General features: G+C 44.5%; 4 protein-coding genes across 10 annotated transcripts in view; 2 read left to right on the top strand and 2 right to left on the bottom strand.

Annotated features, from left to right (window-relative positions):
* LOC110503399 (glutamate ionotropic receptor AMPA type subunit 4a) overlaps positions 1 to 9,846 on the top strand; it is a 67,841-nt gene extending 57,995 nt beyond the window's left edge. The window contains exons 10-12 of one of the 4 annotated variants that reach the window (XM_090218886.1): positions 1,426 to 1,540; positions 3,154 to 3,291; positions 7,496 to 7,914. In XM_090218886.1, the coding sequence (XP_090075012.1) occupies positions 1,426 to 1,540; positions 3,154 to 3,291; positions 7,496 to 7,654 (412 nt within the window). In that variant the 3' untranslated portion in view covers positions 7,655 to 7,914. Of the gene's footprint in view, positions 1 to 1,425; positions 1,541 to 3,153; positions 3,402 to 7,495 lie in introns of all 4 variants that reach the window. The other 3 variants (XM_090218889.1, XM_090218888.1, XM_090218887.1) reach the window with 3 other exon arrangements.
* A 4,618-nt stretch (positions 9,847 to 14,464) lies between these two features.
* On the bottom strand, positions 14,465 to 21,823 carry msantd4 (Myb/SANT-like DNA-binding domain containing 4 with coiled-coils). Of its 2 annotated transcripts, none has more exons than XM_021581532.3 (4): positions 21,452 to 21,823; positions 20,289 to 20,865; positions 19,415 to 19,684; positions 14,465 to 16,388 (listed from the first exon to the last, which is right to left on the bottom strand). In XM_021581532.3, the coding sequence occupies exons 2-4, from the start codon at positions 20,622 to 20,624 to the stop codon at positions 15,657 to 15,659; spliced, it is 1,338 nt and encodes a 445-aa protein (XP_021437207.1). In that variant the 5' UTR covers positions 20,625 to 20,865; positions 21,452 to 21,823; the 3' UTR covers positions 14,465 to 15,656. The 2 variants fall into 2 exon arrangements, with proteins under 2 accessions (XP_021437207.1, XP_036817321.1); XM_036961426.2 differs by having other exon boundaries at positions 20,289 to 20,605; positions 21,452 to 21,532.
* aasdhppt (aminoadipate-semialdehyde dehydrogenase-phosphopantetheinyl transferase) lies at positions 21,561 to 33,915 on the top strand. Of its 3 annotated transcripts, XM_036961427.2 has the most exons (6): positions 21,561 to 22,014; positions 22,599 to 22,830; positions 23,604 to 23,725; positions 26,050 to 26,211; positions 33,080 to 33,148; positions 33,283 to 33,915. In XM_036961427.2, the coding sequence occupies exons 1-6, from the start codon at positions 21,871 to 21,873 to the stop codon at positions 33,445 to 33,447; spliced, it is 894 nt and encodes a 297-aa protein (XP_036817322.1). In that variant the 5' UTR covers positions 21,561 to 21,870; the 3' UTR covers positions 33,448 to 33,915. The 3 variants fall into 3 exon arrangements, with proteins under 3 accessions (XP_036817322.1, XP_090075017.1, XP_090075016.1); XM_090218891.1 differs by lacking the exons at positions 33,080 to 33,148; positions 33,283 to 33,915 and adding an exon at positions 29,187 to 30,330 and having other exon boundaries at positions 21,581 to 22,014; XM_090218890.1 differs by lacking the exons at positions 33,080 to 33,148; positions 33,283 to 33,915 and adding an exon at positions 26,309 to 26,853 and having other exon boundaries at positions 21,581 to 22,014.
* Positions 33,916 to 63,222: 29,307 nt separating this feature from the next.
* The window catches only part of LOC110503398 (guanylate cyclase soluble subunit alpha-2-like), a 56,896-nt gene continuing 48,993 nt past the window's right edge, over positions 63,223 to 71,125 (bottom strand). The window contains exons 8-9 of the mRNA XM_036961757.2: positions 65,657 to 65,811; positions 63,223 to 64,626 (exon numbers count right to left, since the gene is read on the bottom strand). Of these exons, the coding sequence (XP_036817652.1) occupies positions 64,407 to 64,626; positions 65,657 to 65,811 (375 nt within the window). The 3' untranslated portion in view covers positions 63,223 to 64,406. The remainder of the gene's footprint in view (positions 64,627 to 65,656; positions 65,812 to 71,125) is intronic.

The following is a 71,125-nucleotide window of genomic DNA, read 5'->3' as shown; positions in this document are numbered from 1 at the left end:
CCAGAACCCTGTAGTGGATGCTCTGGAGAGAGGAGTGTGGACCAGAACCATGTAGTGGATGTTCTGGAGAGAGGAGTGTGGACCAGAACCCTGTAGTGGATGCTCTGGAGAGAGGAGTGTGGACCAGAACCCTGTAGTGGATGCTCTGGAGAGAGGAGTCTAGACTAGAACCCTGTAGTGGATGCTCTGGAGAGAGGAGTCTAGACTAGAACCCTGTAGTGGATGCTCTGGAGAGAGGAGTGTGGACCAGAAGGCTGTCAGAACATAAAGCAGGGTTCCCCAACTGGCCCGCGTGTGGTTTTATTTGAGAAAAAAAAAATTCAGGAAATCAGATCCAAGTGATTTTAATTTAGTAAATTTGTTCCCAAGTATTCCCACACATACAGTATGTGTTTGTATGCAAATAATAATAATTAATACTACTTGATTGGATTTATATAGCACTTTTCTACCAACTGAAATACTCAAAGCGCTTTACATAGTTGGGGGAAATGTAACTTATTCACCATCAATGTGTAGCACCCACCTCAGTGATGCACAGCGGCCATTTTGTGTGGCAAAACTTTCACCACACATCAGCTATCAGGTGGAGAGGTGAGGAGTGATATATGCCAATTAGGAATGAAGGGGATGATGGAATGTGGCCAGGTTGGGAATTTAGCCATGACACCGGGGCGAACACCCCTTCTCTTACAATAACCACCACGGGATTTTGAACGACCACAGAGACTCAAGACACCCGTTTTAACGTCCCATCCAGAAAACGGCACCCTACGCAGGACAATGTTCCCAAATGTAATCAAGGTTTGAAATGATTATGGTTTAGTGAAATATTATATCTGTTTAGGCTTCTTGTGGTCAATTTGCAGTATAAAAATGTATATTTTTATTATGTTCCGGCCCCCTGACCATCTGCTCAAGAACAAATGAGCCCGTGGCTGAATCTAGTTGATGATCACTGACGTAGAGGGAGAGATAGAGAGGAAGGATGGAGGGATGAACTAGAGCGATGATATACTTAATGTTTTGATTTACTTTATTGTTTGGTGCCTTTTAGATTCATTTTCAGATCTCTTACCCAGGTCTTGTGCAGTAAATTGCCCCATGTAGTTCCCTCTCTCCTAGTGTGAGTAGGCCATGCCAATAGTCCTGTGTTCACAGTAATTGCCTCTGCTTGTGTAGCGCCGGCTGGGGCAGTATGGGCACGTTACCTGAAGTGATGCAGGGGGGTCCCACTCATATGTCTGTAGCTCGCTTAGCCCCCCTCAGCCCCCCAACGAGCATACACACATGTACTCAGTGGGACCCAGACTGGGTCACTTTTACCAAGCAGTACCATTTATGTGACAGTTCTGACTGTATGTGACCTAATAACATAAAATAACATGACCTATGATGTTATTTATGTTATTTTTACACGCCAAGAACCCCGGTAAACCTTGCGGTTTTGAAACTGAGTGAAGCAGGCGTCTTAGACAAACTGAAAAACAAATGGTGGTACGATAAGGGCGAGTGTGGACCCAAGGACTCGGGAAGTAAGGTCAGTCTCACGGGCAGGGTGGGGGACCAAACACCCTCACTGTGTGACAGACAGGCACGACTCTAGATTAGCCTGGAGACTAGGATTAGCATTAGGTTTAGCATCAGTTACATTTTGATATAATCTAATAATAATATTTGATTGATTACTGTTGAATAGATCTTTCTAGTTCTATCACTGTTAGTATTCTGCCTATGCCACATCTGCCTGTATAATGTGATTATGGCCTTCATAATAATGGCCTTACTCTCAGAACTCTTACTCTGGGTAGAAGACAAGTCAAAGAGTGGAGAGGTTCTTTGAAACATCATGAGTCTTATAAAACTACAGATAATCTTAGAACATGTATTTTGTCTTTAGAAGAACACTAGAGAGATTCTTAGAACATGTAAGTTGTCTTTAGAACACTAGAGAGATTCTTAGAACATGTAAGATGTCTTTAGAACACTAGAGAGATTCTTAGAACATGTAAGTTGTCTTTAGAACACTAGAGAGATTCTTAGAACATGTATTTTGTCTTTAGAAGAACACTAGAGAGATTCTTAGAACATGTATGTTTTCTTTAGAAGAACACTAGAGAGATTCTTAGAACATGTATGTTTTCTTTAGAAGAACACTAGAGAGATTCTTAGAACATGTATGTTTTCTTTAGAAGAACACTAGAGAGATTCTTAGAACATGTAAGTTGTCTTTAGAACACTAGAGAGATTCTTAGAACATGTAAGTTGTCTTTAGAACACTAGAGAGATTCTTAGAACATGTAAGTTGTCTTTAGAACACTAGAGAGATTCTTAGAACATGTAAGATGTCTTTAGAAGAACACTAGACAGATTCTTAGAACATTTAAGTTGTCTTTAGAAGAACACTAGAGAGATTCTTAGAACATGTAAGATGTCTTTAGAAGAACACTAGAGAGATTCTTAGAACATTTAAGTTGTCTTTAGAAGAACACTAGAGAGATTCTTAGAACATGTAAGATGTCTTTAGAACACTAGAGAGATTCTTAGAACATTTAAGTGGTCTTTAGAACACTAGAGAGATTCTTAGAACATGTAAGTTGTCTTTAGAACACTAGAGAGATTCTTAGAACATGTAAGTTGTCTTTAGAAGAACACTAGAGAGATTCTTAGAACATCAGAGAACTCCTAAGAATGCCAGTGTTCTTAAAATACCGGGGACCTTCACCAAGACTGTCTGAATAGAATACTTTATCATCACTCATCGAAAAGCCTGACTAATACGATGACTGAATATACTTTAATTGGTATGATGTACTAGTCATCCTCAACTTAATACTTGTAGCAATATTAAAATGTTTATTTACTTAAATTGTAGTCATGCATTAGTAGTAGATATGCAGTTGATGTAGTACTACTGTCATAGAAGTAGTAATAGATGTATTATATGCACTTGTAGATAATAAGCTTCAATGATGGCAGTAGTAGAAGTGCTTCCCGTAGTAGACTAGTCACAGTAGTGGTAGGTGCTGTAGTTGTTTGTAGAAGTAGACGTTATTGTGCTGAAAACTAAATAACTAAGCTGCCTGTTCTGTGTCTCACTAGCTCCACTGTCTCTCTCTCTCTGACCCCTGTGCTCTCCGTCCCCCCTCCCAGGACAAGTCCTCCCAGGCCCTGAGCCTGAGCAACGTGGCTGGGGTCTTCTACATCCTGGTGGGGGGTCTGGGCCTAGCCATGCTGGTGGCCCTGGTCGAGTTCTGCTACAAGTCGCGTGCCGAGGCCAAGCGCATGAAGGTGGACCTTAGCCCCCCTCACTGCCCCAGCCCCTCTCCCAGCACCCAGAATTTAGCCACTTATAGAGAGGGGTACAACGTATACGGCTCCGAGGGGGTCAAGATATAGGGGTAGGACTTAGGGCCTCCTATAGGTGGGCTGGTGTGAAGTTTCTTGTGCGTGTAGCCTCTAGCAACAGCAGACCAGTGTTGTTGTGACTGTGGTGAAGCATTGTGGAACCAATGTGCTTTTGTTTTTTCCTTTATTTTCCTGTTGTGACAGCTTCTTATGTTTCAGTTTTTGTTTGTTTTTCTGATTGATTGATGTGTAGCGCTTCACCCCAGAGCACTCTGGGGGCAGGTGGCAGATTGGTTCCATCGTCTTTGGCTGCAGATGATGATGATGATGATGAGGATGTTCTACACCTGCATTCTGTCCATACTCAGTACACTACACATACAGCACATAAGACATAGAACATTGGTGCACATATCTTGTCCTCAAGCCCCGCACTGTCTGCTGGTTTTAACACTGTTCTAACAAGTGACTGATTTAGACCTTGGTAAAGCAGGTGTATGGACCATCTCTCTATTCAATCAATTGATTGACCAGTTAGGTACTAAGGAGAACAGAAAACCAGCAGGACTGCTTCATTGGAGGACTGGAGTTTTACAGACAAGTTAAGCCCCCTGTCAGAGTTCTAGAACTGTAGATGCCCAAACATCCCCAATGAGGTAGAGTTAGAAAAGAATCCTCTCAAATCAACCAAACACTTTATAGAGGATGTCTGCTTAGTGATGTTAACCCTAAAAGCCACATATTATTGCAGTGACACTGTCTGTCTAGCAGTAAAAAAACACGTTTTATTAACCTTTTGTAACAAAAGTAAATGGTTTAAATTCCCCAAAATAAGCGTATATATTTTTTTTAAAGCACACATTTATACTCAAATTTGATGTTTCAAAATATGTTTTTTGTATGTAAAAAAAAAAATCATATTTACAAAAAAAATACATTTCATCCATAGCCACTTTTTTTTGAAAGAAATGATGTTATTCATTCAAAGTGTTGTGTTTCTGTAATACTCAGTGTCTGAGAAATTGGCGGTTGAGCTAATCTGACATACTGGTGCGACCTAAAATGGCCACCGATATGGGTAATATAGGCGCCAGTGCAATCAGACTTTTAGTTCCAATTGTATCTGAAAGAGGAGACTCTCAACCTGGAATAGAGACATTGACTGCAAGCTAAATTTTGTATTTACATTTGTGAGGGATTTTGTTGTTATAGTAGCTGCCACTCCCACTAGGGGCCAAATCTGGGGTGTCTCCATATCTACTGTATATCTCTTCAGGGTACATACCTATGTGCAGAATGTGGTGCTTTATCACAAAATGTACAATTGAGTTCACATTTTTACCACTAGTATACAAAAGATAGATTATTTTTCATTCTTCCATATTAACACAGAAATGCTAAATTTAACTTTGCTATTGTCTAACCAGTTGCTTGACAAAATCACAACATTTTTAAAGGATCAAAAACGGGATTAGAAAATTTGACATTTTTGACCTCTTTTGGTGCTTTTAGGGTTAACGCAAAATAGATAAACGTAACATTTCCTAAACGAAACATTAGGAACATTGTATATCAATGAGTAGTCTGTTCCTATAAAGTGTTGCCCATGACTAAACAGGAGTCAGTCAGTCTCTCTCTATAATTCAAAATCTGTGAAACACCCCTCACTTCCTCTCTCACCTTACTGTACAAGACCTCACCTTACTGTAAAAAAACTCACTGTACAAAATCTCACCTTACGAAACCTCACTTTACAAAACCTCACCTTACAGTCGTGGCCAAAAGTTTTGAGAATGACACAAATATAAATGTCCACAAAGTTTGCTGCTTCAGTGTCTTCTATGGAATACTGAAGTATAATTACAAGCATTTCATAAGTGTCAAAGGCTTTTATTGACAATTACATGAAGTTGATGCAAAGAGTCAATATTTGCAGTGTTGACCATTCCTTTTTAAGACCTCTGCAATCCGCCCTGGCATGCTGTCAATTAACTTCTGGGCCACATCCTGACTGATGGCAGCCCATTCTTGCGTAATCAATGCTTGGAGTTTGTCAGAATTTGTGGGTTTTTGTTTGTCCACCGCCTCTTGAGGATTGACCACAAGTTCTCAATGGGATTAAGGTCTGGTGAGTTTCCTGGCCATGGACACAACATTTTTTATGTTTTGTTCCCCGAGCCACTTAGTTATCACTTTCGCCTTATGGCAAGGTGCTCCATCATGCTGGAAAAGGCATTGTTCGTCACCAAACTGTTCCTAGATGGTTGGGAGAAGTTGCTCTCTGAGGATGTGTTGGTACCATTCTTTATTCATGGATGTGTTCTTAGGCAAAATTGTGAGTGAGCCCACTCCCTTGGCTGATAAGCAAACCCACACATGAATGGTCTCAGGATGCTTTACTGTTGGCATAACACAGGACTGATGGTAGTGCTCACCTTGTCTTCTCCAGACAAGCTTTTTTCTGGATGCCCCAAACAATCGGAATGGGGGATTCATCAGAGATAATGACTTTACCCCAGTCCTCAGCAGTCCAATCCCAGTACCTTTTGCAGAATATCAGTCTGTCCCTGATGTTTTTCCTGGAGAGAAGTGGCTTCTTTGCTGCCCTTCTTGACACCAGGCCATCCTCCCAAAGTCTTCGCCTCACTGTGCGTGCAGATGCACTCACACCTGCCTGCTGCCATTCCTGAGCAAGCTCTGTACTGGTGGTGCCCCGATCCCGCAGCTGAATCAACTTTAGGAGACGGTCCTGGCACTTGCTGGACTTTCTTGGGCGCCCTGAAGCCTTCTTCACAACAATTGAACCGCTCTCCTTCAAGATCTTGATGATCCGATAAATTGTTATTTTAGGTGCAATCTTACTGGCAGCAATATCCTTGCCTGTGAAGCCCTTTTTGTGCAAAGCAATGATGACGGCATGTGTGTCCTTGCAGGTGACCATGGTTGTCAGAGGAAGAACAATGATTCCAAGCACCACCCTCCTTTTGAAGCTTCCAGTTTGTTATTCGAACTCAATCAGCATGACAGAGTGATCTCCAGCCTTGTCCTCGTCGACACTCACACCTGTGTTAACAAGAGAATCACTGACATGATTTCAGCTGGTCCTTTTGTGGCAGGTCTGAAATGCAGTGGAATAGTTTTTTGGGGGGATTCAGTTCATTTGCATGGCAAAGAGGGACTTTGCAATTAATTGCAATTCATCTGATCACTCTTCATAACATTCTGGAGTACACGCAAATTGCCATCATACAAACTGAGGCAGCAGACTTTGTGAAAATTAATATTTGTGTCATTCTCAAAACTTTTGGCCACAACTTTACTATACAAAACCTCACCTTACTGTACAAATCCTAAATTCACAAAACCTCACCTTCCATGTTTTTCAAACCAAGACCCCAGAAATGCATGGTCACCTTGAAATGCAGATGTCTCAAAAAAACGTATTTGAAACGTATCCTGAGCATCTGTGTGTTTGTTTTTGCCTGCCTTTTTTATACAATGTTATTTTAAGTAGTCATATACAGGTAACAGCCAAAATAAAGGAAACACCAACATAAAGTGTCTTAACAGGGCGTTGGGTCACTACGAGCCACCAGAACAACTTCAGTGCATCTTGGCAAAGATTCTACAAGTGTCTGGAACTCTATTGGAGGGATGCGACACCATTCTTCCACAAGAAATTACATAAGTGTTCAATTGTGTTGAGATCTGGTGACTGAGACACACACACACCTTAATGAGACCTGTCTTTCAATGTCACGGAGATCTCTTCTAGCCATAGTACTGGGCACTTTTATACATGACCATAAGCCTGATGTAATGTTAACTGCTTAATTAACTCAGGAATCACACTTGTGTGGAATCACCTGCTTTCATTATACTTTGTATCCCTCATTTACCCACGTGTTCCCTTTATTTTGGCAGTTACCTGTATGGTCCAATTTGTGTGTGTGTGTGTGTGTGTGAATTCCTGCTTATGAGCATATGAACATGTATTTGTGTGTTCCTATGTTTTGACAAGAATTATGTATATGATTCATTAGGGTCCTATTACAAAAACTCACAACTGTTTCTTTCTATTTCCTCTTTTCCCATTGCCCCTCACCTCTAATCACCCTGTCATCCTCCCCTGGTTCTTCCCCTCCAGCTGCCCTTCACAGAAGCCATGAGGAACAAGGCTCGGCTGTCAATCACGGGCAGTGTGGGTGAGAATGGGCGTGTCTTAACACCGGACTGCCCTAAGGCCGTCCATGCTGGCCACTCCCTCAGACACCCAGGGCTTACCCTACCATCGGGCCTACCCTGAAAACCAAAAACACACACTGTGCCTTAACCACACACACGGCTACGTCATTACCACTCCGACGCCACACACACAGACACACAGACCAGAGACCGCCAGCAAGCTAACAGCAACAACAGGGAGAGAGGAGGGACAAATATGATGATCACCATCACACTAAAATCCTAATTTGAGCTCCATGAAACAAGGACAACAAGGTGACAAACTAACAGTTAGAACACTGACGACGTGGAACCGAAAATAATAACAGAGAAAGATAAAAATATGAAAATGGTGATGACGATGGTGATGATGAAGACTTTGAGCACTGTCATGAGCAGGCAGACATTACTTTATCTGCTCCAATGTGATAGACTGCGTCCTCTAACAAGCCACACCCCCCTGATCCCCTACCAGGAAACAATGCTTTAGGACAAATCTTCATCATCTTCACTTGCCTACGAAGAATAAGCTCCAGGTGAATCACTTATAAGACCAGAAAACTGTAAACCTGAAAACGTTGGACTGTACAAACCTGCTCTTTCTCCATGAACTGTTCAGACGAACATGCTTTTACAGCGCTTTGGTTAGCGTCTCGCAAACACAATGCAGAGATCACTGAAGTTACCGTAATAGACGAAAACTCAACGGATATCTCCAAACTCATATGGCTAACACGACCGTAGGATTCACAGGGGTTTGTAAAAAATGAAGAAAAAAAAAAAAGAGTAATAGTTACTGAAATGATCCATAATAATGACAGTAACGCTAAATAACAACTACATGTATCACTTCTCTGGGCGGGGAACAGAGGTAAACCTGTACATTCTGTGAAAAGTGAAGAAAACGTATCAAAGTTCACCCCCCATATAAGGTATTGTTTTTGACCAGGGCCACATTTAGCCATCTAGAGCGCTGGTCTAAAGTAGTCCACTAAATGGGGGACAGGGTGTCACGTGAGACATGGACATGCTGTTTTCCAGTGGAGAGGGAAGGTACTGACTGTTTCAGAAGCTTGCATTTTAAATCTGTTGTAAATTACTGTGTAGCAAAACTGAACTCACCTCTCTTTTTTAACCATCTTAGGTAATAATTCATTGCAATAATGAATATAAGAAAATGCCACTTGTAATTATGAATACATCTTTTTATAAATACATATTATATATAATACAAATGAATATATATATATATATATATATATATACACACACGTCTATAGAGAGCTATAGAAAATGATATGATCACCATTGAGTGAGGCCATGACATATGTTCTGTTAAAGGGTGTTTTGATAATGATTATGTTCCAGTCTTTGTATGTCCTAATCCACACTGAATGTCAATCTGACACTCACAATCAAATTTACAAACACGAACACACATTGTCACTTACACAGTGTCAACTCTTACAGAACGATCTTTGACACCACATGACATGTCCCTTTTTTTCTAGTTGTTTGTTCCCCGTTTTTATTTTGTTGTTTTTGTCCACCATTTTGAGAACATAGCCTCTGTTCGTGCAAGAGTCCCAGATCTTCATGTTTATTCCTGTGAAAGGGTTATTTTGTCTGGCCGTCTTCTGTTTTAATGTCTACTGCAGCTGTCTGGGTGGGCTAAGAGGAAAGGGAGAAAGAAAAAAGAACTAAAATAACAAAATTCAAGTTATTTTTTCTAAGTACCACACGTTTAAAATGAAAGAGTTCTAACTGAACGGTGGAGTTTGGTGGCATTGACAGCAGTTGCGTGGGTAGTATTGCCTTGGCCCTGGCATTTTGAGCACTGTGTATCTCCTCTCCTCTCCTCCACTCTTCTCCTCTCCTCCCACCGACAGGGTCCTGCCTAAACTGAGTGTCAATGCACACAAAGTCACCTTGACCTAACCCCTTGACATTAAACCTTTGACCTTCTCTAGCTTTGACCTTTCGACTCTTATAGGCACTGACATGACCAGTCAGTCTTTAAACTCTCACTCTGAGCCCTAGTCTTTTTCCCTCTCCCTCTCTTAACCCTCTAGAGCGTACAATATATTTAGATTGTTGTTTTAGTTTTCAATCTCCCACCAAATGAACTAACCCCAAGCAGGCACTCCTATCTGTGTACCGTTGAAGCAGACAGGCTGACTGCTGGCTGACTACTAACCACCTTAGGTTTTTCTGGGTTTTAACACAATCTTTCTTTGTATTAGGTTTCTTTTTCTAGTAAAATATCAACCCCTCTTTTGTCCTGCGTATTTCTTTAACCTCTATGGGATCGGTGTCCCCCCCCCCCCCCCCGTGGGACGGTTGAGCTAACGTAGGCTAATGTGATTAGCATGAAGTTGTAATTAACAAGAACATTTCCCAAGACACAGACATATCTGATATGGGCAGAAAGCATACATTTGTCTTAATCTAACCGCAGCTATTACAGTAGCTATTACAGTGAAAGAATACCATGCTATTGTTTGAGGAGAGTGCACAGTTATGAACTTGAAAATGTATTAATAAACCAATTAGGCACATTTGGGCAGTCGTGATGCAACATTTTGAACATATATGCAATGGTTCATTGGATCAGTCTAAAACTGTGCACATACCCCGCTGCCATCTAGTAGCCAAAATCTAAATTGTGCCTGGGCTGGAATTATACATTATGGCCTTTCTCTTGCATTTCAAAGAAGATGGTACAAAAAAATACAAAGATCTAATGTGTTATATTCTCCAACATTAACTTCACATTTCCACAAACTTCAAAGTGTTCCCTTTCAAATGGTGTCAAGCATATGCACATCCCTGCTTCAGGTCCTGAGCTACAAGCAGTGGGATTTGGGTATGTCATTTTAGGTGAAAATTGAGGGATGGATCCTTAAGAAGTACTAACAACATATTTGGTTGTACTGTGTATGACTTCAATATGATAGTTTCTGAAGAGTTATTGGAGAAGACCCTTCCAGAAATATAGTGTAGTTACTCATTTTCCACATGGAAATGATGACAATGACATTATTGGCAATAACTATAGATATCATTGACATTTACATGACATTTATATCGCCATCGCCATTGAGTGAACAGAATGTTAGGAACACCTGCTCTTTCCCATGACACAGACTGACCAGGTGAATCCAGGTGAAAGCTATGATCCCTTATTGATGTCACCTGTTAAAACCACTTCAATCAGTGTAGATGAAGGGGAGGAGACGGGTTAAAGAATGATTTTTAAGACTTGAGACAATTGAGACATGGACTCTGTATGTGTCATTCAGAGGGTGAATGGGCAAGATTATTTTTGAACGGGATGTGGTAGTAGGTGCCAGGCGGACTGGTTCGAGTCAAGAACTGCAACGCTGATGGGTTTGAATGGTGAATGAACAGATATGATAACCACTAGGTATTATACTGGACAGATATGATAACCACTAGGTATTATACTGGACAGATATGATAACCAGTAGGTATTATACTGGGCAGATATGATAACCAGTAGGTATTATACTGGACAGATATGATAACCAGTAGGTATTATACTGGACAGATATAACCACTAGGTATTATACTGGACAGATATGATAACCAGTAGGTATTATACTGGAAAGATATGATAACCAGTAGGTATTATACTGGACAGATATGATAACCAGTAGGTATTTTACTGGACAGATATGATAACCAGTAGGTATTATACTGGACAGATATGATAACCAGTAGGTATTTTACTGGACAGATATGATAACCAGTAGGTATTTTACTAGACAGATATGATAACCACTAGGTATTATACTGGACAGATATGATAACCAGTAGGTATTTTACTGGACAGATATGATAACCAGTAGGTATTATACTGGACAGATATGATAACCAGTAGGTATTATACTGGACAGATATGATAACCAGTAGGTATTTTACTGGACAGATATGATAACCAGTAGGTATTATACTGGACAGATATGATAACCAGTAGGTATTTCACTGGACAGATATGATAACCAGTAGGTATTTCACTGGACAGATATGATAACCAGTAGGTATTTCACTGGACAGATATGATAACCAGTAGGTATTTCACTGGACAGATATGATAACCACTAGGTATTATACTGGACAGATATGATAACCAGTAGGTATTTTACTGGACAGATATGATAACCAGTAGGTATTTCACTGGACAGATATGATAACCAGTAGGTATTTCACTGGTCAGATATGATAACCACTAGGTATTTTACTAGACAGATATGATAACCAGTAGGTATTTCACTGATCAGATATGATAACCACTAGGTATTTTACTAGACAGATATGATAACCAGTAGGTATTTTACTGGACAGATATGGTAACCAGTAGGTATTTCACTGGACAGATATGATAACCAGTAGGTATTTCACTGGACAGATATGATAACCAGTAGGTATTTCACTGGTCAGATATGATAACCACTAGGTATTTTACTAGACAGATATGATAACCAGTAGGTATTTCACTGGACAGATATGATAACCAGTAGGTATTTTACTGGACAGATATGATAACCACTAGGTATTTTACTGGACAGATATGATAACCAGTAGGTATTTCACTGGTCAGATATGATAACCACTAGGTATTTTACTAGACAGATATGATAACCAGTAGGTATTTCACTGGACAGATATGATAACCAGTAGGTATTTACTGGACAGATATGATAACCAGTAGGTACAATGACCCTAAGCATACTTCCAAAGTTGTGGCAACATAGCTTAAGGACAACAAAGTCAACGTATTGGAGTGGCCATCACAAAGCCCTGACCTTAATCCTATAGAAAATTTGTGAGCAGAACTGAAAAAGCATATGCAAGCAAGGAGGCCTACAAACCTGACTCAGTTACACCAGCTCTGTCAGGAGGAATGGGCCAAAATTCACCCAACTGATTGTGGAAAGGTACCCGAAACATTTGCCCCAAGTTAAACAATTTCAAGGCAATGCTACCAAATAATAATTGAGTGTATGTAAACTTCTGACCCACTGGGAATGTGATGAAAGTAATAAAATATGAAATAAATAATTTTCTCCACTATTTTTCTTACATTTCACATCCTTAAAATAAAGTGGTGATCCAAACTGACCTAAAACAGTGAATTTTTTACTAGGATTAAATGTCAGGAATTATGAAAAACTGAGTTTAAAATTATTTTGTCTAAAGTCTATGTAAACTTCCGACTTCAACTGTATCTACAGTGCTTTTCGAAAGTATTCAAACCTCTTGACTTTTTCCACATTTCATTACGTTAAACCTTATTCTAAATTAATGTGTTTTTTCTCCCCATCAATCTACACACAATACTTCATAATGACAAAGCAAAAACAGGTTTTTAGAATATTTAGAAAATGTTAAAAAATGAAATATCAAATTTACATAAGTATTCTGACTCTTTACTCAGTACTTTGTTGAAGAACTTTTGGCATCAATTACAGCCTTGAGTATTCTTGGGTATGACGGTACAAGCTTGGCACACCTGCATTTGAGGAGTTTCTCCCATTCCTCTCTGCAGATCCTCTTAAGCTCTGTCAGGATGGATGGGGAGCGTTGCTGCACAGCTATTTTCAGGTCTCTCCAGAGATGTTCGATAGGGTTCATGCCCAGGCTTTGGCTGGGCCACGCAAGGACATTGAAAGACTTATCGCGAAGCCACTCCTGCGTTGTCTTGGCTTTGTGCTTAGGGTCATTGTCCTTCTGGAAGGTGAACCTCCGCCCCAGTATGAGATCCTGAGTAGTTTTTTAAAATCAAGGATCTCGCTGCAATTGGCTCCATTAATCTTTCCCTTGATCCTGACTTGTCTCCCAGTCCCTGCTGCTGAAAAACATCCCCACAGCATGATGCTGCCACCACCATGCTCCACCGTAGGGATGGAGCCAGGTTTTCTCCAGACCTGACTCTTGAGATTCAGGACAAAGAGTTCAATCTTGGTTTCATTATACCAGGGAATCTTGTTTCTCATGGTCTGAGAGTCCTTTAGGTGCCTTTTGGCAAACTCCAAGCGGGCTGTCATGTGCCTTTTACTGGAGGAGTGGTTTCCGTCTGGCCACTCTACCATAAAGGCCTGATTGGTGGAGTGCTGCAGATGGATGTCCTTCTGGAAGGTTCTCCAATCTCCTCAGAGGAACTCGAGAGCTCTGTCAGAGTGACCATGGGGTTCTTGGTCACCTCCCTGACAAAGGTCCTTATCCCCCGATTGCTCAGTTTGTTCGGGCGGCCAGCTCTAGGAAGAGTCGTGGTGCTTTCAAATTTCCATTGAAGAATGATGGAGGCCACTGGGTTCTTGGGGACCTTCTATGCTGCAGATTTATTTTTCTGAACCCTTCCCCCGATCTGTGCCTCAACACAATACCGTCTCGGAGGGCGAAGGACTACTCTTTCAACCTCATGGCTTGGTTTTTGTTCTGACATGCATTCAACTGTTGGACCTTTCCCCAATCAATTGAATTTACCATAGATTGACTTCAAGTCGTAGAAACATCCCAAGGATGATCAAAGGAAACAGAATGCGCCTGAGCTCAATCGCGAGTCTCAATGCAAAGGGTCTGAATACTTATGTAAATAAGATACTTATGTTGCAAACATTTCTAAAAACCTGTTTGCCCTTTGTCATTAGGGGGTATTGATGAGGAAAAACATGTATTCCATACATTTTACAATAAGACTAACATAACAAAATGTGGAAAAACGGAAGGGGGTCTGAAAACTTTCCAAATGCACCGTATACATCAGGTGATTTAAGTGTGTGCGAGTGCGAGTGCGAGTGTGAGTGTGAGTGTGTGTGCGGGTACCAGATGTATTAAAAAACAGGCAGAATAAAGTAAAAATACCCTATTTATGTATATCCTTTATTGTGAGTCAAGGCAATGCAGAAAACATATCCCATCTCTTTTTTCTCTCCTTTTTAAATAGTTACTCAACTTTTTCCTTGGACGACAGGTGAACCAGCAGATATATTCAACTACAGGGCTACTATAGAACACCACACAAAACATTTCATCATAGTACCAAACCACACCCACTATCAAAATAAAACAATTATAAAAGACTTAGGTTTGGAAAAATAAAGACATCTGTAAGGCCTGATATGACACTGGTTGGAAAACAGTCACACATAGAGCATTTTGTGCTTTGAGTTTACAGCTATTCTACATTATGTCCACTTCCTATGCAGTACATGGATGGTACTACTGAGCTACACACAACTTTTACCAGGGACAAAACCATTTCTCCCAGTACACAACCACTCACTTTATACAAAACACATTGTACAGACAGATTATCTTTGTTAAAATGAACCGCTCTTCTGAATTGAAAGAATCCCTGTTAATGCAAGTCCACAGACATAACAGAATGATTGGCAGGGATATTTTTTTAATGTGATTGGATGAGGCTACTGAGTTTGAGTGGCAGTTTCAGTCTTGGTCCTGCCTCTACAGGAAATAAAACTGGATAAATATCCTCCGTCATCAACCTGGAGTTGGATGATGACACCCTGCTGATCTAAGGTCAGTTTGGTTGAGCTGTGCACCTCATTTCAACCATTGTGGATCAGACTGAACTGTAACAAGCAATTGGAGCTGCCAGAAACAGACAGGAGAGGGAGGAGAGAGTCTCACTGGACCATGGAGGTGACTGCTCATATAGGCTCGTAGCTGGCCTGCCTACACTGAGATAACAACCCCCCCCCCCCCCCCCCCCTCGTTTGCTCTTCTTCCAGGCACTTCTCTCATAGATATCCTTTAATGCTCACCACCGCTGCTAAGGTTTACTATGTACATCTCTCTCTCTCTCTCAATTACCTCGTACCCCTGCATATCGACTCGGTACCTCTACCACTTGTATAAAGCCAAGTTGTCGTTACACATTGTGTATTTATTACGTGTTTTACTTTTCTTTTTTCTTTCGCGTTGTGTTGGTGGGAAGGGCCCCTAAGCATTTCACTGTTTGTCTACACCTGTCGATTACCAAGCATGTGACAAATACAATTTGATGCTATCCTTCCTCTCTCCTTCCTCCTGCTCCCTCAGCGACCCTGATCCTGGTGAAGCTGTATTCTCTCCTTCTCCACCTCTAGTCTCTCCCGCTCGATCTGCAGTCGTCCAGACTCAAACTTAAAGAACTGCAGCCTCTCTTTCTCTAACTGCAGTCGCTCCTTCTCCAGCCTCAGTCTCTCACCCTCCAGATCTATCATAGAAAGCCAGGGTTTATTCTCCTTTCTCTCATTCTGTCCATCCACAGCAGAGGAAGAGGTGGTGGTAGGGGTGGAGGAAGAGGGAGGGCTTTGCTGGGGGGGAGCTGCGGCCCGTTCTGATTGGTTCATGAGCAACACCCGAAGTCGCTCTTTCTCCAGCTGCAATCTCTCCTTCTCCAGCTGCAATCTCTCCTTCTCCACATCCGACTGACTCAGTCTTTCCTTCTCCAGTAGGAGTCTCTCTCTCTCCACCGCTAGCCGCTCCGTTTCCACAGCCAGACGCTGCTTCTCCAGCTCCACACGCTGCTTCTCCAAGGCAACCAGAAGTCCCGCACTCTCGTGATTGACTAGTCCTAAGCCAGCAAAGCCCAGTCCACCCAGGCCGGTCGATGAGAGGTCCCGATTCATTGAGGCCGCCGCCCCCTTTGATGCGCTGAGCATTCCGAACTCATCAATGTGTGAAAATACTTCAGGGATACGTCCATCTCGCTCTCCCATGTCGGGTAGGAGGGAGGGGAAACAATCATCATCCTCTACCTCACCCTCACCACTATCTCCCTCCAGCTGACAGAGACAGAGACAGAGACTCAGATCATTGATATACTGATTAATATCATACACACATCCTGACACGCACACTAGTGATGCACAGGTCAGTGGTTTGTAACCCATTCACCACCGCCCAACTATGTGAGAGTAAAAATCTGAGGCCCCGCACCCGACCCTAACCCACAATATAGAAAATGTGCTGTAGAGACGCAAAGATCCGCCGCTTATAACTGATGACATTTTAGTAGGCTATTTGTTAGTCAAGAATACCCATACTAACATGCTGTATACAATTAGTTCATTTTAGTATACTGTAAACAAACTGTATCCTTTCAGTTGAGCGTACTAGCTGGTCACCCGTCTACCGGAAGTAGATGCTGTTGCTACACAACCTCTTACTAGCTAGTTAGCATAACAAATTACTAGTTAGACATTTTACGACTTCGGGTGTGTTCTTAAATTCAATCTGGAGTGCGCTCGTAAATTCAGAGCGTTGTAAAATTGTCAGTTTGTAAATTCAGAGCGTATCGCTCTCGGAGCGCACACTGGACGCTCGGGCCAAGGAGTAGGGTTGATTTGAGCGTTCTGACCTTGCAACGGCAGTTAAGCACCCAAGCTAATGTTGGCTAGCTACTTCCATACACAAATGAGACCACTCTGACCATTTCTCGCCCTAGCAGAGATGGTTAGGCAGTTTAAGTTATCCAGAGTGTTGGTGACTAACTGTGCTGCTGACAATTTAATTATGCTTTTTGCTGACACCGGCCATATTCCATGGGTATTGAGTGTTCGTAAATTCATTATTCTGCACTCTGGTACACTCAGACGAGGGTGCTCTGAAATCGGAGTAGATAGCCAGAGCGAATTTACGAAAGCACCATAATGTCCACTGACAACGCACTAAGACTATACCATAAAGCTAAGCTAAAAATGACGTGAATAATCAAGTCAATGTTGGGTAGTTAGTTAGCCTATAGTTATTATACTGGCATATTTGATGTATAAGTAGCCAACTAACATACCGGTACATACTGCTGTAATGAAATGCTATGTGGTTCGTAAGGACCAGCGTAGATAACAAATTGTCAGCCAATATAACGTGTAACGTAACTTATTTGAAAAGTTATTACTTTATTACATTCACTAATTATGACAAATGTTGAGCAAAGCAATACAGTTGTATCCGCTCTCGTACTTCGGCTGCATATTTTCCACAATTTTCTTCCTTCTGACAACGATGTGAAGCCACGACCATTTCCTGAATTGCATTATGGGCCCGGAAGTACAGAAATAGTGTCCCCTGTGTGTAAACTTCATATTTTGGCAAATGTAGTACGACATCCGGGAACTTGGCATACTAACTATATCCATACGATGACCAATAACCATACTATATACTCAATTCACCTCACAAAAACTCAGCAAAAAAATAAACGTCCCCTTTTCAGGACCCTGTCCTTCAAAGATAATTCATAAAAATCTAAATAACTTCACAGATCTTGATTGTAAAGGGTTTAACCACTGTTTCCCATGCTTGTTTCCCATGTTTCCCATGCAATGAACCATAAACAATTCATGAACATGCACCTGTGGAACAGTCGTTAAGACACTAACAGCTTACAGACGGTAGGCAATTAAGGTCACAGTTATGAAAATGTAGGACACTGAAGAGGCCTTTGTACGGACTCTGGAAAAACACCAAAAGAAAGATGCCCAGGGTCCCTGCTTATCTGCGTGAACGTGCCTAAGGCATGCGGCATGGAGGCATGAGGACTGTATTGCAATGTCCGTACCCTGAGAAGCCTAAGACCGCTCTACAGGAAGACAGGACGTACAGCTAATCGTCCTCGCAGTGGCAGACCAAGTGTAACACATGCCCAGGATAGGTACATCCGAACATCACACCTGCAGGACAGGTACAGGATGGCAACAACACCTGCCCAAGTTCCAACAGGAACGCACAATCCCTCCTTCAGTGCTCAGACTCTCAGCCTATTGCAGACAGAGGCTGGACTGAGGGCTTGTAGGCCTGTTGTGCTCACTAGACATCACCGGCAACAACGCCGCCTAGGTATCGTTGAAGGAATGAACGTTACAGAGGCCTGTACTCTTTCAATTTGGAGGTGGAGGGTCCGTCATGGTTTGGGGCTGTGTGTGTCATCATCGGACTGAGCTTGTTTTCATTGCAGGCAATATCAACACTGGTGCGTTACAGGGAAGACATCCTCCTCCCTCATGTGGTACCCTTCCTGCAGGCTCATCCTGACATGACCCTCCAGCATGACAATGCCACCAGCCATAGTGCTCGCTCTGTGGGTGATTTCCTGCAAGACAGGAATGTCAATGTTCTGTCATGGCCAGCGAATAGCCCGGATCTCGATCTCAATCCCATTGAGCACGTCTGGGACCTGTTGGATCTGAACTTGCAGGTGCCTTGGAAGAGTGGGGTAACATCTCACAGCAAGAACTGGCACAGTCCATGAGGAGATGCACTGTAGTACTTAATGCAGCTGGTGGCCACACCAGAAACTGACTGTTACTTTCAATTTTGAACCCCCCCCCCCCCCCTTTGTTCAGGGACACATTATTCCATTTATGTTAGTCACATGTCTATGGAACTTGTTCAGTTTATGTCTCCGTTGTTGGATCTTATTTATGTTGACACAAATATTCACACACGTTAAGTTTGCTGAAAATAAACAGTTGACAGTGAGAGGACCTTTCTTTTTTTGCTGAGTTTAGTACAGTTAATATGAGTATTCGAACACAGACCTGGTCTTTCTTGCCTCAGTGGATTGACTTTTTTCTGCCCACATTCCCAAAATCATTTGGCAATTGGCGTGTATTTGGCATTCCACAGTTAGGAACTAAAGCTTAGGCTACGCACTAACACCAGATAAAAAAATACAAAAAAATAAATGTAGCCTATGGATATCGATTGCGCAATAATTCTACAATTATATATATATTTTTTAATGCATCATGTTCCCTTTATTCAACTCACAAATCAATAACGCACACACAAACACATGGATCCTCACCCTGTATCCATTGGCCTCCTCCTCCAGCTTAACCCCCGTAGACATCGAGTGTCCACTGGGCTCTCCAAGATCCGCCAGGTCCTGCCAGTCACACTGTGACTCCTTGGGAAAGCCAGAGAGGTCGAGCGACTGGTCCCCTGAACCCAGTGAGGCGTCGTGTTCAGGGGAGGACGGATCATACTCTGCCTTCAGCCCTGTGGAGAGAGACAGCTCAGCACGGAGCTGCTTCCTCTTCATTAGCGACCGCCAGTCCAGGTAACGCCGCTTCACCTGGAACCACACACACAACCATTACAAACAGTGATGTCACAACTCAAAATGCTTCAGGAAGTTTAGGTAAAATCAGCACTGGGAAGTGGGTGCCCAAAGGAACTCCTTCTAGTGAATAGGGGTGAATTAAACTATTGAAATGCGGCCCTTATATGTAGGATACAAACTCTTTTCAGTGTTGTGTTTGAGGCCACCTGAAGTGAGGGCAAATAGAGAGAGCCACTACAAATGATCACTAACCCAAACAAGTCCATAAGAAATAAAAAATACTAAATATGTTCCAACTTCACCTGGTCTCCCGACAGTATATGATTAAAGTAGGAAGCCCAAGTTTCAATAGGCGATAAGATATGAATGTGTCATAAAAGGAGTGAGGATATGTGGGCTTGCGAAGCAGTTTTATGCGCTGACAATGGGAGCTGATTATTACGAGGTTTTTACACCACTTGTCTCTGGAAGAAATGATGAATCCTCATTGTCCAAGTCAAGACGGAGTGCAAATGTATCCAATACGAGACACTCAATGTGGTCTAGAGGTCAGACTCGAGTGCCACAAAACTTTTAGAACATCATTTGTCACTATGGAAGCCCCCTCCACACACACCTCTGAAGCTGTGCGTAGTTCACCCTCTCCCAATGCGTTGACGCCTCCTGCTACCTCCTCCCAGGCTCGTCTCTTCAACTCGTTGATGGCGGTGTTCTGCTGGCGGGAGAACAGCACGTCTCGTCGCTTGTGGATCTCCCGGATCAGCGTCTGCGTCTCACGAACGCTGTAGTTACTCTTCCTCTTCCTCTTCAGGTGTTTCATTTGCAGGAAATCCAGCCTGGCGGTCAGGAGAGGTGCACAGGCAGATGGCGAGAGAGAGAGATCAAGGAGGGATGGAGATAGGGATGGAGAGACAGTAGTCTTACAGAGGGACTCTGAAATGGAGAAGGACATAATTGGGCAGAAGCATAGAGAAGTGTGAAAGAGGGAGGGATGAAAGGGGGGGGGGGGGTACAGAGAGAGGTGGAGAGAGCAGTCAGGCTGTAGATCGCTGGATGAAGGACTGCTGTTGAGAAGAATCCCACTGTCCTGCCTCAGGTGACACACTCCCTTAGTTCACTCAAAGGTCACACAAAATAGGTAAGTGCTACAGCAGATGTGTTCTCAGGCAACCAGAGCAGGGCTCAGCTTCCTCCTGAAAGACGAAAACAGGAGCAGAGCAACCAGAGAACGATTAGTTGATTCAAACTAGTGGTAAACTTATCTTCAATAGAACTCAAAACGGGTCTGATCTTTATCTGTCACAGGACAAGTGAATGCTTTGACAGACACAAGACTGCATGCGTAAGAAAACTGCTGTGTATTTGACCTGCTGAGTATCGCAAAGGCAAAGATTTGCTTGCAGGCAACCATAATTTCAAACCATGCCACAACCTTGGTTCTTTTTCATTTATTTGGGCCCACGATTGACGATGGGGGAAGAGATAGCTATCATATCTGTCTCACTATTTTCCGAGGTGAGACGGGGATCAGGATAGGTTCCAGTTTGGAATATGTAAAAACTCAGTGCAGTGCTTTGCATTACGCTTTTTGTGAAACGCATCAGCTAGCTTGGTAATGTAGCATAATCGGCGGTGTTTGTGGAACCGATAGCTAGCTAGCACACCAGCACATTTGCACCGTAAAAACTCAAATCCCCACATATCCTTTTTATTGAGCCAACATGGTCACGCTCTGCCACGTAATGTAATACCATTTATGATCATCGTAAAATAACTCACCTCATCTATCGTAGAGAATAAATCAGATGCTCATCAACGCCAAAATCTGAATCGGAAAGACACCTTTTGGCGACGCACCATAAACATCCTTCCCATTGGTCACTTCAATGCCACGCCCACTTGACGTGTCACGTCCCACCAGTTTTTCCGGGTCCGCGGTCGTGTTGTTATAGCTAGCATCTTCTCAAAGTGAAGCAAACACTAGTTCAGGAGGACACTTATCAAGTTCTCATGCGTTGCTAGCTAACTATGTTTTTTGGTTTGCGGTATTTGTAGTGCCTAAAATACCGACACACTTACCTTACAGCTCACAGCTAATCCACAAATGCGGTCAGTGTTATCCAGCTGCATTACGAGAGGTAACGTTAGCTTAAAGCGGAACGTCGGTCTACCCGTTCTTAGCTCTGAAACTGGCCGTCATGGGAGGCGTTCGCTGGGCGTTCCGGTGTGGCTCGTGGACGCCGAGCCGGTCCGAGTGGCTGTTAGCGGCCCGGTGTGTGCAGCGCGAAGAGAAAGAACGAATCGGACAGTTCATGTTTGCCAAAGATGCCAAATCAGCTATGGTGCGTTGACTGTGTTATTCCGATAGAAAGTAATTACTGTGCCATGTCCTCCCTTGATTATCAAATAGCAATTTCCACGTTCTAGGTTTTTGTCACTTCACACCTGATTCTGCTAATTATCAGGCCTTGGTTAACCATGTCAGGCAAGGCTGAGACTGGGACACATAAGGCTCAATAGTACATTGCAAGTGGTGGGGAAACATCCGACTGGGAGGTGTGATCATTGTCAGGAGGAGATGGAGACAGTGGAACATGTTATATTTCAGTGCCAGAAATATGGGAGGGAAAGGGAGAGATTTGTTATTAGATTTGAGGAAGGAAAGATTAGGTGAACTACTGGGGAAATATCCTGGGGATCTAGTATTTAATTTGTTTCCTTAGGGAGATGAGAATATTGGGTAGGATTTAGACCTTCCCCTGTCTCTGGTCCACACTCCAGTCCAGTTGGTGGCGGTAATGTACCGTAAAGTTGGTTGCCAACTGCCAAGCAATCCACAGAAGAAGATAATGACGCTTCAGAGTTACTGTTCACTGGAGAGAGGAGAGGCACCCTTATTGACACTCCTTTTCCCCTGCTCTTCCAGGCTGGCAGGTTGTTGTTGAGGAGGTTGGTGTGTGACAGGATGGGTGTTCCCTGGTCTGACATCCGCTTGGAGCGTTCTTCCAGAGGAAAGCCCTACCTGGCCAACCCAGCCTGCTCCAGCCCTGAAACCATGGGCTGGAGTTTTAACATCTCCCACCAGGGTGACTATGCTGTGCTGGCTGCAGAGCAGGGGCTGCAGGTCGGGGTGGACGTAATGAAGACCACCATGCCAGGTGTGTGTGTCTGCACGATCTTTAGTGCTTTGATGTGTCAGTTTGATTAAATAAGCAGCATTGAGAAGAGCTCACTCTGGCAGTAAACTGTCTTACGACATCCTGAACCATTCTCTCTCTCTCTCCTGTTTTGTGTGAGAGAGAAGTAACCCTTCAATCCTGTCTAACTCCCCTGCCTGAGACTCTATTTCACCCTTCTCACCACATCTCATTTGGCGTCCTCCTCTCCAAGCCTTCAGGACGCTAATCTGCTAACCCAGTCCTGTCACTCACCCAGACCTTCTCCCAAATCCCTCTTTAAATAGGCCTCATTCCCTAAGGATGGTGATACCTTAAAGCACATACTTATCTTCCACATTTCCCCCCAGGGAGAATAGCTAGCTAGGCCCTTTATTAAACCTTTATAGATGGGCTGTCATTCACAAATCTCTAAATCCATTTTTTACAAAGTTATCTAAAGGAAGTTTGCTGCAATTCCTTTCTCTACCACATGATGCCACTGTTGTTTTTCATATTCCCTGAGAGTGATTTGGCAGTGCTCTATCACAGGGATCTCCTACCGATTCCCATTCTGTCTATGTTTAAAGATGGTTAGAGGAGAGAAAGTGATGATCCCAAACAAAGTAGGAGTGTGTTGCGTTTCTCTCCATTTTCAACCTCTTCTCCCTCAACTGTTTCCTTATTGTCAGAGCTCAAACCCTTAGGTTTGTGTTTATTTTATTATTAAAATGTTTTCCCTGCACCCCCCCCCCTCTCTCCCCCTCTGTCTCCAGGTAGCACTTCTGTGCCAGAGTTTTTCCGTATCATGACGAGGCAGTTTACTGATTGTGAGTGGAGTGTTATCCGCAGCGCAGGATCGGAATGGGAGCAACTGACCATGTTCTACAGACACTGGGTAACCATCACGCTCACATCCATGGTGACGCTTGGCACGCTTGACTTGTACACTGAGTCATACACATTACATGAGAAGTTGTCAGATTGAGAGAGCGGCACAAGGACATTAAGTACTGATATCATTGCCGTTGACTAATCTTAGTGCTTTCCCGTTGCCATAGTGACTTGCCTTGTAATTGTGTTACTGTGGCTTGCCCTCGTGTAACAAGGTTTGTTTGACTTCAGAGACACATCCACACACACCATGATCATCACACACAGAACCCTGTGTCAATGCCTGGGACAGGGAAAGTGTTCAACCTGATAAGTGATGATTTTCAATGCCTTATGGGTACACCAGTGGTTGTTCGCCATTTAAAATTATTATTGTGTACAGGCAGTGGCTTCAAAGTATACACACACCTTGACTTATTACACATTTTGTGTTACAGCCTGAATTCAAAGTGGATGAAATAGTTTTTTTCCCCTCACACATCTACACACAGTACCCCCCCCCCCCCCCCCCCCCCATATAATGAAAAAGTGAAAACATGTTTTTAGAAATGTTAGCATATGTATTGAAAATGAAATACAAAAATATCTAATTTACATAAGTATTCACACCCCTGAGTCAATACAAGTTAGAATCCCCCTTTGTGTCGTTCTGGGTAATTCTCAAAGAGCTTTGCACACCAGGGTTGTGCAACTTTTGCTCATTATTCTTTTTACAATTTTTCAAGCTCTGTCAAGTTGGTTGTTGATCATTGCTAGGACAGCCATTTTCAGGTCTTGCCATAGATTTTCAAGCAGATTTACATCACAACTATAACTAGGCCAACTAGGAACATTCTGTGTCGTCTTGGTGAGCAACGTCGGTGTATATTTAGCCTAGTTTTAGGTTGTCCTGCTGAAAGGTGAATTTGTCGCCCAGTGTCTATTGGAAAGCAGACAACCAGATTTTCCTATAGGATGTTGCCTGTGCTTAGCTCTATTACATTTTATTTTTTTATCAAAAAAAATAATAATTCCATGCTGATGACAAACATACTCATAACATGATGCAGCCACCACTGTGCTTGAAAATATGAAGAGTGGTACTCAGTGATGTGTTGTTGGATTTGCCCCAAAGAATAGTTTGTATTCAGGATGTAAAGTTAATTTCTTTGCCACATTTTACGTAGTTTTACTTTAGTGCCTTTAGTGAATTTGAATTAATTCTGTACAGGCTTCCATCTTTTCACTTTGTCAATTAGGTTAGTATTGCCAACTCCAATGTTGTTGAGCCATCCTCAGTTTTCTCCTATCACGGCCATTAAACTCAAACTGTTTTAGTCACCGTTGGCCTCATAATGAAATCCCTGAGCGGTTTCCTTCCTCTTCGGCAACTGAGTTAGGAAGGTTGCCTGTATCTTTTTAATGACTGGGTGTATTGATACACCATCCAAAGTGTAATTAATAACTTCACCATGCTCAAAGGGATATTCAGTGTCTCCTTTTTCGTTTTGTTTACCCATTACCAATAGGTGCCCTTCTTTGCAAGTCATTGGGAATCCTCCCAGGTCTTTGTGGTTGAATCAGTGTTGGAAATTCATAGTGAGTAGGCTTATGCGACTTGTTAAGCAAATTTGTACCCCTGAACTTATTTAGGCTTGCCATAACAAACGGCTTGAATACTTATTGACTCGACATTTAAAGCTTTTTATTATTTTAAAAACGTAATTCCACTTTGACATTATGGGGTATTGTGTGTAGGCCAGTGAGACCATCTCCATTTAATAAAGTTATATTTAGGCTTTAACGCAAAAAAATTTGGAAAAAGTCAAGGTGTGTGAGTACTTTCTGAAGGCATTATATAATTAAGCAATAAGGCGCGAGAATGTGTGGTATATGGTCAATATGGTTGCAAGGTCAGCTCGGGGATTCGATAAGGTTAAAATTGTCGTTCTGCCCCTGAACAAGGCAGTTAACCCAGTGTTCTTAGGCCCTCATTGAAAATAAGAATTTGTTCTTAACTGACTTGCCTAGTCAAATAAAGGTAAAATAAGCACAACGCAACGTGGAGTGCCTGGACACAGCCCTTAGCCGTGGTATATTGGCAATATACCACAAACCCCCGAGGTGCCTTATTGCTATTATAAACTGGTTACTAACGTAATTAGAGCAGTAAAAATGTTTTGTCATACCTGTGGTATACCATAGCTGTCAGCCAATCGGCATTCAGGGCTCGAACCACCCAGTTTCTAATCTCACTTGTACACAATATGAGTACTTCAACTGTATTATTTTTACACTACTCTTCATCTGATATGTTTGTGGCTCTGGTTATCTTTCCTGTCCGTCAAGGCGTTGAAGGAAAGTTTCATCAAGGCGATTGGCACAGGGCTGGGCTTTAATCTACAGAGGGCAGAGTTTCACCTGTCACCTGAGCCAATTACAGAGGGCAAGGTGTGTCGCCGGACCACAATGCACCTGGACGAGGAAGAAGAGGAGGTCTGGGCCTTCGAGGTGAGCAGGGTCCAGTGGAGGAAAGGAAAAAGTAGCAGGAAGAGTAAAGAAAGTTCAAGAGTGTCCAACCATCTCCCGCCTGTTTCTGTGTGTCCAGCAATCTCCCGCCTGTTTCTGTGTGTCCAGCCATCTCCCGCCTGTTTCTGTGTCCAGCCATCTCCCGCCTGTTTCTGTGTGTCCAGCCATCTCCCGCCTGTTTCTGTGTGTCCAGCCATCTCCCGCCTGTTTCTGTGTCCAACACACTATCACAGATTGTTGTGAAATGGACACAATTGTCTTGTTGTGGCTAATGTTAGCTAGGTTAGGGGTTAAAGTTAGGTGTGAGGGGTAGGGTTAGCTAACATGCTAGCTAAATAGTTAAAAAGTAGTAAGTAGTTGCTAAAATGCTGAAGTTAGCCATCATTAGATTCAAACACGCAACGTTTGGGTTGCTTGAACTTCCGGTTATACGCTCACCCATCCTCCCCGCTAGTTTCTGTCTTAAAATAACCTACTGCCTTCATCAGTGATTGAACTGCACTGTATACAATATGATGTGTTTGAACATGAACATTTGTAAAATTGTGTCAAGAATTTCGCATAAGTGTATTTCACTGTAATTTGTGATAGTGGGTTGATGTATTACAGACACGCTAAGCAGCAGATGGTTTATAGTAATCTTTTTGGCAGCAGCTCAAATGCCGATCCAATTCCACTAACAGCAGCTTAGCAGGGTCTCTTTAGCAGCTGTAGCTTACTCTATCCAATTTCATCAGTTAGCTTTAACGTTACCCACTAAAACTAATGCTACCCTGCGCCAATTTCATCAGTTAGCTTTAACGTTACCCACTAAAACTAATGCTACCCTGCGCCAATTTAATCAGTTAGCTTTAACGTTACCCACTAAAACTAATGCTACCCTGCTCCAATTTCATCAGTTAGAGTTACCCACTAAAGGTATTGCTATCCTTATTGCATTTCAGAGCCACTAACGACAGATTAGCAAGGTCTTGTTAGCCATACGATGTATTAGCCGCTATCTCTATGATTGCTATCTTAGCATACGAACAAATGTGTACTCTGGCCTTCTCTGTCTCGGAGTCTTTGAATTCTCCAACAATGTAACCCTGAAAGAATTTGTAAAGTACTTTTCTAGGAAATACTGGGGACCTTTACCTAGGATGCTCTCAGTACCTCTCACACCAAGGCTTTAGAGTTGTAAAAAGTCACCTCTTTATTTAGTCTCCTTTCCTCATCTCCCTCCTTTCATCCACACTAGTCTGAAGAAATACTGTATGTCAGGGGAAAGCAGTATTGTGTGAGTTGGATCTCACCTATAAAGCTGAAAATAATGAATGGTCCATCACGGAATCCGTTCTGTCCTCTCTGGACTGGTTTGTCGGGCTAATGGTGTTTCTGTTGTGACACTTCTGCCACCAGAGAATAGCAACATACCTACGGTATTGATCGCCAGCTTAGGGACAGTACAGCTATGCTGTAAATCTGCTGCAGAGATGTTTTCTAAATGGAAGCGGGAGGGAAGGATGGACGGAGGCAGTGAGGGAGCTAGGGAGGACTGGGAGAAAACTAACTGCCCAATTTCGGGAGCACCAGAGAGACCAGGTTTCAGTACTGGAACCAAGGGATTAAAATCCTCATGTTTGGACCTTTCGCTGTTGGTTGGGTCAAGTACACACACACACACACACACACACACACCTTTTGCCTGAGTGAGCAAGAGAAGAGATCATGTTCTTGTCTCCTCCCTCGCTGCCATATTGATCAGAGTAATGAGAAACAATTAGGATGCTAGACTTCACATCTGATAAGGTCTGCAGAATGAATGTTTCTTCCAGATAGGCTGAAAACTCTGCAGAAACACTTCTCTCACACACACATTCAGCATCACAGCACCACCTGTTACCATACATACTTACTTACATACATACAGTACCAGTCAAAAGTTTATTCATTCCAGGGTCTTTCTTTATTTTACTATTTTCTAACATTGTAGAATAATAGTGAAGACCTCAACTATGAAATAACACACATGGAATCATGTAGTAAGCAAAAAAGTGTTAAACAAATCAAAATATATTTTAAATTCTTCAAATTATCTACCCATTGCCTTGATTACTGCTTTGTACACTCTTGGCATCTTCTTAACCAGATAGTCACCTGGAATGCATTTCAATTAACAGGTGTGCCTTGTAAATTTGTGGAATTTCTTTCCTTAATGCGTTTGAGTCAATCATTTGTGTTGTGACTGGTATACAGAAGATAGCCCTATTTTGTAAAAGACCAAGTCCATATTATGGCAGGAACGGCTCAAATAAGCAAAGAGAAATGACAGTCCATCATTACTTTAAGACATGAAGGTCAGTCAATATGGAAAACTTTGAAAAGTTTCAAGTGCAGTCGCAAAAACCATCAAGCGCTATGATGAAACTGGCTCTCATGAGGAACAGGAAAGGAAGACCCAGAATTACCTCTGCAGATGATAAGTTCATTAGAGTTAACTGCACCTCTGATTGCAGCCCAAATAAATGCTTCACAGAGTTCAAGTTACACACATCTCAACATCAACTGATCAGATGAGACTGTGTGAATCAGGCCTTCATTGTCGAATTGCTACTAAGAAACAACTACTAGAGGACACCAATAATAAGAAGAGACTTGCTTGGGCCAAGAAACACGAGCAATTGACATTAGACCGGTAGATATCTGTCCTTTGGTCTGATGAGTCCAAATTTGAGATTTTTGGTTCTAACCGCCATATCTTCGTAAGATGCAGAGTAGGTGAACGGATGATCTCTGCATGTGTGGTTCCCACTGTGAAGCATGGAGGAAGAGGTGTGATGTTGTTGGGGTGCTTTGCTGGTGACACTGACAGTGCTTTTATTTAGAATTCAAGGCATACTTAACCAGCATGGCTGCAGCGATACATCATCCCATCTGGTTTGCGCTTAGTGGGACTATCATTTGTTTTTCAACAGGACAATGACCCAACACACCTCCAGGCTGTGTAAGGGCTATTTGACCAAGAAGGAGAGTGATGGAGTGCTGCATCAGATGACCTGGCCTCTACAATCACCCGACCTCAACCAAATTGAGATGGTTTTGGATGAGTTGGACCGCAGAGTGAAGGAAAAGCATCCAACAAATGCTCAGCAAATGTGGGAACTCCTTCAAGACTGGTGGAAAAGCATTCCAGGTGAAGCTGGTGGAGAGAATGCCAACAGTTTGCAAAGCTGTCGTCAAGGCAAAGGATGGCTACTTTGAAGAATTTCAAATATAGAATATACACTGCTCAAAGAAATAAAGGGAACACTTAAACAACACAATGTAACTCCAAGTCAATCACACTTCTGTGAAATCAGAGCCCTCCATGTGCTCGCCAGAGGTAGCCTGACTGCCATTAGGTACCGAGATGAGATCCTCAGACCCCTTGTGAGACCATATGCTGGTGCGGTTGGCCCTGGGTTCCTCCTAATGCAAGACAATGCTAGACCTCATGTGGCTGGAGTGTGTCAGCAGTTCCTGCAAGAGGAAGGCATTGATGCTATGGACTGGCCCGCCCGTTCCCCAGACCTGAATCCAATTGAGCGCATCTGGGACATCATGTCTCGCTCCATCCACCACAGACTGTCCAGGAGTTGGCGGATGCTTTAGTCCAGGTCTGGGAGGAGACCATCCTCCACCTCATCAGGAGCATGCCCAGGAGTTGTAGGGAGGTCATACAGGCACGTGGAGGCCACACACACTACAGAGCCTCATTTTGACTTGTTTTAAGGACATTACATCAAAGTTGGATCAGCCTGTAGTGTGGTTTTCCACTTTAATTTTGAGTGTGACTCCAAATCCAGACATCCATGCATTGATAAATTTGATTTCCATTGATAATTTTTGTGTGATTTTGTTGTCAGCACATTCAACTATGTAAAGAAGAAAGTATTTAATACGAATATTTCATTCATTCAGATCTAGGATGTGTTATTTTAGTGCTCCCTTTATTTTTTTGAGCAGTGTATTTCATATTTTGATTACTACATGATTTCATATGTTGTTTCATAGTTTTGATGTCTTCATTTATATTCTACAATGTAGAAAATAGTACAAATAAAGAAACCAGTGAATGAGTAGGTGTGTCCAAACTTTTGACTGGCATTGTTTGTATGTATGTGTACACACACACACACACACACACACTCAATTAACATACAGATGAGGCAAGAAGCAGTGCTGACCTGGTGACCTCTGAGCACTGCATATTTATTGGCTGGCTTAATGAGGTGGCAACCAAGGTCTTTCCACTTCCTGGTGACCCTGTGTAATGTCACGACCCCAATGTGTTGTAATGAGGTCATGACATTTGGTAGTGAGGGAATTAAAAAGAGGACTCACGTACACAGAAACACACACAGGGTTCTTTACAACTCATACATGTCCAGTCGTGGCCAAAAGTTTTGAGAATGACACAAATATTAGTTTTCACAAAGTTTGCTGCTTCAGTTTCTAGATATTTTTTGTCAGATGTTACTATGGAATACTGAAGTATAATTACAAACATTTCATAAGTGTCAAAGGCTTTTATTGACAATTACCATTCTTTTTCAAGACCTCTGCAATCTGCCCTGGCATGCTTCTGGGCCACATCCTGACTGATGGAAGCCCATTCTTGCATCAATGCTTGGAGTTTGTCAGAATTTGTGGGTTTTTGTTTGTCCACCCGCCTCTTGAGGATTGACCACAAGTTCTCAATGGGATTAAGGTCTGGGCAGTTTCCTGGCCATGGACCCAAAATATCGATGCTTTGTTCCCTGAGCCACTTAGTTATCACTTTTGCCTTGTGGCAAGGTGCTCCATCATGCTGGAAGAGGCATTGTTCATCACCAAACTGTTCCTGGATGGTTGGGAGAAGTTGCTCTCTGAGGATGTGTTGGTACCATTCTTGATTCATGACTTTGTTCTTAGGCAAAATTGTGAGTGAGCCCACTCCCTTGGCTGAGAAGGGACCCCACACATGAATGGTCTCAGGATGCTTTACTGTTGGCATGACACAGGACTGATGGTAACGCTCACCTTGTCTTCTCCGGACAAGCTTTTTTCCGGATGCCCTAAACAATCGGAAAGGGGATATATCATAGAAATATATATATATATATTTCTATCAGTCCTCAGCAGTCCAATTCTGGTACCTTTTGCAGAATATTAGTCTGTCCCTGATGTTTTTTCTGGAGAGAAGTGGCTTCTTTGCTGCCCTTCTTGACACCAGGCCATCCTCCAAAATTCTTCGCCTCACTTTGCGTGCAGATGCACTCACACCTGCCTGCTGCCATTCCTGAGCAAGCTCTGTACTGGTGGTTCCCCGATCCCGCAGCTGAATCAACTTTAGGAGACGGTCCTGGCGCATGCTGGACTTTCTTGGGCGCCCTGAAGCCTTCACAACAATTGAACCGCTCTCCTTGAATTTCTTGATGATCTGATAAATGGTTGATTTAGGTGCAATCTTACTGGCAGCAATATCCTTGCCTGTGAAGTCCTTTTTGTGCAAAGCAATGATGACGGCACGTGTTTCCTTGCAGGTAACCATGGCTGACAGAGGAAGAACAATGATTCCAAGCACCACCCTCCTTTTGAAGCTTTCAGTCTGTTATTCGAACTCAATCAGCATGACAGAGTGATCTCCAGCCTTGTCCTCGTCAACACTCACGCCTGTGTCAACAAGAGAATCACTGACATGATGTCAGCTGGTCCTTTTGTGGCAGGGCTGAAATGCAGTGGAATTGTTTTTTGGGGAATCAGTTCATTTGCATGGCGAAGAGGGACTTTGCAATTAATTGCAGTTCATCTGATCACTCTTCATAACATTCAGGAGTACATGAAAATTGCCATCATACAAACTCAGGCAGCAGACTTTGTGAAAATGTATATTTGTGTCATTCTCAAAACTTTTGGCCACAACTGTACACACACACTGCCACAATTATTTCACTCTTATCCAGACAGTTAGAATCAGATTGAATCCGCAGTAGGGGAAACAGCGCCCCTGTCTGCCCCACAGCCTTTATTGTTTTTGTTTTGTTGACAATGATGTCTGGGGGAGAAAAAGTATTTGTTTTCACTAACTTCTTTGTAGTATAGCAAACAGATGTTGCAGGGAGTCATCCTTCCATAAAGAACATGAGATACAGATGGAGGATCTTAATTTGATCCAGTTTGCTCCTGCAAGAAAATAATCCTGCAGCAACAGGAAATGTGGATTATATTTAATGGACATTTTTGCAGTGCTTGATACATTTTTCGAAAGGGAAAATTTAAAGTCTAAAATGTCAAACGTGCAAATTACGAACTTCAGAAGGCTTTTTAAACCACAAATGCACTACGTGTTTTTAAATGTCCTGCAGGAAAGTTCTCACGCTACAGGGTGATTCAATGTTAGATCCTACATCTGTAACCTCCCTCCCTTTAAAAAGTAAAGGAGTGAGGCTATTTTCTCCTTTCAATCTCCTCTCCCCTCTGTCTCCCCAGGGTGAGGCGTCCATTACTCCTGGAAAGCCAGGCAGTGAGATGGAGATTGCTTGTCTGGGATGTACACAACTCCCCCGAATGGGCCTATGATTAGGGCCAACTGTGTGGAATGAAAGAGAGAGAGAGAGAGGGGAACCGGGATGATGAACAGCCAGTATTAGGACACTGATGTGTTAGAACAGGGAGAGGAGAGTTGTGTGTGTGTGTGTGTGGCCTGCTGCATGCGTGATCCTTTCCGTAAACGAGAGCTATTTGTCACCTTAACCACTCGTATAAGTCAACCCCTATAACCTCATTCTGTTTGTGTGTATTTCATGTAAACGTGTGTGTTTCTTTAACTGCTCTTGTCCACCTTCAGGAGACTGTATTGGGTAAGGACCACCATGTTGCTGTGGCACTGGGACCCAGCCATACAGTCAGATCTGTGGTGAGTCGTGTGTGTGTGTGTGTGTGTGTGTGTGTGTGTGTGTGTGTGGGAGGGAATGTAAGTGAGCCTGTGTGTGTGTGTTTTTTTCCCAGCACAATGAAGTAGATTTCTAACCTCTCCTTCTTTTTCCTCAGCCTCCCCCTGCCCTCACCGATCCTCCCCCCTCCTTCACCTTCCTCTCCTTCAGTGACCTCATCAGCATGGCCACACCCCTCTTTGAAGAAGACTCCGCCTACTGGGAGAACTTCCAGAAAAAGGCTGAAGCCCCGGAAAGACAGAGACTCACAGCTACAGTATGAGGTAGACAGGTTAGGTTAGGACTGTGGGTAGAATCATCTGATCCTAGATCTGTGGTTAGTGGCCACGTGTACCTGACCGTGGAACAACAAAAAAATTACGAGTGAGGTGGAGTGGTCAAAGGACAGACAGGTGATGTCACTCCTGTTGATCTCCATGCAGCACCGTACAGGAACAGTCGGTGAACAGCAGGGTTGGTGTGACTGAGGCATCTGGAGGAGCTGGCCATTCTAACAACAAATTGAAATAGCATTGAAATAATGTTGGTCCTCAGACCCACCTAGAGTCAATGTGTTAATCAAATGCCAGTGATGGAAAGGGTTCCATGACTGCAAATTGCTCTTTTTGGGGGTATTGATTTTGTAGGTTGTAGGTTGTAATCACCTGAATTGATTGTGGTCATCTGTCATTACTACAGTGTTGTTGACCAACCTCCCTGTAATGTGATTAAAGGTTTGTATGGCTTCTTATCATAGGCTTTGCTGATATTCATTTTAGTGACCCTGTATGGTGCTTTCACCGTCAGGGTTGTGGGTTCGATTCCCGGGGCCACCTAAATCTAAAGTTGCTTTGGATAAAACGTCTGCTGAATGGCGTCTGCTGAATAGCGCCTCCATGCTCTGGACACTACGCTGACAGACACAGCAAACCTTCTTGCCACAGCTCGCATTGATGTGCCATCCTGGATGAGCTGCACTACCTGAGCCACTTTTGTGGGTTGCAGACTCCGTCTCATGCTACCACTAGAGTGAAAGCACCGCCAGCATTCAAAAGTGACCAAAACATCAGCCAGGAAGCATAGGAACTGAGAAGTCGTCTGTTGTCACCACCTGCAGAACCACTCCTTTATTGGGGGTGTCTTGCTAATTGCCTATAATTTCCATCTGTTGTCTATTCCATTTGCACAACAGCATGTGACATTTATTGTCAATCAGTGTTGCTTCCTAAGTGGACAGTTTGATTTCACACAAGTGTGATTGACTTGGAGTTACATTGTTGTTTAAGTGTTCCCTTTATTTTTTTGAGCAGTGTATGTTCAGGTGTCTTAAGGCTTGGTGGTAGAAGCTCTTGGACCTAGACTTGGCCCTCCGGTACCGCTTGCCGTGCGGTAGCAGAGAGAACAGTCTATGACTAGGGTGGCTGGAGTATTTGACCATTTTTAGGGCCTTCCTCTGATACCGCCTGATATATATGTTCTGTATGGCAGGAAGCGTGCCCCAGTGATATAGTGAGCCGTGTGCACTAGCCTCTGTCGTGCCTTGTGGTTGCAATACCAGGCAGTGTTGCATCCTGTCAGCATGCTCTCGCTGGTGCAGCTGTAGAACCTTTTGAGGATCTGAAGGCCCTAAAAATGGTCTCTCTCTGTCAATTCAAAGGGCTTTATTGGCATGGGAAACATATGTTTGCCAAAGGAAGTGAAATAGAAAATAAACAAAAGTGAAAAACAATTTAAAAAAACTAACAGTAAGATCCAAAACATAAAGCAAAATCTACAATGGAATGGTTCAAAAATAAACATATCCAGGTGTTAGAATGGCCAAGTCAAAGTCCAGACCTGAATCCAATCGAGAATCTGTGGAAAGAACTGAAAACTGCTGTTCACAAATGCTCTCCATCCAACCTCACTGAGCTCGAGCTGTTTTGCAAGGAGGAATGGGAAAAAATGTCAGTCTCTCGATGTGCAAAACTGATAGAGACATACCCCAAGCGACTTACAGCTGTAATCGCAGCAAAAGGTGGCGCTACAAAGTATTAACTTAAGAGGGCTGAATAATTTTGCACTCCCAATTTTTCAGTTTTTTATTTGTTAAAATAGTTTGAAATATCCAATAAATGTCGTTCCACTTCATGATTGTGTCCCACTTGTTGTTGATTCTTCACAAAAAAATACAGTTTTATATCTTTATGTTTGAAGCCTGAAATGTGGCAAAAGGTCGCAAAGTTCAAGGTGGCCGAATACTTTCGCAAGGCACTGTAGGTGTTTGTCCCCCTGTGTGCTAAGAGTGTCAGGTTATTGTCCAGTTCTGGCATTTAGGTCGCCACAGACTAGTACATGTCCCTGAGCCAGGAAAGGGTTGATCTCCCCCTCCAGGATGGAGAAGCTGTCTTCATTAAAGTATGGGGATTCTGCTGGGGGGATATAGGTAGCACACAGGAGGACATTTTTCATTGTTAAGATAATTTCCTCAAAAATGTCTAGCCAGATGTAAAATGTTCCTGTTTTGACTAATTTAATAGTAGGTTAGGTCTGCTTCATACTAAATTAGCATACCCCCTGAGTCTCTTCCCTGTTTCACACCTGGTAGTTTGGTGGATGGGACTACCAGCTCTCTGTAACCTAGAGGGCAACCAGTTGGTTCATCTCCTCTATACCAGGTTTCTTGTAGGATGACATTGTCTGTATTTCCAATTTCTTTGATGAAGTCCAGGTTCCTGCTCTTTAGGCCAAAGGCAGATGGACCTTGTCTCTCTCTCTCTCTGTCTGTCTGTCTGAAGTAACAATTGTCATGACGTTGCCCTGTTGGGGGAGGTTATAGCATAGCTTCATAAGGTCCGATAGAGACCCAATCCTTTTCTTCCTCAGTCTTCCCGCACTTTCATTCAAACCCAACCCCCTTTCTTTGTGTAACCAGCCATCATATTGGTTTCGCCCGTCAGGTACGTTTTCTTTTATGACATGATTAGGAATTAATGTATGATCCATCCTGCGTATATGTAATTTTGTGTGATTGTTTGGGGAATTAGTAAATAAATAATTAAACAGGATTTTGTATTGCTGATTCGACTTGTTAGCCAAGGTTCGTGAATATAACCAAGAATTTTACGTCGTTCAGATGAGACTGAATATGCTGACGATTAATAATTGACTGCTATTGATATAAAATATTAAGATTAACAGCTCTATGAACATTCTTCCGTGGTGCCCCGACTTCCTAGTTAATTACATTTACATGATTAGTTTAATCAGGTAATATTGATTACAGAGAAATGATTTTATAAAATAGCATGTCATATCATTTAATCCATAGTAAAGACATGATACAATGTTTATTACAGCAAAGGTACAGGACGGCAGGCAGGCTCAGGGTCAGGTCAGGCAGAGGTCGGTAATCCAGAGGTGGGGCAAAGGTACAGGACGGCAGGCAGGCTCAGGGTCAGGCAGGTGGGTACAGGGTCAGGCCAGGCAAGGGTAAAAAACCAGGAGGATGAGAAAAGAGACTGGGGAAAAGCAGGAGCTGACACAAAAACTCTGGTAGATTTGACAAACAAGACGAACTGGCAATAGACAAATAGAGAACACGGGTATAAATACACGGGATAATGAGGAAGATGGGCGACACCTGGAGAGGGGTGGAGACGATCACAAAGACAGGTGAAACAGATCAGGATGTGAGATGCTCAATTAGTCTAAAGAAGGCCAGTTTTATTGCTCCTTTAATCACCACACCAGTTTTCAGCTGTGCTAACATAATTGCAAAAGAGTTTTGTAATGATCAATTATCCTTTTAAAATGATAAACTTGGATTAGCTAACACAACGTGCCATTGGAACACAGGAGTGATGGTTGCTGATAATGGGCCTCTGTAAGCCTGTGTAGATGTTCCATGTTTCCAGCTACAATAGTCATTTACAACATTGACAATGTCTACACTGTATTTCTGAGCTTTACTTTCAAAGTAATTTTTCCAGCAATTGTTTACAGACAGATTATTTCACTGTATGATGTCATGGTCTTTTAGAAGCTTCTGATAGGCTAATTGACATCATTTGAGTCAATTGGAGGTGTAAACAGCTGAAGGGTGGGGCTGGAGAAGGACTGACCATCAATGATATCAAAATTATATTTTTAACCATGTTTTGAGGCTACACAATGTTTTATTTACAATTACAATTTGTTGATTTGATATCTGTTATGAACGACTGACTGGCATGAGGCCCTGGGATTAGCCCTACTCTGTGTGTGTGTGTGTGTGTATGTGTGTTTGTAAGTGTGTGCTTTTGTGTGTGTGTGTTGGTGTGTCTCAATACCTTTTTTATCCCACTGAGATAAAGCCTAGGTATTAGTTCTAGGAGCTAACAGGACAAGGGGCAGATTATGTTTGGTCGGGTTCAAAACGCACATTGTTCCCTTTCCACAGAGGTAGCATCTTCTCTCCTGTGTAACGCTGTTGTGAAGTTAACACAGCGTACAAACACACCTCCTCCATTTAGGGGGAAAGAGTAGGACCGTCATTTATGCTTGTGTGACAATGACACACACATGCACGCACGCACATGCACACACACACACACATCAGTGTAGGTTTGCATTAGTGTGGTTGGCTGCATGTATGTGCTCTACTTTCTCCACAGGGAAGGGAAGAGGGCTGCATTAACCAAGTGTGTGTGTGTGTGTGTGTACCATCCGTACTAATGCAATCTAGTTCTGCTGGCAGAACACTGGCCTCGGTCATAAGGGCATGAGGGGGAGAAAGAGAAATACAGGCAGGGAGACAGAGAGAAGATGGGGGAGAGAGTTAAAGAGGAAAGGGGGAGGTGGAGACAGAGAGAAGATGGGGGAGAGAGTTAAAGAGGAAAGGGGGAGGTGGAGACAGAGAGAAGATGGGGGAGAGAGTTACAGAGGAAAGGGGAGAGTGAGAGAGAGACAAGAGAGAGAGAAAAAGAAAGAAAGAAGGGTGATGAGAGAGGTAGAGGTAGTAGGCAGTGGTGTAGTGTACCACATACTTGTCTGTCTGTCTGTCTGTCTTTCTGTCTATCTACAGTCTGAATGTCATGTTAGAGTCCTGTCTATGTGGGCCTACATACAGTCATATTATATATTCAATTGGGAATTCAGAGGTGGGAAGCCCTGTTTGGGGGAGTTCTGGTTAGGTTTAGGGTTTAGCCAGCTTTGAACATAAATTCAGGATAAGGCATGAACCGGGATGTGGACATGAAGCTAGGGTTGTGGTTTAGGCTAGGGTTAGGGGGTTGGTTGAGGCTAGGGTTAGGGTAGTGGTTGAGGTTAGGGTAGTGGCTAAGGGTTAGGGTAGTGGTTGAGGGTTAGGGTAGTGGTTGAGGGTTAGGGTAGTGGTTGAGGGTTAGGGTAGTGGTTGAGGGTTAGGGTAGTGGTTGAGGGTTAGGGTAGTGGCTGAGGGTTAGGGTAGTGGCTGAGGGTTAGGGTAGTGGTTGAGGGTTAAGGTAGTGGTTGAGGGTTAGGGTAGTGGTTGAGGGTTAGGGTAGTGGCTAAGGGTTAGGGTAGTGGCTAAGGGTTAGGGTAGTGGCTAAGGGTTAGGGTAGTGGTTGAGGGTTAGGGTAGTGGCTGAGTGTTACGGTAGTGTTTGAGGCTAGGGTTAGGGTAGTGATGGTGGTTAGGGTAGTGGTTGAGGGTTAGGGTAGTGGCTGAGGCTAGGGTTAGAGTAGTGGCTGAGGTTAGGGTAGTGGTTGAGGGTTAGCGTAGTGGCTGAGGGTTAAGGTAGTGGCTGAGGTTTAGGGTAGTGGCTGAGGTTAGGGTAGTGGTTGAGGGTTAGGGTAGTGGTTGAGGGTTAGGGTAGTGGTTGAGGGTTAGGGTAGTGGTTGAGGGTTAGGGTAGTGGTTGAGGGTTAGGGTAGTGGTTGAGGGTTAGGGTAGTGGTTGAGGGTTAGGGTAGTGGCTGAGGGTTAGGGTAGTGGTTGACGGTTAGGGTAGTGGTTGAGGGTTAGGGTAGTGGTTGACGGTTAGGGTAGTGGTTGAGGGTTAGGGTAGTGGCTGAGGGTTAGGGTAGTGGCTGAGGGTTAGGGTAGTGGTTGTGGTTAGGGTAGTGGCTGAGGTTAGATTAGTGGCTGAGGCTATGGATAGGGTAGTGGCTGAGGGTTAGGGTAGTGGTTGAGGGTTAGGGTAGTGGTTGAGGGTTAGGGTAGTGGCTGAGGGTTAGGGTAGTGGTTGTGGTTAGGGTAGTGGCTGAGGTTAGAGTAGTGGCTGAGTTTAGAGTAGTGGCTGAGGCTATGGATAGGGTAGTGGCTGAGGGTTAGGGTAGTGGCTGAGGGTTAAGGTAGTGGCTGAGGCTAAGTTTAGGGTAGTGACTGAGGGTTAGGGTAGGGGGTGAGGGTTAGGGTAGGGGTTGAGGGTTAGGGTAGGGGTTGAGGGTTAGGGTAGGGGTTGAGGGTTAGGGTAGTGGTTGAGGATTAGGGTAGTGGTTGAGGGTTAGGGTAGTGGTTGAGGGTAGTGGTTGAGGCTAGGGTTAGGGTAGTGGTTGAGGCTAGGGTTAGGGTAGTGGTTGAGGCTAGGGTTAGGGTAGTGGTTGAGGGTTAGGGTAGTGGCTGAGGCTAGGGTAGTGGTAGTGGTTGAGGGTTATGGTTAGGGTAGTGGCTGAGGGTTAGGGTAGTGGTTGAGGGTTAGCGTAGTGGTTGAGGCTAGGGTAGTGGTTGAGGGTTGTGGTTGAGGCTAGGGTAGTGGTTGTGGTTGAGGCTAGGGTAGTGGTTGTGGTTGAGGCTATGGTAGTGGGTGTGGTTGAGGCAAGGATAGTGGTTGTGGTTGAGGCTAGGGTAGTGGTTGAGGCTAGGGTAGTGGTTGAGGCTAGGGTAGTGGTTGAAGCTAGGGTAGTGGTTGTGGTTGAGGCTAGGGTAGTGGTTGTGGTTGAGGCTAGGGTAGTGGTTGTGGTTGAGGCTAGGGGTTGTGGTTGTGGTTGAGGGTAGTGGTTGTGGTTGAGGCTAGGGGTTGTGGTTGAGTCTAGGGTAGTGGTTGAGGCTAGGGTAGTGGTTGAGGCTAGGGTAGTGGTTGAGGCTAGGGTAGTGGTTGTGGTTGAGGCTAGGGTAGTGGTTGAGGCTAGGGTAGTTGTTGTGGTTGAGGCTATGGTAGTGGTTGAGGCTAGGGTTAGAGGTGAACCAAAGTGTGGACATGAAGCTGATGGGGGAATGACTTAGGGATTTCCCAGACACAAATCAGATAGTAATTTGAGCTGTCAGTGTCCATGGTAACACATGTCATCCAATAACAGGGCTATTCATTTCAATCCTACCCTTGGTTTGTGAGAACAACCTCTGGGAGGCTGTAGGTTATCAAATTAGGATGGAGAATTTAGGCCCTGTCATCGCGGTGTGTGTGTGCATGGGGAGATAGAGAGATGTGACAGAAAGCAAATGAGGGATTAGAGAGACATGGAAAGAGAGAGAGATGGAGAGAGGATGAGGGAGAGATACATTTGTTTGGGGCGGCATGTTGCCTAGTGGTTAGAGCCTTTTGAGGATCTCAGGACCCATGCCAAATCTTTTTAGTTTCCTGAGAGGGAATAAGCTTTGTCGTGCCCTCTTCACGACTGTCTTGGTATGTTTGGACCAATCTAGTTTGTTGTTGATGTGGACACCAAGGAATTTGAAGCTCTCAACCTGCTCCACTACAGCCCCGTCGATGAGAATAGGGACGTGCTCGGTGCTCCTTTTCCTGTAGTCCACAATCATCTCCTTAGTCTTGGTTACGTTGAGGGATAGGTTGTTATTCTGGCACCACCCGGCCAGGTCTCTGATCTCCTCCCTATAGGCTGTCTCGTCGTTGTCGGTTATCAGGCCTACCACTGTTGTGTCGTCAGCAAACTTAATGATGGTGTTGGAGTCGTGCCTGGCCATGCAGTCGTGGGTGAACAGGGAGTACAGGAGGGGACTGAGCATGCACCCCTGGGGTGCTCCAGTGTTGAGGATCAGCGTGGCAGATGTGTTGCTACTTACCCTCACCACCTGGGGGCGGCCTGTCTGGAAGTCCAGGATAAAGTTGCAGAGGGAGGTGTTTAGTCCCAGGATCCTTAGCTTGGTGATGAGCTTTGAGGGTACTATGGTGTTGAATGCTGAGCTGTAGTCAACGAACAGCATTCTCACATAGGTGTTCCTTTTGTCCAGGTGGGAAAGGGCAGTGTGGAGTGCAATAGAGATTGCATCATCTATGGATCTGTTTGGGCGGTATGCAAATTGGAGTGGGTCTAGGGTTTCTGGGATAATGGTGTTGATGTGAGCCATTACCAGCCTTTCAAAGCACTTCATGGCTACGGATGTGAATGCTACGCGTCTGTAGTCATTTAGGCAAGTTACCTTTGTGTTCTTGGGCACAGGGACTATGGTGGTCTGCTTGAAGCATGTTGGTATTTCAGACTCAATCAGGGACATGTTGAAAATGTCAGTGAAGACACCTGCCAGTTGGTCAGCACATGCCCGGAGCACATGTCCTGGTAATCCGTCTGGCCCCGCAGCCTTGTGTATGTTGACCTGTTTAAAGGTCTTACTCACGTCGGCTACGGAGAGCGTGATCACACAGTCGTCCGGAACAGCTGATGCTCCCATGCATGCCTCAGTGTTGCTTGCCTCGAAGCGAGCATAGAAGTGATTTAGCTCATCTGGTAGGCTTGTGTCACTGGACAGCTCGCGGTTGTGCTTCCCTTTGTAGTCTGTAATAGTTTGCAAGCCCTGCCACATCCGACGAACGTCGGAGCCGGTGTAGTATGATTCAATCTTAGCCCTGTATTGATGCTTTGCCTGTTTGATGGTTCGTCGCAGGGCATTGCTGGATTTCTTTTAAGCTTCCGGGTAAGCTTCCGAGTCCCTCACCTTGAAAGCGGCAGCTCTACCCTTTAGCTCAGTGCGAATGTTGCCTGTAATCCATGGCTTCTGGTTGGGGTATGTACGTACATTCACTGTGGGGATGACGACCTCAATGTACTTATTGATAAAGCCTGATGTGGCCTGATGTGGTGTATTCCTCAATGTCACCGGAAGAATCCCGGAGCATGTTCCAGTCTGTGATAGCAAAACAGTCCTGTAGTGTAGTATCTGCTTCATCTGACCATTTCTTTATAGACAGAGTCACTGGTGATTCCTGCTTTAATTTTTGCTCTTAAGCAGGAATCAGGAGGATAGAGTTGTGGTCGGATTTACCAAATGGAGGGCGAGGGAGAGCTTTGTACGCGTCTCTGTGTGGAGTACAGGTGACATGTTGATAGAGATTTGGTAGAACTGATTTCAGTTTCCCTGCATTAAAGTCTCCGGCCACTAGGAGCGCCGCCTCTGGGTGAGTGGTTTCCTGTTTGCTTATTTCCTTATACAGCTGACTGAGTGTGGTCTTAGTGCCAGCATCTGTCTGTGGTGGTAAAAAAAAGCCATGAAAAGTATAGCTGAGAACTCTCTAGGCAAGTGGTGTGGCCTGCAGTCTATCACAATATACTCAACTTCAGGCGAGCCCCCCCCCCCCCCGTCTTCCCGGAGTGTGCTGTTCTATCCTGCCGGTACAGCGTGTATCCCGCTAGCTGAATATCCATGTCGTCATTCAGCCATGATTCCGTGAAGCATAGGATATTACAGTTTTTGATGTCCCGTTGGTAGGATATTCGTGATCTTACCTCGTCTAGTTTATTGTCCAATGATTGCACATTGGCGAGTAATGTTGACGGTAACGGCAGCTTTCCTAGTTGTCTTCTGCGGGTCCGGACGGGGCATCCGGCTCTTCGTCCTCTGCATCACTTTCTTTTGTGAATAATTGGGATGTCTACCCTGTGGGGTGTTTGGAGAATATCGTGTGAGTCCTGCTTGCTGCTGTTGTTGTTGAAGAAATCTTTGTCTAATCCGAGGTGAGTGATCGCTGTCCTGATATCCAGAAGCTCTTTTCTTCCGTAAGATACGGTTGCAAAAACATTATGTACAAAATAATTTACAAATATCGCAAAAAAAACAAACACATAATAGCACAATTGGTTAGGAGACCGTAAAACGGCAGCCATCTCCTCCGGCGCCATTTTTTTTCAGTATGATGGTTATTGATAATTGGTTATAGAACTTCAGTAGCATTGAGGAAATACTTTCCACTGACACGTACATGCAGCTCACATTTATCTGAGTGGTGGGTTTCACCAGTTTGAGAGGGAATCCCTCATGGGTCGAAGAAATCAAAATAAAATCGAATTTGATTTGTCACATGCGTCCAATACAACAGGTTTAGTCCTTACAGTGAAATGCTTACTTACAAGCCCTTAACCGACAATGCAGTTTTAAGGGAAAAAAAGTGTTACGGTATTTACAAAAATAAACTGAAATAAAATAATGAATTAAATTAAAAAATAACAAATAATTAAGGAGCGACAATAAAATAACAGTAGCGGGGCTAAATACAGGGGGTACCGGTACAGAATCAATGTGCGGGGACACCGGTTAGTTGAGGTAATTGAGGTAATATGTACATGTAGGCAGAGGTAAAGTGACTATGCATGGATAATAAACAGAGAATAGCAGCAATGTAAAACTGGGGGTGGGGGAGGGACAATGTAAATAGTCAGGGTAGCCATTTTATTGTTCAGGAGTCTTATGACTTGGTGGTAGAAGCTGTTAAGAAGCCTTTTGTATCTAAACTTGGTGCTCCGGTACTGCTTGCCATGCGGTAGCAGAGAGAACAGTCCATGACTTTGCCAATTTTTTGGGCCTTCATCTGACACTGCCTGGTATAGAGGTCCTGGTTGGCAGGAAGCTTGTCCCCAGTGATTTACTGGGTGTCCGCATTACCCTCTGTAGTACCTTGCGGTTGGAGGCCTTTAGGGGTCAATACACACACACGCTGGGCCTAAACAGTTAACGTCAGACGAACATCGGACTAACGTCAGACCTGCCACTCTGAATCAGGCCTCTCCGTTTCAGTCTGTGACTTTGTAGCTCTCCCCGAGGTGTGGGGAGACATGCACACACACACATTAATACATACACACGCATACACACACATTAAATCACACACACATGTACACAGCAGAACCCCTACCCCATCCCAAGCACAAACACAGGGACAATGATGAGCTGTGACAGTGTGTCCTGTAGGAAGGAACCATCACCCCAAAATAAACCTCTCCTGAGGGCACTACTCAACACAACCCTCTAACCGTATTGCAAACACACACACACACACACACAGGAAACCCCTCTACCTCAATCTAACACACACACACACTGGGTGCCCCGTAGTCTGTGTGAGTACCCATTGGAACAGATGCTGTAATTGCGAGTAAATGCGGTGCTGTTATTTATTCATGTTTTGATGGGCGGTGCAGTCAGATGAAATGTGATGCTTATCACTCTAAACTACAGACCAACACACACACGTGCAGTCAGATGAAATGTGATACTTATCACTCTAAACTACAGACACACACACACACACGGGCAGTCAGATGCTTATCACTCTAATAATATCCACGAACAAGAGACATGACACAGACCATAAACACAAGCCGAGAGATAGAAGGGGAGGAGAGTAAGAGGGTGGCAGTGAGGGGGAAGATGGAGTGAATGAAAGATGGCGGCAGAGAGAGCGGGAGGGAGTGGGAGATATAGAAAGTGAAGTTGGGAGGTTGGTGTGTTGGAGTTAGGGAATGAGAGAGGAAGGGATAGAGGGTGAAGAACCGAGGCACTGGACGATAGCAGAATCGCAATACTCGTTAGTATCGTGGTAAGAAAACAAAACACAATTGAACTACTTCAGGAAAACAGCCCTAAAGAAACAAACATCATTATGTTGTCATCCAGAGTCACAAGTATTACAGCACACATTCCAGCGTTCACCACTGTAACAAGACGCATCCAATTGCAACGTCCGAGATAGTTATAACGCCGGAAGCTGCTTGCTGATTTGACAGCTCTGACGCAGGTACACCTCCGACTAGGGCTGTAACGGTCATTACATTTTGTCAGCCTGTGATTGTCAAGCAAATAACTGCCGGTCTCACGGTAATTGACCTTTAATTAACATAAACAAGAGAAGCTAGACAAGGGTGTCCGCTGTCACCATATCTATTCATTATGGCCATGCTAGCTATTAACATCAGATCCAATAACAACATTAGAGGATTAGAAATCCAAGGCTTAAAAACAAAGGTGTCCATGTATGCCGATGACTCAAGTTTTATATTAAGTCCACAAGCTAGATCCTTGATAAGTGTCCTTGATAAGTGTACAATATTACGTATTTCATCTTTAAAAAATACAACTTTTACATGACTCTGCAGTTTACCTATAAAATGGGCTGATGGTGAGTAGATACTCTGTATTCATATCACAAAGATATAAATAAGCTCTCCACAATGAATTTCAATAGAAAACTTGTAACAATAGACAAGATCCTGCAACCATGGAGAGGTAAATACCTGTCTATTTATGATTAACTCCTTATTCATATCTCAGTTTACTCACTTGCTTATGGCCCTGCCTACTCCTGATGATTCGTTTTTCAAATCTTATGAGCAAATAATATTTTGTTTTATCTGGGACGCTAATCCAGACAAAATAAAGCCTATCAACAGTTGAAGTTGGAAGTTTACATACACTTGGGATGGAGTCATTAAAACTAGTTTTTCAACCACTCCACAAATTTCCTGTTGACAAACTATAGTTTTGGCAAGTCAGTTAGGACATCTACTTTATGCATGACACAAGTAATTTTTCCAACATTTGTTTACAGACAGATTATTTCACTTATTCACTGTATCACAATTGCAGTGGGTCATAAGTTTACATACACTAAGATGACCGTGCCTTTAAACAGCTTGGAAAATTCCAGAAAATTATGTAATGGCTTTAGAAGCTACTGATAGGCTAATTGACATAATTTGAGTCAATTCGAGGTTGGCCGCTCAGCAAGGAAGAAACCACTGCTCCAAAACCGCTATAAAAAAGACAGACTACGGTTTGAAACTGCACATGGGGACAAAGATCATACTTTTTGGAGAAATGTCCTCTGGTCTGATGAAACAAAAATAGAACTGTTTGGCCATAATGACAATCGTTATGTTTGGAGGAAAAAGGGAGAGGCTTGCAATCCAAAGAACACCATCCCAAATGTGAAGCACGGGGGTGGCAGCATCATGTTGTGGGGGTGCTTTGCTGCAGGTGGGACTGGTGCACTTCACAAAATAGATGGCATCATGAGGCAGGAACATTATGTGGATATATTGAAGCAACATCTCAAGACATCAGTCTGGAAGTTAAAGCTTGGTCGCAATGGGTCTTCCAATTGGACAATGACCCGAAGCATACTTCCAAAGTTGTGACAAAATGGCTTAAGGACAACAAAGTCAAGATATTGGTGTGGCCGTCACAAAGCCCTGACCTCAATCCCATAGAACATTTGTGAGCAGAACTAAAAAAGCGTGTGCGAGCAAGGAGGCCTACAAACCTGACTCGGTTACACCAGCTCTGTCAGGAGGAATGGGCCAAAATTCACCCAACTTATTGTGGGAAGCTTGTGGAAGGCTACCTGAAATGTTTGACCCAAGTTAAACAATTTAAAGGCAATGCTACCAAATACTAATTGAGTGTATGTAAACTTCTGACCCACTGGGAATGTGATGAAAGAAATAAAAGCTGAAATAAATAATTCTCTCTACTATTATTCTGACATTTCACATGCTTAAAATACAGTGGTGATCCTAACTGACCTAAAACAGGGAATTATTACTAGGATTAAATGTCAGGACTTGTGAAATACTGAGTTTAAATGTATTTGGCTAAGGTGTATGTAAACTTCCGACTTCAACTGTATAGAATGAATATGAATGGGGTGGGTTGAGATTATTAAATATATGTTGATATAGGACTTGTTTTACTGTGGGTATAGATACTTTTGTACCTGTTTCCTCCAGCATCTTCACAAGGTCCTTTGCTGTTGTTCTGGGATTGATTAGCACCAAAGTACGTTCATCTCTAGGAGACGGAACGAGTCTTCATCATGAGCGGTATGACGGCTGCTTGGTCCCATGGTGTTTATACTTGCGTACTATTGTTTGTACAGATGAATGTGGTACCTTCAGGCGTTTGGAAATTCCACCCAAGGATGAACCAGACCTGTGGACGTCTACAATTTTTTTCTGAGGTCTTGGCTGATTTCTTTTGATTTTCCCATGATGTCAAGCAAGGAGGCACTGAGTTTGAAGGTAGGCCTTGAAGTACATCCACAGGTACATTGACTCAACTGATGTCAATTAGCCTATCAGATGCTCCTAAAGCCATGACATCATTTTCTAGAATTTTATGAGCTGTTTAAAGGCACAGTCAATTTAGTGTATGTAAACTCCTGACTCATTGGAATTGTGATAGAGTGAATTTTAAGTGAAGTAATCTGTCTGTAAACAATTGGAAAAATGACTTGTGTTATGCACAAAGTATTTAAAAATCATACAATGAGATTTTCTGGATTTTTGTTTTGGATTCTGTCTCTCACAGTTGAAGTGTACCTATGATAAAAAATTACAGACCTCTACATGCTTTGTAAGTAGGAAAACCTGCAAAATCGGCAGTGTATCAACTACTTGTTCTCCCCACTGTATGTTTTGATTTGTAATACATTCTAAGGCTGCATGATGCAACTCTAATGATGATTTGAAAAAAGTTGCATGAAAGGCATATGCTCTGCTTTTTGTGCAGGCTGTACACACTTCATCAGTCTCTCATTCACAATTTGACAAGCACTTGATAATGCCTCGGATTTCCCGGCTGCTTCCTTTTTGTGTGGCCGTAATGCCCCCTAAATAAATTCATGCCTTTTGTGGTCAGTGACCTCTCACTCATATGGCTCTCCGTCATGTGATCGGGTCTTTTTCACAGGCTACAAGTGAAGACAGACACAATGGGGACGCAACTGTGCGCATCCTTATCCAATTCCGAGGCGCATATTGAAGAACTGTCCACATTTACTTTTCGTTAGCCAACAAAACGAATAGGCCTAACGAACAACAAAATGAATAGGCCTAACGAACAACAAAATGAATAGGCCTAACGAACAACAAAATGAATAGGCCTAACGAACAACAAAAGCACTATTCCCCATAGTACAAAAGTTGACCTATTCTATTCTGTGAGAGAAATAAATATCCCAAACATAGTCTGGGACAGTGGTGGGTTGCGATAGATCCCAAATTAATACAACCACTAGAATTAAAAAAACTGTTTTAAGCAATGAGCCTGACGCAACAGATGAGAATGTTTATGTTAAAATGTTGATAAAGTATTAGGCTATTTCTTTACATTATTAGCACAGCAATGTGAACACGACAGTAGCAGGAAAACACCCTTCTCAAAAGTGACCACAAATGTGAATATGTATGTAATGCTTTTATTATAAAGGTGCATTTCTATGTATGCCAGTTATGCTCTACACTTGTTGTAAAGCGGATTAATGTGCCTCATTTTATGAAATTATTTGGCCACTTTAGTTGTGATACAAACCTTATCAAAACATATAGGCCTATGGGCTGGGCTACATGAGGTGTGCTGTCGTTGCATTAAACTGGGCATCATTCACAAATGATAATATATAATTTACAAGTGATAGGCTAATATTGTCACCCATCATGGGGGTGGCAGGTAGCCTAGTGGTTAGAGCATTGGGCCAGTAACCACTAGGTAGCCTAGTGGTTAGAGTGTTAGGCCAGTAACCACTAGGTAGCCTAGTGGTTAGAGTGTTGGGCCAGTAACCACTAGGTAGCCTAGTGGTTAGAGTGTTAGGCCAGTAACCACTAGGTAGCCTAGTGGTTAGAGCATTGGGCCAGTAACCACTAGGTAGCCTAGTGGTTAAATTGTTAGGCCAGTAACCACTAGGTAGCCTAGTTGTTAGAGTGTTGGGCCAGTAACCACTAGGTAGCCTAATGGTTAGAGCATTGGGACAGTAACCGAAAGGTTGCTAGATTGAATTCCAGAACTGACAAGGTGAAAATCTGTCGTTCTGCCCCTGAACAGGCAGATAACCCACCGTTCCTAGGCCGTCATTGTAAATAAGAATTTGTTCTTAACTGACTTGCCTAGTTAAATAAAGATTAAATAAAACATTTAAAATAAATCACTCTATTCTTTATTTAATATTGTCTTTACATATAGTAAATAATATATGTCTCAAAACAGAGGCAGCTGGAAAGAAATACGGAATCTATGCACTTAAATAGCGAATGGAGTCTGCTTTTCCCGTGGTTCATTTTTAGGCCAGCCTATACACCTGTTGTAAAGACAAGCAATGTGCTTAATATTAGGTGTGTGTGTGTGTGTGTGTGTGTGTGTGTGTCTGTCTGTCTGTCTGTCTGTCTGTGTGTGTGTGTGTGTGTGTGTGTGTGTGTGTGTGTGTGTGTGTGTGTGTGTGTGTGTGTGTGTGTGTAAGCGAGCATGTGAGCGAGCGTGCATTGTTCTAAGGGACATACACTGTGTCCTCTTCCTTCTTCCAGGAACATGCTGTAATCTCATTAGCGTATTCATACACTCATTAGTCAGTCATTTAGACCAATCACCAGGGTAATCGAATCATTCGGCATATATTATCAGAACAGGCCATTATTCTGCATCAGTCATGAGCCAGGGATCCAGTCACCACTTCATGAGACCAGAAATAAACCACAAGAGGACCACTGGGGCGACAGGTAGCCTATTGGTTAGAGCGTTGGGCCAATAACCGAAAGGTTGCTGGATCGAATCCCCAAGCTGATAAGGTAAGAAATGTGTCGTTATGCCCTTGAACAAGGCAGTTAACCCACTGTTCCCTGGTAGGCCGTCATTGTAAATAAGAATTTGTTTGTAACGGACTTATCTAGTTAAATAAAGGTAAATAAAAAACACAACCACAATTAAATCACAGTAAGAATTACACTGCAGGCAAAGAACTAATGACATCAAAACGCCATCAGTTTCAGCCTAACACTAAACTTCATTCTGCCCTACATGACCTCTATATGACCTCTAAACATCCCTCTGAATTCCACGCCTCAGCTGCAACAACTGTCTGGCATGCCTGCTTACATACACAGCTGTGTGTGTGAGAGAGAGGGACAGAGAGAGTGCTACTGTCCAAAAGTCTAGAGTCAATATTGTTTTCATGTTGATGGCCGGTGATCATACTCAACCCAACCCAACACTGTCACAGGAAGGGAGGAAGAGGTGATGTTTAACGTGTAGGTGCACTCTGGGTAATAGAGTTCATGTGGTAAGGCTCTTTTGAACCCAGAGTTAGAATAACAAGAACATGTTGACTGGAGCATCAGTTTGATATCCTCGTATCAACATTGTCATACATACACTAATCGCATTAGGTGCAATGTGAAACATCTCTACGTAGAGATGAGAAGACAATGTGAGAAGACAAGACAATAATACAATGTTTCAGTTCAAGGTCAAACCAGGCAGATAACTACCTAGACTGAAACACTGTCACAGTGAATGTGCTGTGGGACCAATATGTGCAGCCAATTTTGTTTCTCTATCCTGAATATTTATAACCTTGCTGTTCCCACACCCCTGGAGTCCCCCCATCCCCCCTCACTACAACACCCCCACCTCCAGGTCACACTCTGACATCATCAGGGAACTCTGTGTCACAAAGGCTCATGGGTTTGCAGCTTAGATTAGCAGCTTCCTGTCAGAAAAATAGCAAAACGGTATCACATAGCGCCGCAAGGGCTCTTAGAAAACAAACACATACACACATGTACACTCTCTCTCTATCTCTCTCACTCCCCTCTCGCTCTCTCTCTATCTCTCTCACTCCCTTCTCACTCTCTCTCTTTCTCTCGCTCTACCTGTCTATCGCTTTCACTCTCTCTCTCTTCCTCCCTTTAGCTATCCCTCCAGCCATTGGCAGTGAGCTGAAGGAAAATAAAAGGCAGACAGGGTTGTTAGGGGAGAGGTGATGGGGGAGAGAGGGGTAGAGGGGAGTGAGGTAGGGGGGGAGAAGGTAGGGGGAGAAGTGATGGGGAGAGGGGTAGGAGGGGGAGAAGGGCAGAGGTGATGGGGAGAGGGGTAGGAGGAGAAGAGGGCGAGGTGATGGGGAGAGGGGGTTAGGAGGAGGAGTGGTGATGGGGAGAGGGTTAGGACGGACGAGAGGTGATGGGGAGAAGGGTAGGATGGGGGAGAGAAGGTATGGGGGGGAGAGGTGATGGGGAGAGGCGGTTAGGAGAGGAAGAGGTGATGGGGAGAGAAGGTAGGAGGGGGAGAGGTGATGGGGAGAGAAGGTAGAAGGGGGAGAGGTGATGGGAGAGAAGGTAGAAGGGGAGAGGGAGAGGTGATGGGGAGAGAAGGTAGGAGAGGGAGAGGTGATGGGAGAGAAGGTAGAAGGGGAGAGGGAGAGAAGGTAGGAGGGGGAGAGGGAGAGAAGGTAGGAGGGGGAGAGGGAGAGAAGGTAGGAGAGGTGATAGGGAGAGAAGGTAGAAGGGGAGAGGGAGAGGTGATAGGGAGAGAAGGTAGGAGAGGGAGAGGGAGAGAAGGTAGGAGAGGTGATAGGGAGAGAAGGTAGAAGGAGAGAAGGTAGGAGGGGGAGAGGTGATGGGGAGAGAAGGTAGAAGGGGAGAAGGAGAGGTGATGGGGAGAGAAGGTAGGAGGGGGAGAGGGGTAGGAGGGGGAGTGGTGATGGGGGAGAGAGGGGTAGGATGGGAGAAGGGTGAGGAGGACACAGGTGTTAGTTAGAATATGAGTGTGTGTGTGTGCATGTGTACCCATCACATATTGTCTACAAATGGCAGAGACTCGTAGGGCCTGAGAGGCAGAGACTCGTAAGGCCTGAGAGGCAGAGACTCGTGAGGCCTGAGAGACAGAGACTCATAAGGCCTGAGAGGCAGAGACTCGTGAGGCCTGAGAGGCAGAGACTCGTAGGGCCTGAGAGGCAGAGACTCGTAAGGCCTGAGAGACAGAGACTTGTGAGGCCTGAGAGGCAGAGACTCGTGAGGCCTGAGAGGCAGAGACTCGTGAGGCCTGAGAGGCAGAGACTCGTAAGGCCTGAGAGGCAGAGACTCGTGAGGCCTGAGAGGCAGAGACTCGTAAGGCCTGAGAGACAGAGACTTGTGAGGCCTAAGAGGCAGAGACTCGTGAGGCCTGAGAGGCAGAGACTCGTGAGGCCTGAGAGGCAGAGACTCGTGAGGCCTGAGAGACAGACTCGTGAGGCCTGAGAGACAGAGACTCGTGATGCCTGAGGCAGAGACTCGTGAGGCCTGAGAGGCAGACTCGTGAGGCCTGAGAGGCAGAGACTCGTAATTCCCATTCCTCTCCGTCTCTCCCTTCCATCTATACTCTGCTGACTCCCTCTCCTTTCTTTCCCTCAGTTCTCACCTCAAAAGTGCAGAAAACATCAAAACACCATAAATTCCAACTATTTCAGCCTAACACTAAACTTCCTTCTGCCCTACAATGTTTCAGTTCAAGGTCAAACCAGGCAGATAACTACCTAGACTGAAACACTGTCACAGTGAATGTGCTGTGGGACCAATATGTGCAGCCAATTTTGTTTCTCTATCCTGAATATTTATAACCTTGCTGTTCCCACACCCCTGGAGTCCCCCCATCCCCCCTCACTACAACACCCCCACCTCCAGGTCACACTCTGACATCATCAGGGAACTCTGTGTCACAAAGGCTCATGGGTTTGCAGCTTAGATTAGCAGCTTCCTGTCAGAAAAATAGCAAAACGGTATCACATAGCGCCACAAGGGCTCTTAGAAAACAAACACATACACACATGTACACTCTCTCTCTCTCTCTCTATCTCTTTATATCTCTCTCTCTCTATCTCCCACTCTCTCTTTATCTCTCTCACTCTCTCTCTCACTCCATCTGTCTATCTCTCACTCTCTATCTCTCTCTCTATTTCTCTCTCTCTCTATCCCTCTCACTCTCTCTCTATCTCTCTCACTCTCTCTCTCTTCCTCCCTTTAGCTATCCCTCCAGCCATTGGCAGTGAGCTGAAGTAAAATAAAATGCAGACAGGGTTGTCAGGGGAGAGGTGATGGGGGAGAGAGGGGTAGAGGGGAGCGAGGTAGGGGGGGAGAGAGGGAGAGGTGATGGGGGAGAGAGCGGAAGAGGGGAGCGAGGTAGGGGGAGAGGGGGAGAGGTGATGGGGGAGAGAGCGGGAGAGGGGAGCGAGGTAGGGGGAGAGGGGGAGAGGTGATGGGGGAGAGAGGGAGAGGGGGAGAGGTGATGGGGAGAGAGGGAGAGGGGGAGAGGTGATGGGGAGAGAAGGTAGGAGTGGAAAAGGGCAGAAGTGATGGAGGAGAGGGGTAGGAGTGGACGAGGGGGAGAGGTGATGGGGTAGAATGGGGAAAGGGCAGAGGGGAGAGGGGGTTTTGAGGGGGAGAGAAGGTAGGAGATGGAGAGGTGATGGGGAGAGAAGGTAGAAGAGGGAGAGGTGATGGGGAGAGAAGGTAGAAGGGGGAGAGGTGATGGGGAGAGAAGGTAGGAGGGGGAGAGAGGGGTAGAAGGGTGAGGAGGGCACAGGCGTTAGTTAGAATATGTGGGTGTGCGTGCGTGTGTATGCATCACATGTTGTCTACAAATGACAGATACTCATAAGGCCCGAGGGACAGAGACTCATAAGGCCTGAGAGACAGAGACTCATAAGGCCTGAGAGACAGAGACTCATAAGGCCTGAGAGACAGAGACTCATAAGGCCTGAGAGACAGAGACTCATAAGGCCTGAGAGGCAGAGACTCATAAGGCCTGAGAGGCAGTGACTCATAAGGCCTGAGAGGCAGTGACTCATAAGGCCTGAGAGGCAGTGACTCATAAGGCCTGAGAGGCAGTGACTCATAAGGCCTGAGAGGCAACGGCAGGGGAGAAAAAAATTGGTGAAAATGTATGCAGGTGCGTGTGTATGCAAGGGTATCTTTGTAATGTAGTGTTGTTTGTGTTTTAGGATGAGCTATATCTGATCTAGCATCTGGCTCACCAAGGTCATGACTCTCAGGTCAACCTCACCATCATGGAGCAGACACTGACTGCACGGTGTAAACGGGCTTCCTCTCCTTGTCTCCATTCCTCCATCTGCATTGATGGAAAACAACAGGTGACAAGCCAGGTCCTAGTGGGCTAACATCATACTATCATGTTATCAGCGATCCTGTATGTGCACATGCAAAAGTGTGTGTGACAGAGATGGGTGTGGTTCTGCACTATATTTCAGAGGGGTATGGTTCTGCACTATATATCAGAGGGGTGTGGTTCTGCACTATATATCAGATGGGTGTGGTTCTGCACTATATATCAGAGGGGTGTGGTTCTGCACTATATATCAGAGGGGTGTGGTTCTGCACTATATATATCAGAGGGGTGTGGTTCTGCACTATATGTCAGAGGGGTGTGGTTCTGCACTATATATCAGAGGGGTGTGGTTATCAACAATGAAACAGCGTGTTCTGTCAGTCACAGAGGAAACATGGTGTGTGTATGTCTGTGTGAGTGTGTGTCTGTGTGAATGCGTGAACGTCTGATTTCCTGTTTAGCTATACTAAACACAAACATAAACGCAACATGTAAAGTGTTGGTCACGTTTCATGAGCTGAAATAGAAGATCCCAGTGATTTTCCATACGCACATAAAGTTTATTTCGCTGAAATTTTGTGCACAAAATTGGGAGCATTTCTCCAATGCCAAGATAATCCATCCACCTGACAGGTGTGACATATCAAGAAGCTGATTAAAAAAAGCATGATCATTACACAGGTGCACCTTGTGCTGGTGACAATGAAAGGCCCTTCTAAAATGTGCATTTTGGTCACACAACACAATGCCACAGATGTTTCAAGTTTTGAGGGAGTGTGTAATTGTCATGCTGAATGCAGAAATGTCCACCAGAGCTGTTGTCAGAACATGTCATGTTCATTTCTCTATTATACATCATTGTTTTGATAATTTGTCAGTACGTCCAATCGGCCACGTGTAACCCCGCCAGCCAAGAACCTCCACATCCGGCTTCTTCACCTGTGGGATCATCTGAGACCAGCCACCCGGACAGCTGATGGAACTGAGAAGTATTTCTGTCTGTAATGAAGCCCTTTTATGGGGAAAAACTCATTCTGATTGGCTGGCCCTGGCTCCCCAGTGGGTGGGTCTATACCCTCCCAGGCCCATCAAATCAAATCAAATGTATTTATACAGCCCTTCGTACATCAGCTGATATCTCAAAGTGCTGTACAGAAACCCAGCCTAAAACCCCAAACAGCAAGCAATGCAGGTGTAGAAGCACGGTGGCTAGGAAAAACTCCCTAGAAAGGCCAAAACCTAGGAAGAAACCTAGAGAGGAACCAGGCTATGTGGGGTGGCCGGTCCTCTTCTGGCTGTGCCGGGTGGAGATTATAACAGAACATGGCCAAGATGTTCAAATGTTCATAAATGACCAGCATGGTCGAATAATAATAAGGCAGAACAGTTGAAACTGGAGCAGCAGCACGGCCAGGTGGACTGGGGACAGCAAGGAGTCATCATGTCAGGTAGTCCTGGGGCATGGTCCTAGGGCTCAGGTCCTCCGAGAGAGAGAAAGAAAGAGAGAAGGAGAGAATTAGAGAACGCACACTTAGATTCACACAGGACACCGAATAGGACAGGAGAAGTACTCCAGATATAACAAACTGACCCTAGCCCCCCGACACAAACTACTGCAGCATAAATACTAGAGGCTGAGACAGGATGGGTCAGGAGACACTGTGGCCCCATCCGAGGACACCCCCGGACAGGGCCAAACAGGAAGGATACCACTAGAGGGATACCCACACCACTAGAGGGATATCTTCAACCACCAACTTACCATCCTGAGACAAGGCTGAGTATAGCCCACAAAGACCTCCGCCACGGCACAACCCAAGGGGGGGGGGGGGGGGGCGCCAACCCAGACAGGATGACCACATCAGTGAATCAACCCACTCAGGTGACGCATCCCCTCCAGGGACGGCATGAGAGAGCCCCAGTAAGCCAGTGACTCAGCCCCTGTAATAGGGCTAGAGGCAGAGAATCCCAGTGGAAAGAGGGGAACCGGCCAGGCAGAGACAGCAAGGGCGGTTCGTTGCTCCAGAGCCTTTCCGTTCACCTTCCCACTCCTGGGCCAGACTACACTCAATCATATGACCCACTGAAGAGATGAGTCTTCAGTAGAGACTTAAAGGTTGAGACCGAGTTTGCGTCTCTGACATGGGTAGGCAGACCGTTCCATAAAAATGGAGCTCTATAGGAGAAAGCCCTGCCTCCAGCTGTTTGCTTAGAAATTCTAGGGACAATTAGGAGGCATGCGTCTTGTGACCGTAGCGTACGTGTAGGTATGTACAGCAGGACCAAATCAGAGAGATAGGTAGGAGCAAGCCCATGTAATGCTTTGTAGGTTAGCAGTAAAACCTTGAAATCAGCCCTTGCTTTGACAGGAAGCCAGTGTAGAGAGGCTAGCACTGGAGTAATATGATCACATTTTTTTGGGGGTTCTAGTCACGATTCTAGCAGCCGTATTTAGCACTAACTGAAGTTTATTTAGTGCTTTATCCGGGTAGCCGGAAAGTAGAGCATTGCAGTAGTCTAACCTAGAAGTGACAAAAGCATGGATTAATTTTTCTGCATCATTTTTGGACAGAAAGTTTCTGATTTTTGCAATGTTACGTAGATGGAAAAAAGCTGTCCTTGAAATGGTCTTGATATGTTCTTCAAAAGAGAGATCAGGGTCCAGAGTAACGCCGAGGTCCTTCACAGTTTTATTTGAGACGACTGTACAACCATTAAGATTAATTGTCAGATTCAACAGAAGATCTCTTTGTTTCTTGGGACCTAGAACAAGCATCTCTGTTTTGTCCGAGTTTAAAAGTAGAACGTTTGCAGCCATCCACTTCCTTATGTCTGAAACACATGCTTCTAGCAAGGGCAATTTTGGGGCTTCACCATGTTTCATTGAAATGTACAGCTGTGTGTCATCCGCATAGCAGTGAAAGTTAACATTATGTTTTCGAATAACATCCCCACGAGGTAAAATATATAGTGAAAACAATAGTGGTCCTAAAACGGAACCTTGAGGAACACCGAAATGTACAGTTGATTTGTCAGAGGACAAACCATTCACAGAGACAAACTGATATTTTTCTGACAGATAAGATCTAAACCAGGCCAGAACTTGTCCGTGTAGACCAATTTGGGTTTCCAATCTCTCCAAAAGAATGTGGTGATCGATGGTATCAAAAGCAGCACCAAGGTCTAGGAGCACGAGGACAGATGCAGAGCCTCGGTCCGATGCCATTAAAATGTCATTTACCACCTTCACAAGTGCCGTCTCAGTGCTATGATGGGGTCTAAAACCAGACTGAAGCATTTCGTATACATTGTTTGTCTTCAGGAAGGCAGTAAGTTGTTGCGCAACAGCCTTTTCAAAAATGTTTGAGAGGAATGGAAGATTCGATATAGTCCGATAGTTTTTTATATTTTCTAGGTCAAGGTTTGGCTTTTTCAAGAGAGGCTTTATTACTGCCACTTTTAGTGAGTTTGGTACACATCCGGTGGATAGAGAGACGTTTATTATGTTCAACATAGGAGGGCCAAGCACAGGAAGCAGCTCTTTCAGTAGTTTAGTTGGAGTAGGGTCCAGTATGCAGCTTGAAGGTTTAGAGGCCATGATTATTTTCATCATTGTGTCAAGAGATATAGTACTAAAACACTTGAGCGTCTCTCTTGATCCTAGGTCCTGTGCAGACTCAGGACAACTGAGCTTTGAAGGAATACGCAGATTTAAGAAGGAGTCCGTAATTTGCTTTCTAATAATCATAATCTTTTCCTCAAAGAAGTTCATGAATTTATCACTGCTAAAGTGAAAGTCATCCTCTCTTGGGGAATGCTGCTTTTTAGTTAGCTTTGCGACAGTATCAAAAAGGAATTTCGGATTGTTCTTATTTTCCTCAATTAAGTTAGAAAAATAGGATGATCGAGCAGCAGTAAGGGCTCTTCGGGACTGCACAGTACTGTTTTTCCAAGCTAGTCGGAAGACTTCCAGTTTGGTGTGGCGCCATTTCCGTTCCAATTTTCTGGAAGCTTGCTTCAGAGCTCGGGTATTTTCTGTGTACCAGGGAGCTAGTTTCTTATGAGAAATGTTTTTAGTTTTTAGGGGTGCAACTGCATCTAGGGTATTGCGCAAGGTTAAATTGAGTTCCTCAGTTAGGTGGTTAACTGAGTTTTGTCCTCTGGCGTCCTTGGGTAGACAGAGGGAATCTGGAAGGACATCAAGGAATCTTTGTGTCGTCTGTGAATTTATAGCACGACTTTTGATGATCCTTGGTTGGGGTCTGAGCAGATTATTTGTTGCAATTGCAAGCGTAATAAAATGGTGGTCCGATAGTCCAGGATTATGAGGAAAAACATTAAGATCCACAACATTTATTCCATGGGACAAAACTAGGTCCAGCGTATGACTGTGACAGTGAGTGGGTCCAGAGACATGTTGGACAAAACCCACTGAGTCGATGATGGCTCCGAAAGCCTTTTGTAGTGGGTCTGTGGACTTTTCCATGTGAATATTAAAGTCACCAAAGATTAGAATATTATCTGCTATGACTACAAGGTCCGATAGGAATTCAGGGAACTCAGTGAGGAACGCTGTATATGGCCCAGGAGGCCTGTAAACAGTAGCTATAAAAAGTGATTGAGTAGGCTGCATAGATTTCATGACAAGAAGCTCAAAAGACGAAAACGTCATCATTTTTTTTTTTTGTAAATTGAAATTTGCTATCGTAAATGTTAGCAACACCTCCGCCTTTGCGGGATGCACGGGGGATATGGTCACTAGTGTAGCCAGGAGGTGAGGCCTCATTTAACACAGTAAATTCATCAGGCTTAAGCCATGTTTCAGTCAGGCCAATCACATCAAGATTATGATCAGTGATTAGTTCATTGACTATAACTGCCTTTGAAGTAAGGGATCTAACATTAAGTAGCCCTATTTTGAGATGTGAGGTATCATGATCTCTTTCAATAATGACAGGAATGGAGGTGGTCTTTATCCTAGTGAGATTGCTAAAGCGAACACCGCCATGTTTAGTTTTGCCCAACCTAGGTCGAGGCACAGACACGGTCTCAATGGTGATAGCTGAGCTGACTACACTGACTGTGCTAGTGGCAGACTCCACTATGCTGGCAGGCTGGCTAACAGCCTGCTGTCTGGCCTGCACCCTATTTCATTGTGGAGCTAGAGGAGTTAGAGCCCTGTCTATGTTGGTAGATAAAATGAGAGCACCCCTCCAGCTAGGATGGAGTCCGTCACTCCTCAGCAGGTCAGGCTTGGTCCTGTTTGTGGGTGAGTCCCAGAAAGAGGGCCAATTATCTACAAATTCTATCTTTTGGGAGGGGCAGAAAACAGTTTTCAACCAGCGATTGAGTTGTGAGACTCTGCTGTAGAGCTCATCACTCTCCCTAAGTGGGAGGGGGCCAGAGACAATTACTTGATGCCGACACATCTTTCTAGCTGATTTACACGCAGAAGCTATGTTGCGCTTGGTGATCTCTGACTGTTTCATCCTAACATCGTTGGTGCCGACGTGGATAACAATATCTCTATACTCTCTACACTCGCCAGTTTTAGCTTTAGCCAGCACCATCTTCAGATTAGCCTTAACGTCGGTAGCCCTGCCCCCCGGTAAACAGTGTATGATCGCTGGATGATTCGTTTTAAGTCTAATACTGCGGGTAATGGAGTCGCCAATGACTAGAGTTTTCAATTTGTCAGAGCTAATGGTGGGAAGCTTCGGCGTCTCAGACCCCGTAACGGGAGGAGACCAGAGAAGACTCGGCCTCTGACTCCGACCCGCTGCTTAATGGGGAAAACCGGTTGAAAGTTTCTGTCGGCTGAATGAGCGACACCGGTTGAGCGTTCCTACAGCATTTCCTTCCAGAAACCGTGAGAAAGTTGTCCGGCTGCGGGGACTGTGCCAGGGGATTTATACTACTATCTGTACTTACTGGTGGCACAGACGCGGTTTCATCCTTTCCTACACTGAAATTACCCTTGCCTAGCGATTGCGTCTGAAGCTGGGCTTGCAGCACAGCTATCCTCGCCGTAAGGCGAGTACAGCGACTGCAATTAGAAGGCATCATGTTAATGTTACTACTTAGCTTCGGCTGTTGGAGGTCCTGACGAATCGTGTCCAGATAAAGCGTCCGGAGTGAAAAAGTTGAGGGAAAAAAAATATAAACGGTAATTAAAAAGTAAAAACCGTAAATTTGTCAGGTTGCAAAACAGGTTGGCAACAAAACGCACAGCAACTCGAAAACAAGTCTGCAAGTTGTGACCGGAAATACAGCCCATCAATGGCTGTACCCCTGTCCATCATGTGATGAACATAATAAACTGAACACATTCTTCATTTTTAAACATATCTGCTGATTTTTATTGACGACTTATTTGACAGAGGATGTGCCTTACAACTCAGTCATTCAACAGATTTCAACGTGTTTCCAACCAGATATATCAGTAATGTTATTTATAGGCCTAGATAACAGACGACTCAGACATGTCAAATCATTTCACCAAAAAAAGAAAAAAGTCAACAGAAATGTGAATGTACTCATCTAAACTTGTGAATAATACCAACAAGTACAACATAGAATGATATTTAAAATTGAATATTTTCTGTTGAATTATTAAATATTTCTAAATTGTACATATTTAATATAGATATAGGCCTTTTTACATACAAGTTATTTTGTACAGAGTTTAATGCAATAACAGATCCACAGGTTATCTTACACTTACTTCTCGCTCGCTCGGACACACGCACACACACTTGTGTTTTTACAGGTTATCTTACACTTACTTCTCGCTCGCTCGGACACACGCACACACACTTGTGTTTTTACAGGTTATCTTACATGGTGAAGTTCTTTGGTGTAGAACTCCAACATGGGATGGAACATTTGATTATGATGCTGTTGGTGTAGAACTCCAACATGGGATGGAACATTTGATTGTGATGCTGTTGGTGTAGAACTCCAACATGGGATGGAACATTTGATTATGATGCTGTTGGTGTAGAACTCCAACGTGGGATGGAACATTTGATTATGATGCTGTTGGTGTAGAACTCCAACGTGGGATGGAACATTTGATTATGATGCTGTTGGTGTAGAACTCCAACATGGGATGGAACATTTGATTATGATGCTGTTGGTGTAGAACTCCAACGTGGGATGGAACATTTGATTATGATGCTGTTGGTGTAGAACTCCAACGTGGGATGGAACATTTGATTATGATGCTGTTGGTATAGAACTCCAACATGGGATGGAACATTTGATTATGATGCTGTTCGTGTAGAACTCCAACGTGGGATGGAACATTTGATTGTGATGCTGTTGGTGTAGAACTCCAAGATGGGATGGAACATTTGATTATGATGCTGTTGGTGTAGAACTCCAACGTGGGATGGAACATTTGATTATGATGCTGTTGGTGTAGAACTCCAACATGGGATGGAACATTTGATTATGATGCTGTTGGTGTAGAACTCCAACATGGGATGGAACATTTGATTATGATGCTGTTGGTGTAGAACTCCAACGTGGGATGGAACATTTGATTGTGATGCTGTTGGTGTAGAACTCCAACGTGGGATGGAACATTTGATTATGATGCTGTTGGTGTAGAACTCCAACATGGGATGGAACATTTGATTGTGATGCTGTTGGTGTAGAACTCCAACATGGGATGGAACATTTGATTATGATGCTGTTGGTGTAGAACTCCAACGTGGGATGGAACATTTGATTATGATGCTGTTGGTGTAGAACTCCAACGTGGGATGGAACATTTGATTATGATGCTGTTGGTGTAGAACTCCAACATGGGATGGAACATTTGATTATGATGCTGTTGGTGTAGAACTCCAACGTGGGATGGAACATTTGATTATGATGCTGTTGGTGTAGATCTCCAACATGGGATGGAACATTTGATTATGATGCTGTTGGTGTAGAACTCCAACGTGGGATGGAACATTTGATTATGATGCTGTTGGTGTAGAACTCCAACATGGGATGGAACATTTGATTATGATGCTGTTCGTGTAGAACTCCAACGTGGGATGGACCATTTGATTGTGATGCTGTTGGTGTAGAACTCCAAGATGGGATGGAACATTTGATTATGATGCTGTTGGTGTAGAACTCCAACGTGGGATGGAACATTTGATTATGATGCTGTTGGTGTAGAACTCCAACATGGGATGGAACATTTGATTATGATGCTGTTGGTGTAGAACTCCAACATGGGATGGAACATTTGATTATGATGCTGTTGGTGTAGAACTCCAACATGGGATGGAACATTTGATTATGATGCTGTTGGTGTAGAACTCCAACGTGGGATGGAACATTTGATTGTGATGCTGTTGGTGTAGAACTCCAACGTGGGATGGAACATTTTATTATGATGCTGTTGGTGTAGAACTCCAACATGGGATGGAACATTTGATTATGATGCTGTTGGTGTAGAACTCCAACATGGGATGGAACATTTGATTGTGATGCTGTTGGAAAGCCAACATGGGATGGAACATTTGATTATGATGCTGAGGGTGTAGAACTCCAACGTGGGATGGAACATTTGATTGTGATGCTGTTGGAAAGCCAACATGGGATGGAACATTTGATTATGATGCTAATGGTGTAGAACTCCAACATGGGAAGGAACATTTGCTTGTGATGCTGTTGGAAAGCCAACATGGGATGGAACATTTGATTATGATGCTGTTGGTGTAGAACTCCAAAGTGGGATGGAACATTTGATTGTGATGCTGTTGGAAAGCCAACATGGGATGGAACATTTGATTATGATGCTGTTGGTGTAGAACTCCAACGTGGGATGGAACATTTGATTATGATGCTGTTGGTGTAGAACTCCAACATGGGATGGAACATTTGATTGTGATGCTGTTGGAAAGCCAACATGGGATGGAACATTTGATTGTGATGCTGTTGGAAAGCCAACATGGGATGGAACATTTGATTGTGATGCTGTTGGAAAGCCAACATAGTCTCAATGGGGTGACTGACTGATTATTTTGTTTAATTTTTTATCTTTAATAGTTTAACCTCACAGCTAAATCAATGACATCAAAAACCACTTCCAGCACAAATATGTTAGAATTGTATTTGATTGAAGCGGGCCATTTCTTATTGTAACAAGCCAATGTGTGTTTGTGTGTGTGAGAGAGAAATGAGGTTGGGGACTAGAGTGGTGACAGAGATAGGATCCCAAGGTTATTGCTCTAAAAACATAGAATGACGTAGAGATCTGGAATGACATAGAGTTAGAGTTAGAGACCCCCCCCCCCCCCCCTTCCTATCCACACCTCGGTTATTAGAGTTGGTGGATGGAGGGGAGGGGGGTGGATGGATTTACGTGCTGTTTGCTCATGTCCATGGTTTAGTGTTGACAGATGGGCTGGGAGATGGATGCATTCAGCTAACTGAAAGAGAAAATGTCCGAACATCTCAGTGGTTCAGCTGCTAGCTGGACCGAAACAACATAGACTCCCCACAGTGACTGATTTGGGAGAGTCACACACATCACTGTGGGGAGTATCAGAGCTGCAGACCTCGTTCCATTTCCCTGTGTGTTCAGCCAGCTCACATGTTGGGGGTTTGAGAGTGTATGTCTGGAGTGTTCTAGTGAAGAAGGCACTGAGTTGTGAGCGTTGTTGATAATAACACAGTTCCTGCCATGCCCAGACTGACAGCCAGCCGTGGTATCCGTGGTTACAGTATACCTTGTTCTACAAGCAGAAGGCTTTAGTTAAGTTTTGAACTTGCTAGATTATTCTATTATATTGTCTCTGTTGATTTTGATGTTTTCCCTCCTCTTCTCTCAACCTTCAAAGTCTGGTTTGTGGTGGGGTTGCAGGGTAAAGGGAGGTTGCCCTTGGTAACTTGGTGAAGCGAGGAGTGTCTGTTTCTAAATGGAAAAGCGAGGGAGGTTGTTAAGAGGACTGCGTCCTGGTTTGGGGTAGGAGGGTATTGTCATCTCTAGTCTCCTATTTAAACATGGGGTAGGGTTTGGGCTATAGGTTTAGAGTTGTGTGTGTATGTTGATGCAATGTGTGTGTGTGTGTGTGTGTGTTGATGCAGTGTGTGTGTGTGTGTGTGTTGATGCAGTGTGTGTGTGTGTGTGTGTGTGTGTGTGTGTGTGTGTGTGTGTGTGTGTGTGTGTTGATGCAGTGTGTGTGTGTCTGTGTTTTGGGAGCCTATAGACTGGTCTCTCGCAGGAACATGGTGCCGATGCTGTAAGACACTTTCCTCAGGGGCTCTGGGGGGGCGGAACGGGAGCTTGTCAGGGAGGTGTGGCTATGGGAAGTCCCTCCCTCCAGGAAGTAGCATGTTCCCGGGATCTCCTTCGGAAAATTATCAGGAAGCTCCAACCGGGAACGAGGGACGAAAGAGAAGGAGCAATCGTCTTTCAGCAGCCTGGAGAGAGGGAAAGAAAGAGGAGTGAGATTTAAAAACACATGATGACTGTGTGTTATATTTGGCTGCAGAGTGGGATTTGGCTATTTCTCCAAACAGCAGTGACTCTCCAGGGAGTGATGTAGCCCTGTTCAGAATGAGATAAGGCCAATCACAAACCCAGGCATTATTCACAAGCTACAGTTGTGTGTTTGTGCTGCAGGGGGGTATCTGTACACACACACACACACACACACACAAGCAAGCAATTACACAGTGTGTACATATGCTGAGTCCACAGAGATATTAGCAGAGAAGGCAGAACACACACTGGATTTATTAATCACCATTCACACACACACACACACACACACACACACACACACACACACACACACACACACACACACACACACACAGGTTGGTTTAAATCTGCAACAATTAGCCCTCTGTGTCGTGCAAATAATTTGTGATTCTGAGAAGAGAACGTCCTTGACTGCAAAAATAGAGAGGTTTCCAAGGCAACGCTTTTGACTCACTGACTCACATAAGGGACACCATAGACGAGAGATAAGAAGGAGAGAGAGAGAAAGAGAGGGAGAGAGGGAGAGAACACTATGATCAGTTCTCATCACAAAGTGCCTCCACAGGCAGCGTTTGACTCAACATCAGAGTCACTGTGTGTGTGTGTGTGTGTGTGTGTGTGTGTGTGTGTGTGTGTGTGTGTGCGTGTGCGTGTGCGTGTGCGTGTGAGTGTGAGTGTGAGTGTGAGTGTGCGTGTGCGTGTGCGTGTGTGTGTGTGTGTGTGCTTGCGGCCGTGTGTTTATGACGTATCACAAATGCAGTGACTGTTTCTTACTCAAATGTCCTTAGAGACTGAAAGCTGCTCTTTTGCCATTCATTCTCCCCCCTCACACACACACACACACACACACACACAGACACACACACAGACACACACACACACACACACACACACACACACACACACACACACACACACACACACACACACACACACACATACACACACACACACAGGTGTACTCACCAGTATGTGGTTGGGCTGACGTTGATGCATCGAGGGTGGCTCCCAGACTCAAACTTGCTGGCCAGTGTGACATTGTTGCCAAACAGACAGTACCTGGGCATCCTCACCCCAACCACCCCCGCCAACACTGAGCCTGTATGGATACCTATACGCAGCTGAAGGATGGAGAAGCAGAGAGTAGAGGGAGAAGCAGAGAGAGAGAGATATCAGTTGAACACTGTTTCAGTATAGGGCTGAGCTGAACACTGTTGGAGTTAGTAACATGACAAAACAGACCTATACACTGAGTATACTAAACACTAGGAACACCTGATATTGAGTTGCACCCCCCCCCCCCTCTCAGAACTTCCTCAGTTTGTCGGGGTATGGACTCTACAAGGTGTTGAAAGCATTCCACAGGGATGCTGGCCCATGTTGACTCCAATGCTTCCCACAGTTGTGTCAAGTTGACTGGATGTCCTTTGGGTGGTGGACCATTCTTATTACACATGGGAAACTGTTGAGCGTGAAAAACCCAGCAGCGTTGCAGTTCTTGACACAAACCGCTGCACCTGGCACCTTCTGCCATACCCTGTTCAAAGGCACTTAAATATTTTGTCTTGCCCATTGACCCTCTGAATGACACACATACACAATACATTTCTCAATTGTCTCAAGGTTTAAAAATCCTTCTTTAACCTGTCTCCTTCCCTTCATTTACACTGATTGAAGTGGATTTAACAAGTAACATCAATAAGGTATCATAGCTTTCACCTGGATTCACCTGGTCAGTCTGTCATGGAATTAATTATAAGTATATTATTATAGCTGGGATTTAAATGTGATCATCACACTTCAAACACACTCCATTGTAAGTCTGACACACAACACACAAACACACATCATCTCTAATGATCCACTTCAGTATCTCATCTCCACGGTTACTAACGGCACTGAGCACATGCCAGCACACTAATGTGGGTAACCTTGGCAATGAGAGAGAGCGAGAGCAGAGAGAGAGTGAAGAGGGGGAGGAAGAGAGAGCGAGGAAAACGTGAGGGCAAAGGTGTGCTATTCTGATCACACTGCTACAGAGATGGACAGATTGGTATTGGCTAGTTCTGATCACACTGCTACAGAGATGGACAGATTGGTATTGGCTAGTTCTGATCACACTGTTATAGAGATGGACAGATTGGTATTGGCTAGTTCTGATCACACTGTTATAGAGATGGACAGATTGGTATTGGCTAGTTCTGATCACACTGCTACCTACAGAGATGGACAGATTGCCAGATGTTATGAGGAAATAGTGAGGGGAGATAGATAGAAAGAGATGGAGAAGTAGAGACAAGTTAATGTGTTGTACTTTGATCTTTCTCTCATTGTACAAATGGACTCCCTCTCTGTTTCTCTGCCCCCTCTCCCCTCTCTGTTTCTCTGTCCCCCTCTCCCCTCTAGTTATCTGTCCCCTCTCTAGTTATCTGTCCCCTCTCCCCTCTCTGTTTCTCTGTCCCCCTTTCCCCTCTCTGTTTCTCTGTCCCCCTCTCACCTCTCCCTTCTCTGTCCCCCTCTCCCCTCTCTGTTTCTCTGTCCACCTCTCTCCCCTCTCTAGTTCTCTGTCCCCCTCTCCCCTCTCTAGTTCTCTGTCCCCCTCTCCCCTCTCTAGTTCTCTGTCCCCCTCTCACCTCTCTAGTTCTCTGTCCCCCTCTCCACTCTCTAGTTCTCTGTCCCCCTCTATGTTTCTCTGTCCCCCTCTCCGTTTCTCTGTCCCCTCTCCCCTCTCTGTTTCTCTGTCCCCCTCTCCCCTCTGTTTCTCTGTCCCCCTCTCCCCTCTCTAGTTCTCTGTCCCCCTCTCCCCTCTATGTCCCCCTCTCCCCTCTCTGTTTCTCTGTCCCCTCTCCCCTCTATGTCCCCCTCTCCCCTCTCTGTCCCCCTCTCCCCTCTCTGTCCCCCTCTCCCCTCTGTTTCTCTGTCCGCCTCTCCCCTCTGTTTCTCTGTCCCCCTCTCCCCTCTGTTTCTCTGTCCCCCTCTCCCCTCTGTTTCTCTGTCCCCCTCTCCCCTCTCTGTCCCCCTCTCCCCTCTCTGTCCCCCTCTCCCCTCTCTGTCCCCCTCTCCCCTCTATGTCCCCCTCTCCCCTCTATGTCCCTCTCTCTGTTTCTCTGTCCCCCTCTCCCCTCTCTGTTTCTCTGTCCCCCTCTCCCATCTGTTTCTCTGTCCCCCTCTCCCCTCTGTTGCTCTGTCCCCCTCTCCCCTCTCTAGTTCTCTGTTCCCCTCTCCCCTCTCTAGTTCTCTGTCCCCCTCTCCCCTCTCTAGTTCTCTGTCCCCCTCTCCCCTCTCTAGTTCTCTGTCCCCCTCTCCCCTCTCTGTTTCTCTGTCCCCCACTCCCCTCTCTAGTTCTCTGTCCCCCTCTCCCCTCTCTAGTTCTCTGTCCCCCTCTCCCCTCTGTTTCTCTGTCCCCCTCTCCCCTCTGTTTCTCTGTCCCCCTCTCCCCTCTGTTTCTCTGTCCCCCTCTCCCCTCTCTAGTTCTCTGTTCCCCTCTCCCCTCTCTAGTTCTCTGTCCCCCTCTCCCCTCTCTAGTTCTCTGTCCCCCTCTCCCCTCTCTAGTTCTCTGTCCCCCTCTCCCCTCTCTAGTTCTCTTTCCCCCTCTCCCCTCTATTTCTCTGTCCCCCTCTCCACTCTGTTTCTCTGACCCCCTCTCCCCTCTGTTTCTCTATCCCCCTCTCCCCTCTGTTTCTCTGTCCCCCTCTCCCCTCTCTGTTTCTCTGTCCCCCACTCCCCTCTCTAGTTCTCTGTCCCCCTCTCCCCTCTCTAGTTCTCTGTCCCCCTCTCCCCTCTGTTTCTCTGTCCCCCTCTCCCCTCTGTTTCTCTGTCCCCCTCTCCCCTCTGTTTCTCTGTCCCCCTCTCCCCTCTGTTTCTCTGTCCCCCTCTCCCCTCTCTAGTTCTCTGTTCCCCTCTCCCCTCTCTAGTTCTCTGTCCCCCTCTCCCCTCTCTAGTTCTCTGTCCCCCTCTCCCCTCTCTAGTTCTCTGTCCCCCTCTCCCCTCTCTAGTTCTCTTTCCCCCTCTCCCCTCTATTTCTCTGTCCCCCTCTCCACTCTGTTTCTCTGTCCCCCTCTCCCCTCTGTTTCTCTATCCCCCTCTCCCCTCTGTTTCTCTGTCCCCCTCTCCCCTCTCTGTTTCTCTGTCCCCCACTCCCCTCTTTAGTTCTCTGTCCCCCTCTCCCCTCTCTAGTTCTCTGTCCCCCTCTCCCCTCTGTTTCTCTGTCCCCCTCTCCCCTCTGTTTCTCTGTCCCCCTCTCCCCTCTGTTTCTCTGTCCCCCTCTCCCCTCTGTTTCTCTGTCCCCCTCTCCCCTCTCTAGTTCTCTGTCCCCCTCTCCCCTCTCTGTTTCTCTGTCCCCCTCTCCCCTCTCTGTTTCTCTGTCCCCCTCTCTCCCCTCTCTAGTTCTCTGTCCCCCTCTCCCCTCTCTAGTTCTCTGTCCCCCCTCTCCTACTTTACCCCCCCTCTCCTCTATCTCTCACTCTTCTGTGAGTCAGCACAGAGTCAGAACAGACCAATCAAAACACACTGCAGCTCTAAAGCAGCCAATCCCAACCGACAGCTGTGAGGTACATTGAACACGGTTCTCTAGACCATTGTGATGTTCTGTGTTCTGGAATATGTGATTTTAAAACAGTAATATGGATCAAAACTATCTCTCTCTCTTTCTCTCCTCCTCCTCTCTCTCCCTCTCCCCACCTCTCTCTCCCTCTCCCCACCTCTCTCTCTTTCATAGACTAGTTTACATAACATAGTGGTATTGGCTAGTTGTGAGCACGCTGACTGAAGAGCGTTTATCCGGCTGAAGTGGTTTGAACGAGCAGAGCATCTCTCCTCTTTTCCTCAGAGCAAGGGAACAAAGAATGAGAGAGAGAGAGAGAGAAAGAGAGAGACAGAGAGAGAGAGAAAGAAAGAGAGAGAGAGAGAGAGAGAGAAAGAAAGAGGGAGAGAGAGAGAGACAGAAAGATAGACAGGGCTACAGGGCATAGCTATGCCAGTCTATTTCTGGAACAATGGCCAGTGAATTAATCACAACTATAGGCCACAAACACAAACACACACAAGCACAGACACACACCAGACACACGCACACATATACACACAGACGCATAGCTACACGCATTTACATACACACACACACACACACATGCACACACATGCACACACATGCACACACATGCACACACACCAGACACACCAGACACATGCCCTCAGGTGCACAGACTGATACAGGCATACACATGCATGGCCACACGCATGCACACACACAACATTAGAATTGTGTAGTTGCCGTTTTTAAGGACAAAAGGACTCTCTTTCTCTCTTTCTGAAATGTCCTCTTCGCTGTATCAGAGTTAGAATGAATAGAGAGAAACAAATCATGCAGCTCTACAGACAGACAGATAGTTTTAACAGTGTTCCTTCTAGACAACCAACAGAGCTCTCCTTCAGAAGCCTGGTTTGAGCCAGGACAAACAGCACATTCAGAAAATATTCAGACCCCTTGACATTTTCCACACTTTGTTACGTTACAGCCTTATTCCAAATTGGATTTCCCTCATCAATATACACACAATACTCCATAATGACAAATGAAAAACAGGTTTTTATAAATTTGTGTAAATATATTAAAAATAAAAAGGGTCTGAATACATATTTATATCAGGTGCATCCTGTTTCCATTATCATCCTTGAGATGTTTCTACAACTCGATTGGAATTCACCTGAGGTAAATTAAATTGATTGGACATGATTTGGAAAGGCACATCTGTCTATATAAGGTCCCACAGTTGACAGTGTATGTCAGAGCAAAAAACAAGCCATGAGCTCGAAGGAATTGTCCGTAGAGCTCCGAGACAACATGGTGTTGAGGCATGAATCTGGGGAAGGGTACAGGGTTCAGCTAGTTCTCTACACAAACATGCAGCATTGAAGGTCCCCAAGAACACAGTGGCCTCCATCATTCTTAAATGGAAGAAGTTTGGAACCCCCAAGACTCTTCCCAGAGCTGACCGCCCTGCCAAACTGAGCAATCGGTGGAGAAAGGCCTTGGTCAGGGAGGTGACCAAGAACCCAATGGTCACTCTGACAGATCTCCGGAGTTCTTCTGTGGAGATGGGAGAACCTTCCAGAAAGACAACCATCTCTGCATCACTCCACCAATCAGACCTTTATGGTAGAGTGGCCAGACAGAAGCCACTCCTCAGTAAAAAGCACATGACAGCCCGCTTGAAGTTTGCCACAAGGCACCTAAATACTCTGAGACCATGAGAAACAAGATTCTCTGGTCTGATGAAACCAAGATTGAACTCTTTAACTTGAATGCCAAGTGTCACGTCTGGAGGAAACCTGGCACCATCCCTATGGTGAAGCATGGTGGTGGCAGCATCATGCTGTGGGGATCTTTTTCAGCTGAGACTAGTCAGGATCGAGGGAAAGATGAACGGAGCAACG

Source organism: Oncorhynchus mykiss, chromosome 24 (genome assembly GCF_057628025.1).
Source record: "Oncorhynchus mykiss isolate SJ-2025 chromosome 24, ASM5762802v1, whole genome shotgun sequence".
Classification (NCBI taxonomy): domain Eukaryota; kingdom Metazoa; phylum Chordata; class Actinopteri; order Salmoniformes; family Salmonidae; genus Oncorhynchus; species Oncorhynchus mykiss.
The sequence above is the reverse complement of the archived record's forward strand: the minus strand, read 5'-3'. Positions and strand labels throughout refer to the sequence as shown.

Coding starts and splice junctions, on each gene's coding strand:
- msantd4 (XM_021581532.3), bottom strand. CDS start 20,624: ATGTCCTTCTCCATTTCAGAGTCCCTCTGTAAGACTACTGTCTCTCCA. Junction 19,685..20,288: donor AACTACGCACAGCTTCAGAG/GTGTGTGTGGAG, acceptor GTGTGGTTCCAG/GTGAAGCGGCGTTACCTGGA. Junction 16,389..19,414: donor AGGAGGCCAATGGATACAGG/GTGAGGATCCAT, acceptor TGTCTCTGTCAG/CTGGAGGGAGATAGTGGTGA.
- aasdhppt (XM_036961427.2), top strand. CDS start 21,871: ATGGGAGGCGTTCGCTGGGCGTTCCGGTGTGGCTCGTGGACGCCGAGC. Junction 23,726..26,049: donor CCATGTTCTACAGACACTGG/GTAACCATCACG, acceptor CTGTCCGTCAAG/GCGTTGAAGGAAAGTTTCAT. Junction 26,212..33,079: donor AGGAGGTCTGGGCCTTCGAG/GTGAGCAGGGTC, acceptor GTCCACCTTCAG/GAGACTGTATTGGGTAAGGA.